We start from the raw sequence: 72089 nt of genomic DNA, 5'->3' as shown, positions 1-72089 counted from the left end.
TGCTCGCTAGTGGTGTGATAACAGAAATCAAGGAACCTATTGAGTGGTGTGCCCCAATGGTACCAGTGCCTGAATAAAACAAGGAGCGTATAAGAATTTGCGTGGACTTTAAAAAGTTGAACAAAGCAGTCAAACGAGAAAAATACATGCTGCCCACTGTAGACGATATTCTACCCAAACGTGCTGGAGCTAAGGTATTTTCTCTGTTAGACACAGCCAGTGGTTTCTGGCAGATACCACTAGACTCAGAGAGTGCCAAGCTCACAACTTTCATGAACCCCTTTGGGAGATTTCATTTCAACAGGCTCCCTTTTGGCATTAGGAGCGCCCCAGAAATATTCCAACGAGAAATGTCGGCGCTTCTGCGTAATCAGGAGGGTGTGGCCACGTATATGGATGACATCCTCATCTACTCAGATACCATAGAAGAGCATGAGGAGAGACTCCAGCGCACTCTGCTCATGCTAAAAAAAGCAGGGTTAAAGCTCAACCATGACAAGTGTCTCCTACGCCAGTGAAAGCTCATCTACCTGGGACACTGTATCGATGAGAACGGCGTCTGCCCTGACGAGACCAAGGTCCAGGCTATCACTCAGCTAGAACCGCCATGCAATGTGACTGAGCTGAGGAGATTCTTGGGCATGACTCACTACCTAAGCAGGTATTTCCCACACCTGTCTGAGGTCACCAGACCCCTCAATGACCTCCTGAAGAGTGACGTGATGTGGACTTGGGGGGCAGCACAGGAGGGGGCCTTTACAAAGGTAAAACAACTAATCACTGAGTCGCCTGTGCTAACCTTTTATGACTTGACAAAACCCACCATAGTCAGTGCTGATGCAAGTAGTTATGGCTTAGGTGGGGTCTTTTTGCAGAAACATGATGGACTGTTAAAATCCATAGCCTACTGTTCTAGAGCACTCACGGAGGCAGAAAAGCGCTACGCGCAAATAGAAAAAAGAGTGCCTCACCTCAGTTTGGGCATGTGAAAAATTTACAAGATATCTGTACTGCCTTGATTCATTCACTTTACAAACTGACCACAAACCACTAATTTCCTTGATAAACAGTAGAGACTTAGATTCAGTATCGATGAGGTGTCAGAGACTGTTAATGCCCATGATGCGTTATAATCTGATTACTGCTGAATATGTCCCTGGAAAGCAGCTCGTCATTGCAGATACGCGGTCATGGCACCCTCACCCACATGCAGCAATGGAAGTCTCGGAGCTGACCAGCGAACTGGAAGCCTATGAGGAGGCTGTCCGGGAGGCATGGCCCATCACACCAACCAAGCTGCACATTGTCAAGCAGCAGACACTGCAGGGTAGTGAGTTACAGTTGGTCAAGCAGTTTGTGATAAAGGGATGGCCCAGGTATTCAGCAGATGTACTGCTCCAGGTAAAAGCCTATTCTGCATCTAGACACCATCTTACAACTTCAAAAGGGCCAATCTCGTCCTTTCCTCCCTCTGACACACAAGTAGAGACACGCATTGCCTCGTGCTTGACTGACATCTTGGAGTGGATGGCGACACACCACCTGAAGCTAAATCTGGACAAGACAGAGCTGATGTTCCTCCCGGAGAAAGGTTGCCCACACCGAGACCTGACCATCACCATTGACAACACCGTGGTGACGCCAACTTGGACTGTGAGGAATCTGGGTGTGATGCTGGACGACCAACTGTCGTTTGCAGAAAACATTGCATTGGTTGCTCGCTCCTGCAGATTTCTCCTCTATAACATCAGGAGGATTCGCCCATTCCTCAGCGACAAGACGGCACAGGTGCTCATCCAGGCTCTGGTCATCTCCCGGCTGGACTACGGCAACTCCCTCCTTGCTGGCGCCCTGGCGTCGGCCATCAGACCTCTGGAGCTTGTTCAGAAAGCTGCAGCTCGTGTGGTGTTCAACCGCCCTAAGTTCTCCCACACAACTCCCCTTCTCATGTCCCTACACTGGCTCCCAGTAGCTGCTCGCATCCAGTTTAAGACTTTGGTGCTAGCCTACAGGGCAGTGAAAGGAACAGCTCCTTCCTATCTCCAGGCCATGTATAAGCCCTACACCCCCGCCCGACCACTTCGCTCTGCTGCCTCGGGATGCCTGGTTGCCCCGTTGCTCAGAGGCCCTTGCTGCCGATTGACCCGGTCACGACTCTTTTCTGTCTTGGTCCCACAGTCGTAGAATGAACTCCCCACTGATGTCAGGACAGCGGAGTCGCTGCCCATCTTTCGGCGCAGGTTGAAAACTCACCTCTTTAAGAACTGTTACCCTGTCACTTGTTCTTAGCACTTATTGTATTCACTCATTTAAAAAAAAATCTCTTTCTTGCACTTTTACTTTAGCACTGGTTATGCTCTTAGATGCTTGTTTAGATGCACTTATGACCTCTGATGACTAGGAGTTCTCCTGATTTCCTACGTTAAATGCACTTATTTTAAGTCGCTTTGGATAAAAGCGTCGGCTAATTGACTGTAATGTAATGTAATGGTACTGTACAACAACAGAATAGTGGTGCCTCAGAGCTTGAGAAAAGAAATGCTGCAGCGCATTCATGATGGTCACCAAGGGGTAGTGAAATGCCGTGAAAGAGCTAAATGCAGTGTATGGTGGCCTGAAATCAGCAAACATATTCAGGAAATAGTCAGCACATGCAGAGAATGTCAGACGTCTCAGCCTACACAGAGAAGAGAACCACTGGTCACTACCCCGCTCCCAAGCTGCTCATGGAAGAGGGTGGCGGCTGATATTTGCGAACTAAATAAAGAAAACTTCCTAGTTGTTGTGGACTATTTTTTGAGGTACATTGACATTGTCCGCCTCAAAGACATGTCCAGTGACACTACCATAGCCAAGTTAATGAACATCTTTGCTAGATGGGGTTGCCCTAACGAACTAATTACTGACATGGGCCTCAGTTTTCTGGGAGAGGATTTGCTCAGTTTGCCAAAAAGTATGATTTTAAGCACATCACAACAAGCCTGCAGTTAGGATGTAGCCTGCAGTTATGATAGTGACTGGTAGTTCACCCGGATCACTTTGGTTATTGTAAGACTTGGTTATTGTATGTTTTGTTCTGTGGCAGAAGTTGAGAGACTGTTCCTGTGAGAGAACGATATAAAAAAAAATAAAAAATGATGTCAAATAAATGTTGGGTCAATGTTTCATTGAAGTTTAACTCTGTTTACAGGTTGTTTAGATATGTTAATATGACAAGTCTTCCAGGATTTGAGTAAGAAGTAACAGTTTATTAAGATGTATGATGATTTGTACATTCATTTCATTAGATAATGAGTTACTGTCATTTGCATGTCTTATCAGACTCAAAGGAAGGGAGATGTATTGATATGGAATTACTTTCAGTGATATGGAACTACTTTCTGTGTGTGCTAAGCGCAGGGATACTTCGTGAAGTCATCGTTAGTGATGCGCCAGATAGGAAGTTCAGTCCAGTGAGCCTAAAAATGAACGTTACCAGTGTCATGTTGTAACGTGAATAAAGTAAGCAAACGTTAGTCGAGACTTTGCCTGATTAATGCCGACACATAACATCACAAGAGGGACACACCTTTTTGATAAAAGTTTACAACTTAATATGCTGGGGGAAAAAAAGAAATGCTCATAAGAAATTAGAGTACTTAATTACTTCTTTCCCATAATAACTTTACACTTCATCCCCTGCTGTTATTGAGACAAAACATAGACATGCTGTCGATGCTGCTTAGCTATCATACAAAAAACAAAGGGTCAGTGTTCGTTTTGTCTTCCAAGAGTAGACTCGACTCATATTGGACAGCCTGTCGGCATGTGTAACATGCGTACTGTGTACACACTGTCTTCATTCATGTGTTCCCTGAAAGCTAGCACGCTGCTAACCCTGCTGAATCCCGAGAAAGTTCAGTTACTTCAGGAGATGAAAAGGATACGTTCAATTTTTGTCTACGTTTTGAAAATTTCAACGTTTATTTCTGCTTTTGTTTTGTTTTTTGTTTTTTTTTATCATAGACGTTTATGTTGTAACGTTAAGTCTTGCTTGGGGATTTTGTCGTCACCCGTTGGGCATCTGTTCACAGGTTGCTAGCAGCTACTTCACCAACACCTTTAGCTAGCCCTCATCATTTCCCTGGTAAAAATGACTTCCTGATGGCTTGCCTTCTTCTTGTTCTTGTTCTTCTTGTTATTGTTTGTCTTGTTGTTGTTCTTCCTGTTCTACTTCTTGTTGTTGTTGTTGTTGTTGATGATGCTGTTCTTCTTCTTCGTCTTCTGTGCTTGTAGTTAGGCATATAATGTTTCTTGTTTATGTGCTTGTTTTTTCACTTATAATGGTTATAGTTATTGCTGTTATTATTAAAGTATTGTTATTATTATTGTAATAGCAACATCGTAGTAGAAGTAGTATATATGTGTTTACCATTAAAAGCAATGAGGAGTTGTACAGACAGTTCCCTATAGGAGCTGAAGATGGTCCATCATCTGTACCACAATCTCAAGGTGTAATTCTCCCAGCACTTCTTCATCAGATCTCTCCTAGCTGAGATGATAATTACCTGTACTTGACTCCTCTTATATCTAAGTAGACACATCTCGAGATATAACTTTTTATTTAAAGTACATACCACAGGGGTAAGCTCGACAAAGAGGGAGTGAAACTAGTGACAACATGTTACCTTATTCTGATTATTGAGGAAGATATCCAAAGGTGATGCTGGAGTCGCAGCATCTTTAGATTTGTCTCTGCAACCCATTTTCAAATTAGCCACTGCAGAGACAGAAAACACTGCCTCAGCTCTGAGGGAGGAGAGGTAGATAAAGAGGAGGCAGGGAGACAAAGGAAATAACAGAGGGACTTAATGAGGTATAGTCTCCTTCCCTCTTTCACTCTCTCAGTCTCTCACACATTTACCTTGTGCGTGACATCAGCTCTCTTGCGATCTCATGACGTTGGAGCTTCGCTGTGATGCGTGTGGCAGTCTCACCACCCCCATGTCTAAATATGGTGGTGCTAGGATGGTGGTGGGGGGGGCGAGGGGTATGAACAATAGAGGGATGGTGAGAATTCATGCATTTGTGGAGTTTGTGAGTTTGTATTTTTGGGTGCGAAAGAAAGAAAGAAACAAACAAACAAAAAAGAAAACGAAAACAAGTAAGGAAGACAGAGACAGAGAGGGAACAAATGTGTTACATGTGTATGTGGCAAGATTTGTTTATGGTGTTGTGGAACCGTCATGGCCTTACACATGTCTTCCTCCTCCTTCCTCTCTCTCCTGCTGAGAGGAGAATCACTAATCCCCACCTACACACACACACACACACACACACACACACACACACACACACACACACACACACACACATAAAATCATCATCGGCAGCCACTCGGGGTCGAGTATGACCATCCTCCCTCTGGGTCCCTCTGGGTCCTTCTGGGTCCTCAGGTGGGTGTAGAGGCCAAGCCTGGAGCCACATAATAGGAGAACACCTGCACGTGACAGCTTTTTATGTGGAGTGGCTGATGGGCCTGCAGCTACCACATGGTCCTTGGCAGGGGGTGGCCAGAGTCCAATTGCATGGAGAACCAAGACGATTGGGGACCACCCTCTGTTGCAGCCTTCATCTGCCTTCACTGCCGTTGTGACCTGGAGACATCTTCCGCCAGTTCCGCCGTTGACGTCTTTGTTGGATCGCCCTTCGTCTGAAACCTCCCCCTTGACCTATCCGCCTTGGCTGACCTGACCAGGAGCCAAGCTCCGGACGGCATAGCTCCTGGGATCATTGGTACACGCGAGCTTCTCCACCATGGCAAGGTGGTGATCCAGGAGAAGTATACACACACACACACACACACACACACACACACACACACACACACACACACACACACACACACACACACACACACACACATACACACACACACACAAACACAAACTTACCATGTCAACTCTACTGGGAAACACAATTACAACCGTAAAGAACTTTTGGACATTGGAAATATGATCACACACGATCAGATACCAGCTTTGCGTTTTCTCGGCTTACTACGCAACCCAGGCCCCATCGCTACAGGACATCCCCCTGCGGCTATCCGCTTGAGAAGGTGCCGGATGGTGCGAACAGACCCGGAGGCGCGGCATGCGTGGAGGCCTTTGTGCTAGGCTAAATGCTAACCCCTCCAGACCAGCTCTCCCGTCCATTTTACTTGTAAACGTACGCTCTCTGGAAAATAAACTGGACTGCATATGGCTTCGACGGACATCCCAGCATGAAGCTAATGACTGTTTTATTTTTGTCTTCACTGAAACCTGGATTCACAGCAACATTCCGGACACAGCCATACAGCTAGATGAGCTAGCGTGCTACCGAGCTGACAGAGCATTCATTATCTTTGTCAGGTAAAACCCGTGGTGGTGGCTTCTGTGTTTACATTAACAAGGAATGGTGTGCAAATGCTGTGATGGTCTCCAAACACTGCTCTCCACTCGTGAAATTCACAGTTGTCAAGTGCCGGCCATACTATCTGCTGATAGAATTGACTGTTATTGTTACTGTGGCCATGCACTTGCCCCCGAGCCTTAGTGCTTCAGGCACTGTGTGAACTACACAACGGCATCAGCAAACAACAAACCGCGTACCCTGGTGGATTTTTCATTATTGCTGGGGATTTCAATCATGCAAACCTAAAGACCGTATTTCCTAAATTTTATCAACATATAAAATTTGCCACCAGGGAAAACAACAAACTGGACCTCATTTGCACTAATGAGAAAAATGCATACAGAGCATTCCCCCGCCCCACCTTGGAAACTCAGACCACATCTCTGTTATGCTAATTCCAGCATACAGGCCACTTCTGAAACTTGCCAAACCGGTTCAGTGACGAATCAGGGTCTTGCCAGAGGGGTCTATTTCAGCTCTTCAGGACTGCTTTGAGAGCACTGACTGGGGCATTTTGAAAGTGGCAGCCTCCTCTGATGAGCACATTGATCTGGAGGAATACACAGTGACAGAGACAGTCTACATCAATAAATGTATAGACGATGTCACAGTCACCAGAACCATCTCTTCATGGCCCAACCAGAAGCCCTGGCTGACAGCAGAAGTCCAGGCACTGCTGATGACCCGGAATGCTGTATTCAGATCCAGTGATAAGGCAGCCCTCAAGACAGCAAGGGCCAACCTGTCGTGTGGCATTGGGGTGGCAAAAAGATAATATGCACAGAGAATCAACAGCCACTTCACTGATAGCAGAGATGCACAGCGCTTGTGGAAGGCATCCAGGCCCTCACTGGCCACAAGCCTCCTCCTCAGACCTGTGGCGGTGCCCCCACCCTCCCAGATGCACTGAATGACTTCTGTGCACAATATGAGAGACTGAACAACGTGCTGGTGGTGAAGACTACATCCCTGATAGATGACCAGGTTCTGCAGGTGACCGCAGATGATGTGAGAAAGACCCTGTCCAGAGTCAACCCACACAAAGCTGCGGGTCCAGACAGAATCCCAGGCCAAGCCATCAGAGACTGTGCTGAGAAGCTGGCAGATGTCCTTGCTGACATCTTCAACATCTCGTTGTCCCAGGCAGTCATCCCCATGTATTTCAAGTCTACCACCATCATATCAGTGCCAAAGAAGTCCCCTGTGTCCTGCCACAATGACTCCCACCCCATTGCACTGACTCCCATCATCATGAAGTGCTTTGAGAGGCTGGTCATGAAGCAAATCAAGTTCAGCCTCCCCTCCACTCTGGACCCTCTCCAGTTTGCATACTGTGCTAATTGCTCCACAGATGCCATAACCTCTGCTCTTCATCCAGCCCTGCCCTACCTGGATGGAAAGAACAGCTATGCGAGGGTATTGTTCATTGACTTCAACTCAGCTTTTAACACAATCATACAACAACACCTGATCGAAAAGCTGAGCCAGCTTTGCCTTAACAACTCTCTCTGCAACTGGATGCTGGACTTCCTCACGGGGAAGCCACGGTCAGTGCAAATTGGCAAGATCATTTCCAGGACTATCACACTGAGCACCGGCGCTCCACAGGGCTGTGTGCTCAGTCAGCTCTTGTTCACCCTGCTGACCTATGACTGCACAGCATTATCCACCTCCATCCATCCATCCATTGTCTTAACCGCTTATCCTGCTCTCAGAGTCGCGGGGATGCTGGAGCCTATTCCAACAGTCATTGGGCGGCAGGTGGGGAGACTCCCTGGACAGGACGCCAGGCCATCACAAGGCCGACACACACACACACACACATCCATTCATTCCTAGGGACAACTTAGTACTGCCAATTCACCTCACTTACATGTCTTTGGTCTGTGGGAGGAAACCGGAGCCCCCGAAGGAAACCCATGCAGACACGGGGAGAACGTGCAGACTCCACACAGAGGACGACCCGAGATGACCCACCAAGTTTGGACTACCTGGGGCTCGATCCCAGGACCTTCTTGCTGTGAGGCGACCGCGCTAACCACTGCGCCATCATCCACCTCCAACCTCATTATAAAGTTTGCTGATGATACCACAGTGGTAGGTCTCATCAGCAACAATGATGAATCATCACACAGAATGGAGGTGGATCGACTGGCGGCAAGGTGCAAATACAACAACCTCGGCCTAAATATAGGAAAAACTAAGGAGGTCATTATTGACTTTAGAAATACCAGCGCCCACTATACCCCTCTGACCATCATTGGTATGGACATGGAGAGAGTCAGAAGTGTCAAGTTCCTGGGAGTTCACATCACAGAGGACCTCTCCTGATCCTCACATGTCACTGCACTCTCCAAGAAGGCCCAGCAGCGTCTTCACTCCCTGCAGCGTCTGAAGAAGGCGAGCCTCCCCCACCCATCCTCATCACATTCCACAGAGGCACCATAAAGAATATTCTGACCAGCTGTATCACTGTCTGGCATAGGAACTGCAAGGCCTCCAACTGCAAATCCCTACAGCGAATAGTGAAGACAGCTGGAAAGATCATAGGAACTGCTCTCTCATCCATCCAGGCCATCTATGATGCAGATGATGCAGCAGTTTCATTCCTCAGGGTGTGAGGTTCCTCAACAGCCTGAACACTGTCCATGTCAGGTGTTCTTATGATGTTTAGGTCTGTGAAGTAATTTTTGTTTTTAATGCACTTTTTGTTTTTAATATTTATTGTGTGGCACTGAGGTCCATGTGAAATGTAATTTCGTCCCCTTGTGTGTATGAGACATGCATATAAGGCAATGACAAATAAAAGCAGTCTAAGTCTTTTAAACATATAAAGAGCTCAGTTAAACTATATTGCCTTTTTTCACTTTCCAGTTTAACTCTACAAACTCCAACAACCCTTGAAGGCAGCAAACGAGCAGGCAGTTGGTGAATTTTACCACTTGCATTACATCAAACCCTTGGCTTTAGAGTAGGAAGTAAGTCAGTCACTGACCTGAACGGGCTTGATATGGATAGCAAGGGTTACGTGGGATGGTTTGCATAAATCAGTTCACAACTCGGCAATAAAAGCCACAGTTGCAGATTGAAACAATCATAGAAATGGAGCAAATGTCCAGCAGCGGCGAGTGGGCACTGTGTGTGTGTGTCTATGTGTATTTGGGCATGTGGGAGGCAAGGACAGATGTATCCTTTTAACTACCATTTTGTGTTTAGCCCTAGGGTCAGTCATACAGACACGCACGAGTCAGCAACATGTCATCAGGCATCCTCGCACAACACACCTGCAGGAGGAATATGTTACATCTACCTCCGCGGTACCACAGCCACCTGTGTAAAGATCTCTAACAAAGGCAGAAACTGAAAATGTTGGAGCAACTTGTAGATGAAGCCAAGGTTGTTGAATAGACAGAGGCAAAGAGGAGACAGAGAAGGAGAGAAAGTGAGGATGAGCCATACAATTTGGCTTTAAAATGTAATGAGCTTGGCAGGTTGCAGATGAGACGGGCCTTTAAGTGAGGATGTGCGTGTGTGCGTGCGTGTGGTGGGGTGAGGGGCTATAAGGAGTTTTTTCTCCCCAAATTATTCACCCTGTCTCATTTCTCAAGTCTCGTATGTTCTTGGAACGCTACATTAAAATCCATAAATGTATACATACATAGTATAGAGAAGATATAATAAGACCTTTCTTTGCCTTTCTGCAGTGCATTGAACTTCCGAGTTTATCAGTGATAAGCTAATGGCTGGCTAAAAACGAATGGTTACAGGCAAAGCCTAACTTCATATTTGCTTTTAATGACTTTTCTCTCCCTTAGTAGCCACTTGGCAGACATCCTTGTATACAACTTCTCTGATATCTGTCATGGCAAGTGTTGCTATTATCCCCTGCCTCTCATTTGGAAGAAATCCCCCCACTCTCTCTCTCTGCACTGCATGCTGGTTGGTTGTGTCAGCATGAGTGAGGGTGTAGAATGAGCTTGAGTGTGTTTTTTGGTTTAATTCACTGTTTTTCTACTGATTTCACATTTCTTTTTACACTATAAGGTAAGAGGAGTTTACTTTTACTTCATTGCTAGTTGTTGGGAAGTGACTGGAGTAGCTGGTCGGAGTTTGGTGGTGTGCAGTATGGCGTTCCTCCCTGGTGAGGGTTCGCCTCCCCTGTCTATCAGACACGGGGTTAGAGTCGTAGTTGACTCGCGGTACAATGTCGAACAGGTTCTCCTGGCTGCAGGGGAACAGGTCGGCTATGAGAATATCACCTACGGATACTGGCTGTCGGATGAATAAAGCCGTGGTAGCTTTTCTCTGAGAGCAGCGTTTGGTTCACCTGTTGGTTGAGAGAGGCCTGGTGCTAGATGATCTGTTTATTGCTGTCTCTTCATTGTTTGTGCCATCGACATGTATTGTCATGTCAGGCGTACCTCCATTTATCCCGAACGATCTCATTGAAAGAGAATGGAGTCGTTTCGGAAAGTTTGCTAGTGGGTTCAGAACAGTTCATCTGGGTTGTGACGACACTAGACTAAGGCATGTTAACTCCCTGCGGAGACAGGCGTTCATGTATTGAAATGATAGGTACCATTTAGAGTCAAATATGAATACGGTTTCTACACTCTGTGTGCAAGTTTTGGCAGTATGAAATGTTTTGAGTGTGGCGACATCGGCCACAAACGTTCATCTTGCCTGCACAGGGAGCCCACAGTGGGCAGTAGTTCAGGCGAGCCACAAACTGGAGGCGCGACTGAGAGCGGTAGCCCGCAAACAGCGCAGCAGGCGGCGGGACATAACACAACCGGTGATCCGCAACCTGATATGAAGGGAAATGAAACAACTGAGCAAGACAGCAATAATGAAAATGACGGTCATCTAAGTGATACTGAAGCACAGGTTATGGATGCATACAGAGACAGGACAGACAGAACCAGTGAGAGACAGTCACCAAACTGAGGCTGAGAGTCAGGTCTCTGCAACAGGCGAGTCACACTGTGAAAACGCTAGAAATGAAGATGAGGAAATGTTAGAGGACAGCCTATCACAGTTTATGGATATTATGTCACAAGATGATCAGCAGTCATATTCTTTAAAGGAGATTAATGATTTCCTTGATGAAACTTATGGCAGACAGTCTGTGGAAATAGCAGATTTCTTCTCTGATGTGGACAGGTTTGTTAACTCGGTTATGAAGATTAGAAAAAAGGCTGGATATGAAGAGCTCAATAAACAAGAGGTTTCGTCTAAAGAAGATTCTGACTAAACTTGGGAAAGAAAAGCGAGGAAAGGTTCCTTTAAATGTACAAATTTAAAAAATGGGTGATATACAAAAGGTGTTTTTCTTTTGGAAAGGTTTCGCTGTCTTATCCTTCCTTTTCTTTCTTTTTCTAATGGAAAGTTTGCGGGTAGGAAGTTTAAATATTAATGGAAGACGGGATAGAGTTAAGCGAGGTATGGTAGCTGAGCTGAGTAGAGCTAAAAACATAGATGTGCGCTTATTACAGGAAACACAGCTCTGTAGACAACGAGATAGAGTGGGGAATAATCCATCAGAGATGAGGAAGTTGGCCATAGACTTTTACTGTGGCTTGTGACTCTGACTGTGTGGATGAGATACTGGAGGGACTGCCTCAGCTGGGTGAAACACTGGTAGTCTCGCTGGAGTCCCCCATCTCCTTTGACGAGATGTCTGCAGCGGTTCAGCAGCTCAGCTGTGGCAAAGCCTCCGGAGTTGATGGCCTTCCTTCGGCGTTTTACAAGACGTTCTGGACTCTAATTGGACAAGAATTACATGATGTATTTAAAGACTTTTTGGATTCTGGAACTCTACCTTTGCATCGTAGAAGGGCTGTCCTAACACTGTTACCCAAAAAGGGAGATCTTGGCCTACTGAAAAATTGGAGAACAGTTTCGTTGTTATGTGCTGATTATAAGATAATTGCAAAATGTCTTTCAGATAGACTCAACCAGTGTATGGATACGGTTGTACATTATAGCCGAACGTACTGTGTTCCTGACCGCACAATTAAAGATAATCTTTTTTTGATATGGGACATTATTGACATATCTAAGCTCCAGGAGCTGGACATTTACCTGCTTTCTTTAGATCAAGAGAAGGCTTTTGATAGGGTTGATTATTGCTATTTGTTTAAAATACTTGAAGGTTTTGGTTTTGGGGATACATTTATTCATTGGATCAAGTTGTTGTATTCTGGAGCCAGTGTTCTGTTAAAAGTAGGAGGTGGACTCAGCCAACCTGTCTCTATTCAGAGAGGTATAAGACAGGGTTGTCCCTTATCTGGAATGCTTTACTCTCTGGCCATTGAACCGCTTTTGATTCAGCTCAGACAGGGGCTCTCAGGACTAACCTTTTCAGGGAACATCACCAATACAGTTAGCTTATCAGCATACGCTGATGATGTCATGGTTTTCATAAGTCAAAATGATATAACAGTTCTCAAGCAGAAATTGGCCTTATATGAACAAGCTTCCTCTGCAGAAGTCACTTGGTCAAAATCTGAGGGTCTCTTACTGGGGAAGTGGAACAATAAAGAGAAGCCAACATTACTAGCTGGACAGCAGTGGAATGCAGAAGGGATGAAATGCTTAGGTGTCTTTCTGGGCAGTGACTGCTTTCTGAGAAAAAAACTGGGAGGGCTTAATTGAAAAGATAAGTGCCCGATTGTCTAGGTGGACTTGGATCCAGCCTCAGTTGTCCTACAGGGGGAGAGTTTTGATTGTTAACAACTTGATTGCCTCAATGTTCTTGCACCGGTTTACAGTTGTAGAACCTCCGGACACACTCATGAGAGAAGTACAGAGGATGCTGATGAACTTCTTCTGGGGAGGCTTTCACCGGACCAAATCTGCTGTACTGTTCCTACCAGTGCTAGAAGGAGGCCAGGGCCTAACTGACCTCTGCAGTCATATCACGGCTTTTCGTCTTCAAACTGTGCAGTGACTTTTATACCATCACTAATGACTTTGAAGTGAAACAACATCTGTGTTGCTTCAGAGGGTTATGAACCTGAACTATGACAAACACTTGTTCCTTCTGGACCTAGCTGGTATGGAGTTCACTGTGACACCCCTCTATCAGTCTGTCCTCCGAGCTTGGGGAATAGTCTTAAGCATCAGATCTATGGCAGTGTAGAGGAGGAACCACTGTAGTATGACCCGCTGATACACTGCAGGCTGCTCAGCTCCATAAGTGTACAGTGATCCTTCACAAGAGCTGGACTTACAAAGTTAGCATGTCTCAGATCAGGAGGACAGTGGAAGACAGCTGACATTTTAAGCCAAGAGACTGGCTTTAAATCTCTTCGTTTAATGGAGAGGTTGTTGGAGGAAGTGATCAGTGCACTTTCTGGCTTCTTCAGAGAGGCACTAGGAGCAGCATGTGGAGAGGATCAGCCAACTATACAGCCTGATTTTCAATCTTTGTCCATTCATGCAGCAGTGGAGGAGCTGGAGTAAGTGAAGGGGACCATTTTGTCTTTCAAAACACCAGAACTACATGACATCTCAAGTACATCAAAGAAGGCCTTGTATGCAGTCACTGTAAAGGTTCTCAACAGAATATCACTAGCCAGTGTACAGGAGTCGAGGTGGTTGAGTGTGTTGGCACCAGGTTCATCCCCCAAGGGCAGCTGGAGGCCCCTGTACAAACCCTCCATAGAGATTTGCACTGTGGATCTACGGTGGAGGGTGGTATTGGGCTATACGAATAAAATTGACTTGACTTGGTACATGGGGCTGTGGCTACATACAGACATGTGGCACACATTGATCCTAGGGCAGGGAGCCGCTGCTCTTTCTGTAATGATGAAGAAACTCTACAGCACTTATGGCTCAGATGTCCCAGGTTGAGCCAAGATCTCTCTCTCTCTCTCTCTCTCTCTCTCTCTCTCTCTCTCTCTCTCTCTCTCTCTCTCTCTCTCTCTCTCTCTCTCTCTCTCTCTCTCTCTCTCTCTCTCTCTCTCTCTCTCTCTCTCTCTCTCTCTCTCTCTCTCTCTCTCTCTCTCTCTCTCTCTCTCTCTCTGTCTGTCTGTCTCTCTGTGTGTCTCTCTCTCTCGCTCTCTCTCTCTCTGGGCAAACGAAGATGTGAAATAGTTGGGTTCCCCAGAGAGACCTTGCACAGTTGTCTGTAATAACAGTCATCAATATTACATGTGCTCCCCACCACCATAACGCCAGATGGCTGCAAGATATGAAACATTTTTTATCATGCGAGTTAATACCAATCAATTTAAACAAACAGATGATAGCGCAGGTGCTCACACACAGAAACACACACACACACACACACACACACACACACACACACACACACACACTACTTAAACATTTCTGTCAGGATTTTTGTTGTAGTTTGCGGAACTGATTTTTTTTTCTGTCATTGCATTTGTGTGTGTGTGTGTGTGTGTGTGTGTGTGTGTGTGTGTGTGTGTGTGTGTAGACACACGCATGTAGGGAGTGGGCTGTGTTTGAGGCATACTAAAACCATACACGACAATCCTTTAAGAATGGTGTTTTTGACATGTCATATGTCATGCTGTTGTGTGATTTAAAAACTGATGATATAATTTTTCAGCATCTTTTACCATTACTTACCATACATACTGTGTAACTATTTTGAAGTCATCATCAGCGGTCACTTGGGGTCGAGTATGACCGTCCTCCCTCTGGGTCCGTCTGGGTCTTCAGGTGGACATAGTGGCCAATCCTGGAGCCACATAATGAGAGGACGCCTGCATGTGACAGATTTTTACGTGGAGTGGCTGATGCGCCTGCAGCCACCAGACGGTCCTTGGCAGGGAGTGGACAGAGTCCAATGGCATGGAGAACCAAGACGATTGGGGACCACACTCTGGTGCAGCCTTTATCCACCTTCACTGCCGTTGTGTCCTGGAGACATCTTCCACCAGTTCCGCCGTTCAGGTCTTTGTTGGCTCACGCTTCATCTGGAACCTCACTGTTTTTTGGGGGGAGGAGGGGGATTTTCTCCCCCCTTTTTCTCCCCAATTGTACCTGGCCAATTACCCTATTGTCTGAGCTGTCCCTGTCGCTGCTCCACCCTCTCTGCTGAGCCGGGGAGGGCTGCAGACTACCACATGCTTCCTCCGATACATGTGGAGTCGCCAGCCACTTCTTTTCACCTGACAGTGAGGAGTTTTGCCAGGGGGACATAGCATGTGGGAGGATCACGCCATTCCCCCCAGTTTCCCCCCCCCCTCCCGAAGAGGTGACCAGAGGAGGCGCTAGTGCAGCGACCAGGACACATACCCACATCCGGCTTCCCACCCTCAGACATGGCCAATTGTGTCTGTAGAGAGGAGCCAAGCTCCAGACGGCATAGCTCTTGGGATCATTGGTACACGCAAACTTCACCACCAAGGCAAGGTGGTGAACCAGGAGAAGACATGAAGTGAGCCACTACTAAGGCCTCTGGTGCTCCTATCTTGCAAAAATTACCACCTTTGATGAAGATGCCATGATAACCTCAGAGGAATTCCTTATACACTTATGGATTGATTCAGTGCAATGTCAGAAAACGTGTTCGGAAAACACTTACGTCCCACCATTTAGCAGTAGGCCCAAAGAGTCAACTTCCCATTCATTATTCAAATTCAGGCATCCATGGAGGGGCCAAGGTTTTCAGTCCTCCTATCTCACACCATTCTACCAGGATGGAAATTTTTTATTTTTTATGAGAGGAAGTCAGGTAGTCGGCTGGGAGCGTTCCAGATGTGCTCATAATTTACTTGAAGTGTGGCTGACATTTGTATTGACCAGGGCACTAATGTATCCACAGTGAACAGCATATCTCAAGACAGTATCCATGTATCAGTAATCACTACATGCAACACATGGATATTTTTGAGATGCCAAACTTAGTCACCTGCATGCATCATCTTTTTACTCTGAACCACAATAAGACTGCTGTCTCAGGTTATAGCAGTTTTTGTCATTTGCACCATTTATCCAGTGGACTCTCCTTAACCATATTAACAGCCTCCGCCTTCCTCCATCTATCTGGTAATTAGACAGGCGTCCATTGCACCATTGATATCTGGGTGTATCGATGTCACACAATCATAATCCTATTTTGCTTCATATAGTTATTTGCAAAAGGCACATAAAGGGGAAGGGGTGTCACATTATCCCATTTTGAAATCTGAATACCACCAGAATGCTTATTAAAGCTGGTTTTAAGACCAAGACACGACTAGGATAAATATCATATCTCATGTCTCTCATGATTGGAAATATGGAAACTGTCACATTAATGTTCACTGTATGAAAGGAACATTTTTTTTTTTACTTTGGATTTGCAATACAATTCACAGAGAGAGGACGAGAAAGGGAAAAAATGGCTCTCAAGGGAGACATAAACCAGATTAGGTTATAAGCTACAAGTGTGCACTCAGTAGAGTGCAGATCTCCTCCAGGCATATCTCCCCTTCTCCGGTGCTCAGACTTGGCGACAAACCAGCTGGGGAGTTAGTGCTTAGTTGTGGTGTAAAACAGGTTTCTCAGAGGTTTTAAATCACTGCAACCACGAGAGATCCTTGATCATACAGTCATAACTTTGCACAAATATTAGGTTGACAGACCTGCTAGTAGGCTATGTACACACACACACGGACAGAAAAACCAGTGTTTTTCCTGCCATTATAAGACTTTTACGCAGCGCCCAAGTCGATTGAGTGGGAAATATGTAAAGAAAAGTTGTTAATATGCAGCGCTCAAGCTAAAAAATATCTACCTAATAAAAGCATTTTGCCCGTTAGTCTGTAGATGTGCAGCCTCCTGGGCAGACCCTTGCATGAATACGACCAAATCTAATTGAACTAGCACTTTCCAAAAAGAAAAGGTTTGCTATACGACCATTTTGGTCTGACCCTAACAGTTTCTTTATTTTCGTAACATAATAAAGCTGGGTAAACCATTTACGATCGCGCATGCACGACTCACATCTACGGTTGACTCAGATCGGGCAGCAACAAAAATATGCAACACCTCCTGTTTTGACTGCAACCGAGAGGCAGTTGTTCCTCTATAACTTTGAGATTTTTTTGGATTATCAAATTATTTTAATAACTTTTATCATGTCGCTGCCCGAGCTGAGTCAACTGTCGATGTGAGTCACGCATGAGCACGGTTGACTCAGATCGGGCAGCGTCAGAGAGCAGCGTTGGTCGAGCGAGCTAGAGAGTGAATGAAGAGAGGGAGCAGCGGTAGCATGAACAAATGTTTTTCAAAGGTTTTGAATCACCAGCACCACGAGAGGTTCTTCACCGCACAGCCATAACTGTATACAAACTTTTCAGGCTGATCAGTCCAGTAGTTTGCGAGATTAGCCGCGGACACACAGCGCGGGGATAATTATGTCCCACAGTGGGGAACCCACTTGCGGAAGAAAAAGAATTACATATTACTTTTAATATACCAAATAGATCGAGTCCAGCAGTGCCGGGCATATTAAAAGCCACATTAATACCCAACACATAAACATCCTGTTATATGGTGAGAGAGGTTGAACTATTTTAAGAGTTTCATATATGCAGATTCTTCCCAGGCAGCTTCAATTTACTGGTAGCTGGTTGGCTTAGGGATGTGATTTCAGTAAGTTAGGGGTGATAAAAATCATGTTTATTGGTGGCACATTACATTTAGCAAATCATTTTTTATTACAACTCTCTTTATTGTGTTTGTTGGATTACAACTTGCTTAAGTGCCTGTTGACAAAACAATGTTATTAAAGGGAATTACCAACACCTGGTCCTTTATACGACGAGACTGGGGAAACTATGGATTGTAATACAAAAGAAAACATTAATGTTTAACTACGAAGTGACTTGATAACCATTTCATTGTTCATTTGGCTCGCTGTAGGAGCCAGATACTTCCTGGGAATTAACATTCAAAGGGCACCAGACGGACTAAATACAAGACTGCCGGATCACTTTTGAACCCGAACAACCTCCTCTATACAATGATGTGACACCCATGTGCACACTGCTCTGTAATGCTGGATCTGGCATCTTTGGCAGTCACCCTCATTTACCAGTTCACCTTTTCTAAATGCCCCTGGCACAACAACACAGAAATAAATTACTGCCAAAGACAAGGATTTAGTTAACCTTGTGTGAATAACAGAGACAAGACTATAGGCTATTCAGAGACACATTATATAGGAAATAGGCTCCAGCATACCCGCAACCCTGAGAGCAGGATAAGCGGTTCTGATAATGCATGGATGGACACATTTTTTGTGTGTGTTCTTTGTGTGTGGCACGGTGGCACAGTGGTTAGCACGGTCGCTTCACAGCAAGAAGGTCCTGGGTTCAAGCCCCGGGGTAGTCCAACCTTGGTGGGTCATCCTCTGTGTGGAGTTTGCATGTTCTCCCCGTGTCTGCGTGGGTTTCCTCGGGGGGCTCCGGTTTCCTCCCACTGTCCAACATTGGGAGGTGTGTACTACTCCCTTCAGAGGACAGCACAAACAGGCTCTAACCAGAGTAGAAAAAGAAGTGGGAGGCCGCGTTGCACAACTGAGCAAGAAGATAAGTACATTAGAGTCTCTAGTTTGAGAAACAGACGCCTCACAGGTCCCCAACTGGCATCTTCATTAAATAGTACCTGTTAGAGCCTGTTTGTGCTGTCCTCTGAAGGGAGTAGTACACACCGGTGTAGGAAATCTTCAATTTCTTAGCAATTTCTCGCATGGAATAGCCTTCATTTCTAAGAACAAGAATAGACTGTCGAGTTTCAGATGAAAGTTCTCTTTTTCTGGCCATTTTGAGCGTTTAATTGACCCCACAAATGTGATGCTCCAGAAACTCAATCTGCTCAAAGAAGTGCCCATCCAACCAATCCAACTTGTGGGAGCTGCTTCTGGAAGCGTGGGGTGCAATTTCTCCAGATTACCTCAACAAATTAACAGCTAGAATGCCAAAGGTCTGCAATGCTGTAATTGCTGCAAATGGAGGATTCTTTGACGAAAGCAAAGTTTGATGTAAAAAAAATCTTATTTCAAATACAAATCATTATTTCTAACCTTGTCAATGTCTTGACTCTATTTTCTATTCATTTCACAACATATGGTGGTGAATAAGTGTGACTTTTCATGGAAAACACGAAATTGTTTGGGTGATCCCAAACTTTTGAACGGTAGTGTATATATGAGGAGACTACATCCCAGTCATCCATCTTCCTCATCAGAAAGAAACAATGCAAGCTGCACCACAGTGAAAAGCAGTTTTTACCATTTTGAGAGAGAAACTGCTCATCCAGCCTTGCAGCTTTTCATTGTCCCTGACTGCTTTGTTTGAGAGATGTACAGACAGACTGCAAATACATGACACCACAGACAGACAGACAGACAGACAGACTCCCTACAGAGGAATGGCCGCTCTCTTCCTTTGGCTGGTGAATGTGCAGCACTAATAACCTCAATTAATTTATTGGTTCTTCCACCAAATATCCTGCTAATGCTCTGCCCACTTGTGTCTCTGTATGGTTATGAAATTGTCAGCTTACCAGTCTCATGAGTGCAGACTGGTGTCAAATCCTGTCAGGTCCTCTTGCTAATTACTGGCGGATGCATGAACACGCGATGACCTCGTTGTTTTTTAATCCATCACCACTGACTAATGAGACAAAAAGGGAAAAAACACAACACCAACAACATAACATCCCTACCTTAAGATGGTCCCGAAGCATATTTTGATGCTTAATGAAAACCATCATAGATTTCACATTTCATATTTGAGTCTGAACAATTAATATGAGCAATGCAGTAACATTTTTCTTAAAACGCTTTATCCTTTCGAAGAGTTATGTGAATCTATGCGCACAATTGAATCTCATGGCTATCCGCACCTGTTACCAGTAACACGTTCACACAGTGAAAGCAGTGAGACGAGGCACTAATAGTTTCTGGCTGAGGGGGTTGTGGTGCACGGGGGATTCAGATACTCCCCCTCGGCCACTGCTGTCTCATTGAGAGTAAATTAGTTAAAGATCGTATATCCTGTCCGTGACTTTTACACATCGGCTGCCGCTGTGTATTCTTTAAATACCGAGAGCAATCATGGCTGCGCAGGATAATATGATCTCATATTCCTTGAATTTGCCCACCTATCAATCAGTCAGGTAACCTGGACCAAGGCAGCAGAATTAGATGAGAGTGGGGATTCCTCACAACAGCCTTAAGTGAGGTTTCTTTATCCCCAATGGAGTCAGCAGTACTTTTATTTATGAAACGTTGGACAGTTATTCAGTTCAGTTTTAGTGGCATAATTTTCTGTTGGCAGTCTGTGAAACTACAAGCAAAATTCACATCGTCTGTTAGTGTCAGATCTACAGTGCATCCGGAAAGTATTCACACCCCTTCACTTTCCCCACATTTTGTTAGGTTACAGCCTTATTCCAAAATGGATTAAATTCCCTTTTTTTCTCATCAATCTACACACAACACCCCATAATGACAAAGTGAAAAAGGTTTTGTAGAAATGTTTGCAAATTTATTAAAAATAAAAAACTGAAATATTGCATGTACATAAGTATTCACACCCTTTGCTATGACACTCAAAATTGAGCTCAGGTTCATCCTGTTTCCACTGATCATCCTTGAGATGTTTGTACATCTTGATTGGAGTCCACCTCTAGTAAATTCAATTGATTGGACATGATTTGGAAAGGCACACACCTGTCTATATAAGGTCCCACTGTTGACAGTGCATGTCAGAGCAGAAACCAAGCCATGAAGTCAAAGGAATTGTCTGTGGACCTCCGAGACAGGATTGTATCAAGGCACAGATCTGGGGAAGGGTACAAAAAAATGTCTACAGCTTTGAAGGTCCCGAAGAGCACAGTGGTCTCCATCATTCTTAAATGGAAGAAGTTTGGATCCACCAGGACTCTTCCTAGAGCTGGCCGCCCAACCAAACTGAGCAATCAGGGGAGAAGGGCCTTGGTCAGGGAGGTGACCAAAAACCCGATGGCCACTCTGACAGAGCTCCAGCGTTCCTCTGTGGAGATGGGAGAACCTTCCAGAAGGACAACCATCTCTGCAGCTCTCCACCAATCAGGCCTTTATTGTAGAGTGGCCAGACGGAAGCCTCTGCTCAGTAAAAGGCACATGACAGCCCGCTTGGAGTTTGCCAGAAAGCACCTAAAGGACTCTCAGACCATGAGAAACAAGATTCTCTGGTCTGATGAAACCAAGATTGAACTCTTTGGCCTGAATGCCAAACGTCACATCTGGAGGAAGCCAGGCACCTCTCATCACCTTGCTAATACCATCCCTACAGTGAAGCATGGTGGTGGCAGCATCATGCTGTGGGGATGTTTTTCAGCGGCAGGAACTGGGAGACTAGTCAGGATCGAGGGAAGGATGAATGGAGCAAAGTACAGAGAGATCCTTGATGAAAACCTGCTCCTGAGTGCTCAGGACCTCAGACTGGGGCGAAGGTTTACCTTTCAACACGACAATGACCCTAAGCACACAGCCAAGACAACGAAGGAGTGGCTTCGGTACAAGTCTGTGAATGTCCTTGAGTGGCCCAGCCAGAGCCCAGACTGGAACCCCATTGAACATCTCTGGAAAGACCTGAAAATAGCTGTGCAGCAACACTCCCCATCTAACCTTACATAGCTCGAGAGGATCTGCAGAGAAGAATGGGAGAAATACCCCAAATATAGGTGTGCCAAGCTTGTAGCTTCATACCCAAGAAGACTGTAATCGAGGCTGTAATCGCTGCCAAGGGTGCCTCAACCAAGTACTGAGTAAAGGGTGTGAATACTTATGTACATGCAATATTTCAGTTTTTTATTTTTAATAAATTTGCAAAAATTTCTACAAAACCTTTTTCACTTTGTCATTATGGGGTATTGTATGTAGATTGATAAGAAAAAAAGGAATTTAATCAATTTTGGAATAAGGCTGTAACATAACAAAATGTGGGGAAAGTGAAGGGGTGTGAATACTTTCCGGATACACTGTATCTTGGACCGCGTCACCTATTGATATAACAGATGTACGTATAGAGTTGAGGTGGCACGGTGGTGCAGTGGTTAGCGCAGTCGCCTCACAGCAAGAAGTTCCTGGGTTCGAGCCTCAGGGTAGTCTAACCTTGGGGGTCGTGCCGGGTCGTCCTCTGTGTGGAGTTTGCATGTTCTCCCTGTGTCTGTGTGGGTTTCCTGCAGGTGCTCCGGTTTCCTCCCACAGTCCAAAGACATGTACACTACCGTTCAAAAGTTTGGGATCACATTGAAATGTCCATATTTTTGAAGGAAAAGCACTGTACTTTTCAATGAAGATAACTTTAAACTAGTCTTAACTTTAAAGAAATACACTCTATACATTGCTAATGTGGTAAATGACTATTCTAGCTGCAAATGTCTGGTTTTTGGTGCAATATCTACATAGGTGTATAGAGGCCCATTTCAAGCAACTATCACTCCAGTGTTCTAATGGTACAATGTGTTTGCTCATTGGCTCAGAAGGCTAATTGATGATTAGAAAACCCTTGTGCAATCATGTTCACACATCTGAAAACAGTTTAGCTCATTACAGAAGCTACAAAACTGACCTTCCTTTGAGCAGATTGAGTTTCTGGAGCATCACATTTGTGGGGTCAATTAAACGCTCAAAATGGCCAGAAAAAGAGAACTTTCATCTGAAACTCGACAGTCTATTCTTGTTCTTAGAAATGAAGGCTATTCCATGCGAGAAATTGCTAAGAAATTGAAGATTTCCTACACCAGTGTGTACTACTCCCTTCAGAGGACAGCACAAACAGGCTCTAACCAGAGTAGAAAAAGAAGTGGGAGGCCGCGTTGCACAACTGAGCAAGAAGATAAGTACATTAGAGTCTCTAGTTTGAGAAACAGACGCCTCACAGGTCCCCAACTGGCATCTTCATTAAATAGTACCCGCAAAACACCAGTGTCAACATCTACAGTGAAGAGGCGGCTGCGGGATTCTGGGCTTCAGGGCAGAGTGGCAAAGAAAAAGCCATATCTGAGACTGACCAATAAAAGAAAAAGATTAAGATGGGCAAAAGAACACAGACATTGGACAGAGGAAGACTGGAAAAAAGTGTTGTGGACGGATGAATCCAAGTTTGAGGTGTTTGGATCACAAAGAAGAACGTTTGTGAGACGCAGAACAAATGAAAAGATGCTGGAAGAATGCCTGACGCCATCTGTTAAGCATGGTGGAGGTAATGTGATGGTCTGGGGTTGCTTTGGTGCTGGTAAGGTGGGAGATTTGTACAGGGTAAAAGGGATTCTGAATAAGGAAGGCTATCACTCCATTTTGCAACGCCATGCCATACCCAGTGGACAGTGCTTGATTGGAGCCAATTTCATCCTACAACAGGACAATGACCCTAAACACTCCTCCAAATTGTGCAAGAACTATTTAGAGCAGAAGCAGGCAGCTGGTATTCTATCGGTAATGGAGTGGCCAGCGCGTCACCAGATCTGAACCCCATTGAGCTGTTGTGGGAGCAGCTTGACCGTATGGTACGCAAGAAGTGCCCATCCAACCAATCCAACTTGTGGGAGCTGCTTCTGGAAGCGTGGGGTGCAATTTCTCCAGATTACCTCAACAAATTAACAGCTAGAATGCCAAAGGTCTGCAATGCTGTAATTGCTGCAAATGGAGGATTCTTTGACGAAAGCAAAGTTTGATGTAAAAAAATCTTATTTCAAATACAAATCATTATTTCTAACCTTGTCAATGTCTTGACTCTATTTTCTATTCATTTCACAACATATGGTGGTGAATAAGTGTGACTTTTCATGGAAAACACAAAATTGTTTGGGTGATCCCAAACTTTTGAACGGTAGTGTAGGTCAGGTGAATCAGCCGTACTAAATTGTCTCTAGGTGTGAATGTGTGTGTGTGTGTGTGTGTGTGTGTGTGTGTGTGTGTGTGTGTGTGTGTGTGTGTGTGTGTGTGTGTGTGTGTGTGTCGGCCCTGTGATGGCCTGATGGCCTGTACAGGGTGTCTCTCCGCCTGCTGCCCAATGACTGTTGGGATAGGCTCCCCAGCATCCAGAGAGCAGGATAAGCAGTTTGAATAATGGATGGACAGAGTTGATAAAATTATTGATGCATGGTGTATTTATTGTCTCTTAAAGTGTAAACACTGAATTACAGTTATTGAGCTGTAGACATGTCTACATGCCTATCACCTGATGAAACCTATCAATACTTGACTTAATGTTGACGCTGTCATCTTTCGGTGGAAAAGCATAGTTTTCTGGAGCACTCTTTTGGCTGAAATTTTCATCCCTGCTGCGATGCCAGACCGAGCCTGATTTGTGATTTAGTACCAAAGACTTGAAGGTAGTCTGACATCAGTGGTCTCCCTTCTCCCACCCCCCTCCCCACCGTTACTGTTCTACTAATTGTGATGAGTGATCTTATATTTCCTTCAGCTTCAGAGCCCTTTAGTCTTTCTATGTCACTCACATTGTTATCATTCATCTGTTTTAATGGTTTTAGCAGAGACCATGAGCCTAGAACAAGAACCTTTTAGCAGAGTTGTGGACTCGAGTCACATGACTTGGACTCGAGTGCGACTCGAGTCACAAATTTGATGACTTGCGACTTGACTTGCCAAAATGAAAATTACTTGAGACTTGACTTGAGACTTGACATCTATGACTTGGACTTGGACTTGGACTTGAGCTAGATGACTCGAGAGAATTGTTTGAGTGTTTTCTCAATGTTTATGCGGGATGCACCTCTCTCGTATTTTATTTATTTTATTTTGTAATCATTCTTCATTTCTAGCGCGCACACAATTACCTACGCACAGGCATCGCGGGCCAATCAAACGTTTAGATGGGCGGGAAAACAAAAATACTCAAATGTAATTGGAGGTACCATCATGCTACTCAAAAACTAACGTCAGCTCTACTCAACATGAGCGCGGAGAGTTTGAAATCATGGCAAGTGCAGCTGCTGCTGGAACGATTCCAAAAATAATGATTTACGGCTATAAGAACTTGGAAGTTGTTGGGAAGAAAAGGACTGCTGTTTGTAAAACATGTGCAGCGAAATTATCAGATGGGATTTCAACAACGTCAAACTTTGTGCGTCATCTGAAAAGCCACAAAGAGAAGTAAGTTTGTTTGCTAGCCTACAGGTACGGTAGCGTGTGAGTGGTCAGACACACACACAGACCCAATCTGCCCGTTTGGAATACGCCAGCCAGGCTGTATCGCCCCAACATCGTCCCAATCTCATCTCAGCAATACAACTGAACGTACTGTTCTGTTTCAGAACACCTAACAGCGAATATTCAATTATGTTGGCCCAGTGGGCAAACGATGTCTGGGCGATGTAGCAGTCACCGGAATGAGTTAGCATACCCCCTGTTGCCCCCTGATAATTAGCCTATCAAACACTGTTTCAGTGCATGGTTTCACGTATCATACTATAATATAATATGATATAGTTTTAAATATGCGTAATATAATGCGGTTCTCGAGAAAATCAGCCCATTCCGAACGGGCACTGAACTAGTGGTATTCAATCGTGATTATGTTTACACTGTTTTTAATTGACATTTTCTGGAGGGGTCGGAGCTTCCTTTAATAGTGTGGACTGACCATAAGAACCTGGAATACATCCAGTCAGCAAAGCGACTCACCGCGCGCCAAGCCAGGTGGGTGCTCTTTTTTGGTCGCTTTAATTTTTCCTTGACGTACAGACCTGGCTTCAGGAATGCCAAGCCCGATGCTCTGTCTCGTGTGCATGGGGAGGAGTCTGAGCCCAAGCTCCAACCTGACACCATCGTTCCCTCTACCTGTGTGGTTGCGGCTGCGGCTGTCACCTGGAACATTGAAAGGGAGGTCATGGCAGCACAACAGACTCAGCCTGACCCAGGTAACGGTCCCCCGGGGCCCCTATTTGTTCCAGACGCTGTTAAATCTAGTGTGTTGCAGTGGGCTCACTCTTCCAAACTTACCTGCCATCCTGGAGTAACCCGTACCCTAGCCTTCCTCCGTAGGCGGTTCTGGTGGCCTTCCATGACGGAGGATACTGGGTCTTTTGTTTCTGCCTGTCCTGTTTGTGCCCGGAATAAGCCCTCCACTCGGGCCAGTTCCGGTCTGCTGCGCCCCCTGCCTGTTCCACACCGTCCCTGGTCGCATCTGTCCTTGGATTTCGTCTCTGGTCTGCCCGCCTCCGACGATAACACCGTTATACTGACTGTTGTTGATCGCTTCAGTAAATTTGTTCACTTTTTGCCCTTGTCTCGACTGCCTTCGGCCCGAGAGACTGTGGATTTGCTGGTCAGGGAGGTTTTCCGGGTCCACGGTCTCCCCCGTGATATCGTGTCTGACCGTGGCCCCCAGTTCACTTCTGCTGTCTGGAAGGCTTTCTGCTCTGCCATCGGTGCCACCGTCAGCCTGTCATCGGGGTTCCATCCTCAGACCAACGGCCAGGCCGAGAGGGCCAACCAGGCATTGGAGACTGTCCTCCACTGTCTGGTGTCTGCCAACCAGGCATTGGAGACTGTCCTCCACTGTCTGGTGTCTGCCAACCCATCCTCTCGGTCCTCACAACTTCCCTGGGTAGAATATGCCCATAACACCTTGCCATCGTCTGCTACTGGGTTGTCCCCTTTTCAATGCCTTTACGGCTATCAGCCCCCCCTTTTTCCTTCGCAAGAGGTAGACATTCCGGTTCTGTCTGTCCAGGCCCATGTCCGTCGGTGCCGTCGGACCTGGCGGCGAGCCCGTGCTGCATTGCTCAGGACCTCCGGCCGTTACCAGCACTTGGCGGATCGTCATCGCACCCCTGCTCCGGACTACTCCCCCGGTGACCAGGTATGGCTCTCTACCAAGGATCTACCCTTGAAATCGGACGTGAAGAAACTGTCCCCCAGGTATATTGGTCCCTTTTCCATTGTCAAAGTCATTAACCCCTCAGTGGTCCGTCTGAAGCTGCCCCGCACTCTCCGAGTTCACCCTTCCTTCCATGTGTCCTGCCTCAAACCTGTCTCTACCAGCCCTCTAGTTCCTCCGGCCCCCCCGCCCCCACCTCCTCATATGATCAACAATCATCCGGCTTACACCGTTCGTCGTCTCCTGGACTCTCGGCGCCGCGGTCGCGGTCTGCAGTATCTCGTGGACTGGGAGGGATATGGCCCGGAGGAGAGGTGTTGGGTCCCTCGTCGCCTGGTCCTGGACGCGAACCTCATCCGGGACTTCCACAGGACGCACCCTGACGGGTCTGGTAGGTCGCCTGGTGGCGCCCCTCGGAGGGGGGGTACTGTCACAGCCCCTCGCCCTTGACATCAAAGCGTTCGCCCTTGACACCTGCTGACCCCCCCTGTCAAAGCCTCTCTCCCTTGACTTCAAAGCAATCAGCCTCTCGCCCTTGACATCAAAGCGTTCACCCCTGACACCAGCTGTCATCAAAGCAGTCAGCCGCTCTCCCTCGACATCAAAGCGATCATCACCCTTAAAAAGCCTCCACTGAGGTCCAGTCTTTGCTGGAACATCGCCTTTCATGGACTTCTGCCTGCCTGCCTGCCTACCTGCCACTGAGCCTACTCCTGCTCTACCCCTGAGATCGGTTACTTCAATAAAGACTTGATTCTTCCCTTACCTGGTTGTCCCGTCTGCTTTTGGGTTCTTTCCTGATACGTGACAATTACAACACTTTTTGTATGGCACAATGGCAATTGAAATAATGCTCAGAGCATGACACACAGTGTACTGCACCCAATATGAAACATAGCCTACTAAGCATAGGCTTAGATTAGAGCCATGGGGTAGTAGGTTATTTCACAAAGCTGGCTAACTAAGTAAGCCTCATTTCTGCGCAGAGTGAACCCCGGAACAGCTCTTTTTACTTCAATCCATGTTCCAGATCTGAAAGGTTTCCAGGGTTTACTTTGCGCAGATGTCAGGCATACTCAGTTAGCCAGCTTTGTGAAATACTCCCTTGTGTCTAGTCCAGTGGTTCTAAAACCTCCATGGCTGTGACCAAAAACGCACCCCTATATATTTTAAGTACACATCGTCACGTACATTGGTACTTAATAAGCGTACATAAGTAGGGTGCGCCTTTTGTCACACACAGCCCATGTATTTATTGAATTACACCAACAGCACCCCTGATTCTACTAATCTAGGGAGTCAAATAATTAAAGGTAGGGAAGGCGATTTTTTTCAGAAGCACTTTTTGTTATATTTTTTGCAATTCTCTTTACATCCCGACAGCAATCAATAAATAAAATGCCCTGACACTAAATTAAAAAAATAAAAAGAGTAATCTGTGGAAGATGCAGGACCGTTATAAACCCATCCAATCATTTTAAGGTGTCCGGTTAAAATGATTGCATGGCCTACCTGCCTGTCAACCGATCTCCAGCAGTAGGCTAGTCAGACAGTGCGTGTTTGCGTGTTTTGGAGGAGTGGCTTTGGAGGGAGGCGATAAAGTCCTAGCCAACTTGATATTTTGCAAGTGCAATGAATTGTAGGTCGAACTAGACAAGCAGAGAGAGTGTTTGTTTATTGTGTATTGGAATGATCAATATGGTTTGTATTGTTATTAAGAGTTGTGCGCTCATTTGTGATTTAGAGTGTGCCTTTTATTATTTCTTAAATGTAAAACAAAATCCAACTGATGTCCAAATTGGAACACGATAAAATAACAATTATTTCTAACATTATCTGTGGTTTATTTATATACTATTGTAATGAAACAATTTAATATTACCTGAATTTAAAAAAAATGTGTTAAATTGGTATAAAACACCCTACATTTGAGACTTGATGACTTGACACCTGAAATTAGGGACTTGTGACTTGACTTGACCTGAGCTCGGTGACTTGGGACTTGACTTGAGACTTGCCCTTCATGACTTGGGACTTGACTTGAGACTCGAAGGTTAAGACTTGAGACTTACTTATGACTTGCATAACAGTGACTTGGTCACAACTCTGCCTTTTAGTAACGTTCTCCTGAATTTGTTATTATGAGAAATATATAGGAGAATCCATCATCAGGGTCCTGAAATATTCTTAACCACCCAAATTTGTTCTTAAATATGTATGTTGAATGTTGACTGCCACTGAAATCAAATATGTTGTCAATGATCTGTCTTGAAAGGCTTTAAAGGGAAAAGAGGGCATCAAGCCAGTGTAGTGGTCTATTCTGTTGCCTATGAACACGGAGATCGGTCTGCGGGTGGGAAGCCGGATGTGGGTATGTGTCCTGGTCGCGATATTATGAACCCTACATAGCCCTCGCCAAAATCCCGTACCCTGTCCCAAATCTCGCGAACGGACGCCGGATTTCCGCTGCGTTGCTAAGGAAACAATCAACTATCAACTCGGTGCGAAGCAAAGCTAACGTTAGCTACCTTCAATTTTGTAATTTTGTATTTTTCGCAATTTTGGACAGCTGGCTGCTTTTGTAATTTTGGACTGCTGGCTGTCAACAACAGAACGGAGGTAAGTAACGTTAGTTGTCTGAAAATGAACATATATCTAATAAATAGACTTTCTCACATTTAAGAAAGCTGATCAGTAAGTTGTTACCTGTGTATAAATGTAAAAGTCATATTACTACAATATAGGAGCTCGTTTTGTTTGTAGTCGTGATAAGGGGTGAAGTATCCTATGCTCAAACGTGGAGCAAGCAAAGATTGAGTTAAAAACGTTAATGTTGATTGTGGATAACTTAGACAGGTTAAATTGTGGGTGTACAGCGTTTCCTTGATGAGCGCTAACCCCATAACAACATATTTTCGCGTTGCTACGGTGGCGCACACGTGACAAAGCCAGAAACGGGATTTTGGCGAGGCCTATGTAGGGTTCATAATATCGCGTCCTGGTCACTGCACTAGTGCCTCCTCTGGTCTGTCGGGGGCGCCTGTTCGGGGGGGGGGGGAGAATAGCGTGACCCTTTCACGCGCTACGTCCCCCTGGCGAAACTCCTCACTGTCAGGTGAAAAGAAGCGGCTGGTGACTCCACATGTATCGGAGCAGACCTTTGGTAGTCTGCAGCCCTCCCCGGATCGGCAGAGGGGGTGGAGCAGCGACCAGACAGCTCGGAAGAGTGGGGTAATTGGCCAGATACAATTGCAGAGAAAAAGGGGGGGGGGGGTTCAAAAAATGAAAATAAAAATGAGCATCTCAATATTCAGCCCCATCCCTGCAAGTCTCCCTTAGATATATAGGTCATACCAAACATCACTCGGCACTTGAAAAGCACTGTGTGAAAAACAGGTGCTGTATGCTGTTGCCACCTTCACAGCGTTGTAGCTAGATTTAGTGATATTTCAACCTTAAAGCACATAAAAGTGACTACTAGCAAAACTAGTGACACAAATTCATTTTGTGAACACTGATGGTGGGGGTGGGGGGGTTGCTGGGAAGGGAGCTGCTGTATTTAAGGGTCACTCAGGATCCATTTTATTTCCAGTCAAAAACAAGGCATCTGACTTGTCTGACAAATGCATTTGTCATTTGTCACAGACAACTTGACAAATGCAATCAAACGCACCATTTAAACTCAAGGGTGTATTTGTGCGTTCACTTAGAATTCAGGCCGATTCACCTTTATCCGGAGGCCTTTTTCTTAAAACAGATCTGATGAAGGAGAAACTTTGGACTTTATAAGCTGTATGTTTCGGAATGATTGAGGGGGGAAATAGTTTTGCTCCTACGAGTGGTAGGAAGAAAGACCATCCATGACAAAGTAAATAAGCAGTATAGGAGGAAGACATTTACTTGTTGAACTGAACCACCGAGCAGTAGCTTTTTTTTTTAATCACACATACCTGGCTCCATCAGCCTAGCTTGTCTTTGGTATAGTTCAGAAGTGACCTTTCTGACCTTTTTGCCTGGTCTTTTTTTTTTTCATAGTTTTTGCCATTGTGCACATTAGCCATGATATTATTTTACTCACCTGCTTCATTTTTAAGATTTGGACATGGGACCGCTGCTCTTGACATAGTTATACAACGGTGACCTAAGGGATATTGGAACACGAGGCTTAAACCTGCCCTTCAAACAACATCAACACCAACAACAATGGTTTACATGATATTTCATTATGTATGACTTCTCAAGTGCACTGGCTGGGTAGTTTATTATTGAGAACTACTTCCTATGGGAAGTAAGATAGTCAGTCCTACAGGTTGAACCAGGAGATAACTCTGCAATGTGATGGACCATTGTTGATAATCTTGGGTATTTTGGGTAATAACTTTTAATGTGCACTTTTGTTTTCACCTCCAAATACGTGGTTTGGATATGTCTGATGTTGGGGTTCTGATGTCCCGTACGATGCTGTTGTAAAACTTTGGTGATCCTGTGTCCAAGAGCTCCAAAATGAAGCTGGTGTGTAAAGTGGTATCATAAACGGTGTGTACAATGGCAAAATCTATGAAAATAAGACCCAGGTTGTAAAAAAAAGAAAAAAGAAATGATCCTTTAAATAGGTAATTGTACATGTCTCAAACATTAGCTACAGACAATAGGTACACGATGGAAGTCAGTGCAAAATGCCTCCCGCAGCAGTAAAGGCTTGAGGACGTAGCGCGTGGGAGGCCCACGCTATTCCCCCCAGTTCTCCCTCCACCCCCGGAACAGGCGCCCCGACTGACCAGAGGATGCGCTAGTGCAGCGGCCAATTGTGTCTGTAGGGACGCCTGACTAAGCTGGAGGTAACATGGAGATTCAATCCGTGATCCCCATGTTGGTAGGCAACGGAATAGACCGCCATGCTACCTGGACGCCTCATTATTAATTCTTATCTGGTTTATGGAGCTTTTGTTAGTTTTATTGAAATACGGTTCAGTTGATTCCAAAACTGTCTAGGGTTGTGAGAATCATTAGAAAAGATATCTCTATAGTAGTTGGATTTCGCACTCCTTGTTTTAATCTCACATAAATTCCTCAAGTATCTGTAGGTTTCCCAATCAGCATAATCTTTAGATGAGTGGTATTTGGCCCAGGCTTTATCCCTTTGTTTGAAAAGGCTGATGAGATGTGAGCTGGTCCAGGGTAAATGTCTTCCTTTAACTCTAATTGTGTGGGTGTCTTGTCCTTTACTTTGACAGGGAACTGGTAAAGGCTTTGTTTCTGTCTGCACCTCTCCATTACCTACCCTGTTACTGTACAGCAACATCCACCAATGGAGATACTGCACAAGGAAGGGCTATGGATACTAAGAAAGAAAGAAAGAAAGACTGCATAAATATCGTTATTCAATTCTAAATACAAAACAAGCAGTGAATGAAAAAATAATCTAAAGAATTAATAAGCATCCATAGTTGTGTTAATAATGGAAATGAGTACTTCTGATCTAAATGTTGATTGCAAATAACATGCCTCTCAGCTTCGCCCACCATAATTCATGTCTGTGCTGTCAGGGCTGGTATTAGGGCTTAAATAGGTGGTGTGGTGGGTGAGCGGACAAATTCAGTATAAGCTCAGGAGAAAAAGAACATGCTAAACCTCAAAAAGAATTTATGAAAATAATCCCACTCTACTGTTTTGGAAACCTGGAGACCACACACACACACACACACACACACACACACACACACACACACACACACACACACAACAAACAACTATGTCCTGTAACTCATTTGTATTTCATTAATGATCTCATTAAACCAGGATCCTATTGGACATGACAATTTCCCCTTTAACATTTTAGGTCGCTGAGGGTGGAATATGTACCCAACCACCACTGTGATGGCCACCTCTTAGTCAGAATGTCACTCCTCGGGGGCAGAATGGAAACTGTTAACACAGTGCGAACCCAGGAAAACGGTACACACTGTTTTAATGGCAAATGCAGACTGATGTAGCGCGCAAATGACACAAATGACCGAGGCTAATTTTTTTAAGTAAAATTCCCTCATTCCCGTAATCAAGAGATCCATTAAAAAGGACACCGTGTAGTTCCTAATGCTTTTATGCCAAATATTATAGATGTACCTTTCAATTTTTGCATTAGTGCCGTTGCTGCTCTTGAATCATTCTTTATGTAAAAAGAAAGAGGCTGTCCATTAACATTACACATGTTATGGGTTAAGGAAACCATGTTATGTCATTCTGTCCTCTGTGTTCATAGTTTCTCGACAGAACTTAAAGACCTGGCTATCTAGATCCTGGGCCAGAGGCCAGTGTTTACATATAAATCTGTCTTTTGTACAGCCCTTCCAGCTTACCTATACAATACGTCAGACTCTGCAGCCCCTCCGGCCATTCAGTTAGGTCCTATTACACCTGACATGTAAACCAGTCGTTGGTGAGGACAGCCTGACGCACAGTGTGCTGGCTTGATTACGGGAATGTTTTACCTTTGTCAGTAAACTCAACAATGGAAACTTTTTATTTCTTGAAATGTGCTCTCCTCCTCCGCTAATCCCATTTTAAAAGTACGGTGGATTTTTTTCATACTGCGAGGCTGAAGGTCTTTTTAGCATAAAGTGCTTGTACTTTAATGGCATATGACTGGCAGCACCCTCATCCAGATCAATGAAACTACATTTTGATGGACAAAGTGGTGTCTGGTTGTAGGTCCTTTGACATCATTGCCATATACAAGTTTCACATTGGACAACCAACAAAATTTAACGTAGGGGTCATAGGTCGTGGTTTTAACAGCAAATTAAGACTTGGGAGTTTCAAACGAACACTACTCTCAATCTTTCTCCCCCCCTCCTTTTCTCCCCCAATCTTATCCGGCCAATTACCCCACTCTTTGGAGCCATCCCGGTCACTGCTCCACCCCCTCTGCCGATCCAGGGAGGGCTGCAGACTACCACGTGCCTCCTCTCATACATGTGGAGTCACCAGCCGCTTCTTTTCACCTGACAGTGAGGAGTTTCGCCAGGGAGACGTAGCGCGTGGGAGGATCACACTATTCCCCCCCCGAACAGGCGCCCTGACCGACCAGAGGAGGTGCTGGTGCAGTGACCAGGACACATACCCATCTCTGGCTTCCCACCTGCAGTCACAGCCAGCGGTGTTTGTAGGGACGCCCGACCAAGCCGGAGGTAACACAGGGATTCGAACTGCTGATCCTCGTGTTGGTAGGCAACGGAATAGACTGCCACGCCACCCGGACATTACTTTCAATCTTAAAAAAAAAAAAAAAAGCATTTACAAAGGTGACCAAGGTTTGCAGCAGTATCACAAGTACTGCTTCAAACCTTGTATATATATAAATACAAGGTTTGCAGCAGTCTTATTAATTCTGTCTTATTATATAAATAAGACAGAAAAGTCTGTCTTAACCAAAACCAAACTCCTTCATGCCCTCATCCATTTCACAACTCCAGTAGTAAAAGGTAATATAAGCTCGACCACCCAACCGTGCTTGGTAAACATTGCTTTAATCCCCCCCCTTTTTTTTCTCCCCAATTGTTTCCAGCCAATCACCCCACTCTTCTGTGCTGTCGCGGTCGCTGCTCCACTCCCTCTGCCGATCCAGGGAGGGCTGCAGACTACCACATGCCTCCGCCCATACATGTGGAGTCACCAGCCGCCTCTTTCCACCTTGACAGTGAGGAGGTTCGCCAGCAGGACGTAGCGCGTGGGAGGATCATGTCATTCCCTGCCCCCGAACAGGCGCCTCATCCGACTGACCAGAGGAGGCACTAGTGCAGCGACCAGGACACATACCCACATCCGGCTTCCCACCCACAGACACAGCCAATTGTGTCTGTAGAGATGCCTGACCAAGCCAGAGGTAACAAAGGGATTCGAACCACCAATCCTCGTGTTAGTAGGCAACGGAATATACTGCTACGCTACCCGGACACCCCTGCTTTAAATTTAGTATTACGTACTTTTTTTTCTTCTTTCGGCTTGTTCCCTGTTTCTCAGGGGTCGCCACAGCGGATTTTACAGTTTCCATTGGTACCCAGTGAGGGCACAGCACCAATGGCAGCCATTGTTAACCCGGGCCTTGATCGATCCGGTATGGTCTTGTCAATCTGCATAATGATTTGGCAAAATTTTACGTTAGATGCCCTTCCTGACACAACCACTATCCCAGTGGATGGGGGCACAGGTAAAGCGCTGGATGCCACTCGAGTATTCATGGACTTGTGCCCGTGCCTGTTGCCACAAAGAAATCATTACATTCCATTCAATTAAAAAAAAAGTTATATGCATTAAATTGTACTGACAGGAAGAAAAAAGTATTGTACATGCTAACTGAAATGTATTTAATACTTGATGGAAAAGCCTTTTTTTTTGCAATGACATGCTACAAGACATTTCCTGTACAAAGAAACCAATCTTTCAGTGTTCAGGGAGCATTTTGGCCCATTCTTCTAAGCATCCATCCATCCATCCATCCATCCATCCATCCATCCATCCATCCATCCATCCATCCATCCATCCATCCATCCATCCATCCATCCATCATCTTAACTGCTTATCCTGCTCTCAGGGTTGCAGGGATGCTGGAGCCTATTCCAGCAGTCATTGGGCGACAGGTGGGGAGACACCCTGGACAGGCCACCAGGCCATCACAGGGCCCACACACACACGTGCGCACGCACACACACTCACACACATTCATTCCTAGGGACAATTTTAGTATGGCCGATTCACCTGACTTACATGTCTTTGGGCTGTGAGAGAAAACCGGAGCCCCCAGAGGAAACCCACACAGACACAGGGAGAACATGCAAACTCCACACAGAGGACAATCCAGGATGACCCACCAAGGTTGGACTACCCCAGGGCTCGAACCAAGGACCTTCTTGCTGTGAGGCGACCGCGCTAACCACTGCGCCATCATGCCATCTTCTTCTAAGCAAACAATATCAAATGTTGAAGATTCCGGGAGACCTGCTGGTGAATCTTTATCTTCAGTTCCTTCAACAAATATTCTATTGGTTCAAGTCAGGTGATTGACTGGACCAATCCAACATCTATATTTTCTTTCTCTGGAATAAGTTGAGTCTCCTTTGCAGTATATTTTGGGCCATTGTCCTATTGGACGGTCCACTTACTTACGTCTTACTATATGTTGTATGTAAGCACGTTGTGTCTGTGTGTGTTTATTTTTGTTGTTTTGTTGTTGTTGTGATGATTGCGTGCTTTTACTGTCTACTGCTACCCAACCAATTGCCCTTCTGGGGACAAACAAAGTTCTACTTGACTTGGCAATTGTAATTGTGGTTTTAAAATGATATTTTCATTCATATTTGTGTTCATGCTGCCTTTCCTAACAAAATACTAGGACCGATATTAGATAGAGACACCTTCACATATCAGAAAAAGAATAAGCATGTCTCGAGGATAGACTGACATTATTTAGTGTGACTGTTAGTATAATGTCACTATTTTCCTCTCTTTGTATACCGGCTACATCAACTTACCCATGTGGCTGGGGCTGGATAGGCCAAGGACTCAGGTTTAACCAGCAGCATGGACATACTCTTAACGCCATTATGCAACTTTGCATTATGGCGTTAACACAAAGGTTACACATCAGTGTTCTTAGTTCAGACACGGCACCTGCAATCATTTCATTTCTGTTCTGTTGTTTATTTGTCACTAAAATGTTTGTTTTTTTCCTAATTATTATTCCTTATTATCCCAGGCTGTCGGTAAGTGCGTATGCCTGTTTGTGTGTTGGAGTGGAGAGGTGAGGGGTGGGGGTGGAGGTGGAGGTGGAGGGCTGAGGTGATTTCCCAGACTCATTAAAAACCCATACTGAGGCTGTCAATGCTTCTGCCCACTGGTCACAATATATGTCCCAATATATGTCCATGCCCCCCCCCCATCAAATGTGCACACACACACACACACAAATACAAGCACAAACAGACCCCACCCGGACAATCACAACGTCAGAGATTTCTCGCTCGGTTCCCAGAGAGCAAAGTACTCCATAAATACAGATCGACCCGTTGCAGTTTGATCCCATCCTCTCTCCCCCTCCTGGGCGACGGTAATGGTTATATATTGCAATAGGTCAGACGGTCTGAGAGTGAATCAGCGGAGAACGCTGATATGAAACCAAGCAATCAAGGAATTCCTGTTGGGTGACATTTAATCAGCTGCTCTGGAGGAGGCTATTTTCGATATGTTCAACCTCGTCCGTTTAAAGTACACTGCGTGAATGAATGAACACGTTATACGAATAAGAACGCTGATGAATAAAGCAAACGTAATTATGAAGCAAAACAATTCACAGCAAATCCCAAGAGAGTACTTTCTTAAAATATAAACCCTATTATCCGCAACAATCAACCTGTGTCATGAGCAAAAATCACGTCGAAATAATAAATACCATTTACTCCGGTACTGTCTATATATTCAGCATTTGTAGATACATTTGTAGAGAAACATTTCAATGATCTTTTTTATTTCTTTGTATAGGTTTGTGGCGCTGATCACGGTCATACATTTATTTTTCACAACTTATCACAAGATTGTATTAAGAGGAGAAATGTAAAAAAAAAAAATCCTTGCTCTGCTCAAAAGCAATCAAAAGCTGTCTAAATAAGAGGAAACAAAAGGCCCGCTACACACTTTAGACTTCCTTTGTGTTGAAATGTTCGTATACATCGCTGCTTTCAGCTCTGTTGTCTTTATTTCTACGTGAACAAAAAGCCCACTGACCACTAAAACATGCCATAGGACAATTTTAGACAGATGCTTGCCAGTTACAGCGTATAGTTTCCACCACTGAGAATTATCTGACAAATTATTTGTGTTATTTCACGGCTAACAAACGATTTCCTTTTCTTATTGAAAGGTTTTTACTATTTCCGGAAGACCTTGCGCTCGAGCCTTGTTTATTTCCCACCCGTATTTCGCGATGACCCGCCCTACTCTGCGTCTGATTGACTAGTACGCGTTGCCTCCGTTGGTTAGGTTGGTTAAAGTTAGAGTTAGCCAATCAGAGGCAGAGTTAGGGGCGGGTCTTCCCGGAGTGTGGGTGTGGAAAAAAATAAACATTGCGCTCGTTTGAGGGCGGAATGACGTCCAACTTAGTAATTGGCCAGTACTGACACGTGGGTTTGAAACCTATTTTTCATTGGAGACATTATTAAATCTCCTTTCTCTGATTGGTCAGATACTTTGAGCACCTATTGGCTTGTCCCGCACACGCTGACAATTTGAAATCGGCAAGTTGTCTCTGTTTCCGAAGGCGTACAACCAAATCCACATCGAAAGAGTGTAAAACAAGGAATAGCATACGGTTTATACAATCGAAGGTAAGTCGGACTTTGCCCTCATTTTATCCTCTTTTATTTCAATCATCGAGCTTTTTTAAAAAACTTTAGCCTTCAATTTTGTATCATCAAGTCGAAATCATTATAGTCTATTTTTGATTTGTTTACTCTGTCTACCACAGGTACTGATGTGATCTTTGATACTATTTCTCAAACACAGCCTTGCCTTCAAATTCCATCGGTGTAACCAAGGGGGTCGGATCAGTAGTTTGGTCTACTCCGAAAAAATAAAAGGAAAAAAAGTGTATTCAAAGAAACCAAGCATCAGTTACCTTAAGAACAAAATAAGCCCATACTCACTACCATATGATGATTTTAAATCTGAAATATAAATCACTGGGTGATCCTTCCACTAAATCACGAGTTTTAGAAAGATATAATAAGTACCGTGTATTCGTGGCCATAGTTGGTCAAAGGCTGTCTTATATAAGACATCCTGTGCTCAGAATAAAAAGGTCCACTTTTTCGAAAAACTTACCACCTCATTTAGTAGGCTGACTACAACCCTGAATGTAGGCATCATTTGGTCCTAATTTTGCTATTTCATATCGATTTATTAAACTATTGTCTTTCATCCTGGCCAGCTGTTGTCAATATGTTGCATGGGGAGGACGGTGGACAGCTGCAGTGTTCTGTGGCAGTGGAGCACCTGAATGCAGCTGGCCAGGCCATCAAACGCCTGGTCATCCGGAAAGCCTCTGTCCTCCTTGGACGAAATGAGTTCCAGGAATTAATTCTTCAGGTCCACGATGGGAAAGTACCTCAAAATTACACGCTGAAAGAGTTCAAACTTTTTACCAAGTTTGCCAAAGATGGGAAGTGCACAGTCAAACTGCTCCCAGACAATATCCAGGTGCTAATCTCAAACAGCCCTCCTGATCAACTGAACATCTTCCTGAAAACCCTGAGCATCAAGCACCAGGTTTGGCAGACAAGTAAACCCATGAGTGATAGGGAGAAGCTCAAGGCTTGTCTGCCCCGCAGCTTTGAGACAATCAGCCCCTTGCAGCAGAAGGATGTTCAGAAGGCAAATGAGCTTAGAATTAAATTGCCCTCCAAAGGACTGACAGATCAGACCAATAAGATGGCAGGAACAGGACAACAGGTCAAAAGATCAAGGACTGATTGTGAATTTAGCCCTGTGAGTTTTTAACACATACACACACACACACACACACACACACATACTTGCTGTATGGCCTCTACCTAAATAGCCTGAATCCTTTTTGTTGACATTACATCATGTGTATGCATTTTCTCTTAAAAGTGGGTTCCTATGGTGTCTGGGTGGCGTGGCGGTCTATTCCGTTGCCTACCAACATGGGGATTGCCGTTCGAATCCCCGTGTTGCCTCCAGCTTGGTTGGGCATCTCTACAGACACAATTGGCTGTGTCTGCGGGTTGGAAGCCGGATGTGGGTATTTGTCCTGGTCACTGCCCTAGCGCCTCCTCTGGTTGGTCGGGGCACCTGTTGGGGGGGGGGGAGACTGGGGGGAATAGCATGATCCTCCCTCGTGCTACATCCCCCTGGCAAAACTCCTCACTGTCAGGTGAAAAGAAGTGGCTGGCGACTCCACATGTATAAGAGAAGGCATGTGGTAGTCTGCAGCCCTCCCCAGATCGGCAGAGGGGGTAGAGCAGTGACTGGGATGGCTCGGAAGAGTGAGGTAATTGGCTGGATACAACTGGGGAGAAAAAGGGGGACCAAAAAAAAAGTGTTTTCCTTTTCCTTAGATTGAAAGAGACAAAAGGCTTTATCTTTATCTGGTCATTTGTAGGTGAGGGCCAACCCAATCAAGAAGCGTGTCCTAACCCTGCCAAAAGCATGCAAGCTGAACAAAGAACAGGCCGCTGTCCTCAGTGCTGTGTTGAGCGGGAAAAACGTATTCTTCACAGGAAGTGCAGGTATGAAATGTTTAAAAAAGAGAGAGGCTTTGCACAACACATAGCAGCCTTTATTAGATCATTTTTATGTGTGCTTTGCTTCATTTGACAAGTTAGCAGGCTCTTGTGAGGCCAGATTGTTATAAGTATTTATAAGTTTTTATAAAATGCTTGCGAGGCCCCAATGATTGGAGACTCAGTTCCATATTTAATATGCGGAACATCCAGTTTCTGAGTCAGTAGATAAAATCGCTGTAACTGGTAACAAGAAATATGCTTTTCTTCATTCATATGAGCCAAAACCTAACATCAACTGAGCTGTTTTATTGTAATTGTACAATTTTACCAATTCAAAGTGCTTCTGAACACATAAGTGTCTTGTTTCTTGAAAATCGTTTGATAAAATACTAACGCCTAAATGGCTTGTTTTTCACCAGGTACAGGGAAGTCTTTTTTGTTGAAGAGAATTGTGGGATCTCTTCCCCCAAAGAGCACTTATGCCACAGCCAGCACAGGAGTTGCCGCATGTCACATTGGAGGAACGACATTACACAGCTTTGCAGGTCAGTTATATTGTTCCAACGCGAGGGTCTAAGGACGGTATGTTGAGTTGCTGTAAAGCCCCCTGAGGCAAATTTGTAATTTGTGGTATTGGGCTATACAGATAAAATTGACTTGACTCTGACAAGAAGAGACATGAATATGTTGGAGCATAGTCCAAACATGTAATTAGTGGCATCTAGGTTTGTCTGACTATGCTAAGTGAAAACTTCTCTCTGGTGAATAAGTCAGCTGTTGGGTCCCTGAAGTAATATTGAGAGGCGGTGCAATATGATTTTGTGTGTGTGTGTGTGTGTGTGTGTGTGTGTGTGTGTGTGTGTGTGTGTGTGTGTGTGTGTGTGTGTGTGTGTGTGTGTGTGTGTGTGTGTGTGTGTGTGTGTCTCACTTTAGGGAGCAGCAATAAGATTGTGTGTGTGTGTCTTATGATTATGATCAGAGAACAGCATGTGTTTTTGATTGGTTATTTTGGTTCCCTTATGGCACCTTTCTGCCCTTCTTTTTTTTCAACCTCCACATTCTCTCTTGGTCTAGGTATTGGCTCTGGTTCTGCCCCCTTAGAGCAATGCATAGAGTTGGCTCAGAGGCCAGGAGTGCGGCAGCATTGGATCAGCTGTCACCACCTCATCATTGATGAGATCTCCATGGTGGAGGCCCAGTTCTTCGACAAGCTAGAGTCTATAGCCAGGTGAGATTAGCTTTATAGCAGGGTTTCCCTTCAAACCGTATTCCAGCTGTGCAACTTTTAAACTTGTTGTTAAAAAAGTAGCATACAAGTGGGTGGGGTTTGCTTCTCTGTTTTGGAAGGTCAACCCAGCCCATAGCAATCCTAAAGACAGGCAGGGATCTGTTTCCTAAGGTCATTCAGTTTCAGTTATGTTTATTACAGTTAGTATTCCTTGTATAACTAAAAGTGAGTTTTAAAAGCTATCAACTTAGGTCATAAACAACACATGATGGCAACTCGAGACCATGCGTGCCATATAGCTATTCATATTTTCATCAAACTAATTTTTGATAATGTCGTTTTATGCATTTTCAAATAATTTTATACATGATTTCACAGAATGTCAAGTCATAGAGAGGGCACAGTAAATAGGATAAGATACTGACATGCCCTCTAGTATCCCAATTATTATCACCGTATTCCAGCTGTTGTAGATTAGATAGTTATATATTTCAACTCTTAAACAGAAAACTTGTGTCCCAGATAATATGTATTATTAAGATACATGATGAACCCATTCCTTTACAGCACATTGACTGTCAAGGGATTTGTCCCACATCTTTGATACTTAACAAAAAGTTTCCCAAGTCTTCGCTTGGAAAATGTCAACACACATGCACAGTTAAACGTTATTATTCATTCTTAATCAATAAAGAAATTTAGCAGGAACATTTGATCATTATATGCACCTTCACTAGCATTCTTTTGATGTTTGATTCTGTTCCAGGTCAGTAAGAAGATCTACAGAGCCTTTTGGGGGCATCCAGCTAATAGTATGTGGGGACTTCCTGCAGCTGCCCCCTGTCTCCAAGGGAAAGGAAAAAGCCCGCTTCTGCTTCCAGGTCAGACCCTCTTGAAGTCAAGCATTTCTGGTATCTTTACTTCACTGGTGTGGTTGTACTATGTGGCACAAGTGATCAGGTTGGTAGAGTGGGCAAATATATATGCCTAGACATACTGAAACATATTTAACAAAACAAAAAACTCCTTTGCATGAAGAGTCTGTTGTCTTCCAACCTGCTGTCCACTCCTACCTAAAATTACCATAGGCGGTCAAAATGATGGCAGGTTTTTAAACTCCATATTCTGTCAAGATAAATACTCAATTGAGATATTAATGCATTGTATATGTTAATATGTCTGTTGGGAAATGACGGACACCAAAATTAACATTTTAACAACTATAATACTATTTTTAAGCAATTTAAACTTCAGAGAGACATGGTCGAACTTGAATAGCAAAATTGAAAAAGTGAAAATATTACCTGAAAAAAACAAAACGGAAAACACATATTGCTAATCTAACAAATGTAACAAGGCCTATGAAACGTGAAATGTAAAAAAAGAACTGAAAATAACCATTGAAACAGTCCCAAACAACGACCAGAACATAAAAACTACTAGAACGAATGGGCGGTCAAAAGGACCGCACGGTTTTTAAACTATATATTCTGTCAATATAAATACCCAATTGAGATATTAATGCATTACATATTACTTAGTATGTCTGTTAAGAAACTCACTGACCCCAAAATTAACATTTTAAGAACTTTTAATACTATTTTTCAAACAATTTAAAATGGCCACTGTCCAATGCCTGTAAATACTGCAACGCCTTGGTTGTAGTCATGGTGCATCTGTAACGGCATCTGTAACCAGACATGTTGGCAATAATCAAAAATCAAATTTAGACTATTTCTCCGCACTGTAGCTTGCTAGTTTTTTTTCTAGGACAGAGCAATGAACTTCGCGAAGGAAATGGTGCGACCAAAACACGGCATAGTGACATGCGCACGATCACGCGCAAATTAAGTAGTAATTTTGAGCACTCATGGTCATTTAAGGTAGATCTTATCGTAACTTTTTGTGTGTGCAATTGATCTAAAACGCATTTTAAATGCAAATATATGCAATTTTAGGAGAATTCAGGGAGTGGCAGGTCTGTATCTTTATTTTTCACAAAGTTATTAAACTTTGAAAATCCAAAACGGTCATAATGACCGTCTTGGTTGTTCTTAAGCTTTCTATAAATTGGCATAGGGTGCTAAAATCTCTGCTCAATCCCAACTATGATCTGTCCTTACAAGACTGAAAATGGCAAGTTTGGACATCTTTTCTTTGACCCATCACAGGCCAGGAGCTGGCGTAAGGTCATCCAGGTTAACATGGAGCTGATGGACATACGACGTCAGACAGACCAGTCCTTCATCTCCCTCCTGCAAGCAGTGAGGGTGGGCAGGTGAACTGAACTCCCCACTGTTTAAATTACAAGAGCTCTCGCAGCTTACATTTATACAGTATATTGCCCTACATCCATGTGACTATGGTGCACGTTGGATTTAAAAAAAAAACGACAACAAATTTGTTTTCCCATTTTAGAAATATGCATGATGTGTACGCAGAATCTATTAACTTTCCCCAGGTCTTCTGTGCTTTTTTTGAGCAATCACAGGCAGGTGCCAGTCACTATCAGCAGTCGATCTGATTCCACCCAACGTTGCCACTGTGCTGCTTTATAACCACACTTGTTAAGTAAAGTTTGAATCTCAATCGATGCCTTTCAGAGTCACGGAGGAGGTCACTGCTAAGCTGACTGAAAGCGCCTATCACAGGGTTGAGAGGGACGGTATCTTAGCAACCAGACTGTGCACACACAAGGATGATGTTGAGCTCACAAATGAGAACAAACTGAAACAGTTGCCAGGTTTGAATCTTGCCGTTGTGGTTTCTTTCATTTATTTCTTCTTAGTTTGGTGAACATATTTTTTGTATGCTTTCAGCCCTTTCACCAGGTGTAGAACTGACTCCAGGCAAGGGGAAATTTCGTTGCTTCATCATTATTGGGGTTGAGTCACATGCATCCTTATGAGCATGTGTTTTAGTTTGTTTGTTTTGTCTTGGAAAGTTGTTGTCAAGTCCAGACTGGAACGATGTCAGATCCTATTATCTCTTATTCCCCACTGTGATTTCAGTTATTTTTTGCTCCTTGTAGTAGCTGTTTGACAAAGAACTGGCATGTTATTTTTCTTTTCTTTTTTCCCCCTTGTCTTTTTTCTTTTTTTTTCTTTTACAAGATATTTTTTCAACCCAAAACTGATTTCGCAAAACTATTGGAAAGGAATGGTCAAATGAAGCATACACTCTGTTTTAAAGTTATTCACCTGTTTAAAAAGACCACACACATTTATTTATTTATTAATTCATTTTCTTTTGCTGGGACATTGGCTCATGTAAAAGGTACCCGAATTTATTTTAAGGGAGGGATGCTGGTCAAATGAGATTGCTTCCATTTTCATTAATCTCCATCACTGGCTATTAGTAAAGATTATTGTAAATGAAGACATGGAAATAATTCATTGAAGAACAAATTTCCAATGCATTCTGCATTCTAAACACCTGCAGTCTTATCTACTTCCCTGTACAGGGTAAGGGAACATGTGAGGTGAGTTACATCTTTCCCTTAAGATATACATACTAAACTATTCTTTCTTGAGTTATTTGCATGTCTTCATTTACCATAATCTTTGTATAACATACACACACATACACACCTGAGTGTATCTGGGTATGGATATTATAAAATGTCTCCCTTTCCTCTAGGATCAATGCATGTGTTTGAGGCAGTGGACAGTGACCCAGCCCTGGTAAAAACTATAGATGCTCAAAGCCCAGTCAGCAGAGTACTACACCTCAAAGTTGGAACACAGGTGTGTATTGAGATGCATATTTAATTCTGTCAAGGTTGGGACCGTACTCTGTACCAGTACACAATTGAACCTGTTCATGATCTACACCCATTGGGGAAATTATTCTTTCCATATGTAACTTTTCCTTTTTCAGTGTACAACATCACCACAACTGTGTTGTGGGAATAATGGAGAATCTGTACCCTGTCTACACCCTATGCAGTTCTGCACAATATTACCTATGTGATCATTAATGATCAACGAAATTCTAGGTAATAGGTAGTTAAGTGAATAAATGTGTTGGTGTGGTTGTGCTCCAAGGTAATGCTTACAAAGAACCTTGATGTTCAGCGGGGCCTGGTCAATGGAGCGCGAGGAGTTGTGGTGGACTTTGAGCTCGGCAAACAAGGTCAATATTTGGTTGCTATAGAATGTACTCTTAAACGATCATCACCAAAATTCATAGAACATCACTCATCTGTAGTTTAGTATATAGCTTTAGTTACGAGATAAATTTGACTTTCTTTTACTAATTAATCAATAACATTATGCTTCTACACTCACACTGTGACTCATTCCACCTGTTGTATTCTCTCCTCAGTGCTGCCACGTGTGCGTTTCCTGTGCGGGGTCACAGAGGTGCTGAAGCCGGAGCGCTGGATGTTTAAGGCCGAAGGTGGGCTCTATTTGAGCCGGCAGCAGCTGCCACTCAAACTGGCCTGGGCAATTTCCATCCACAAGAGTCAGGTGAGCAAGGCTTCTACTACACAACAGATACAATACAATGCAAACAACTTTATTAATCCCGCTAGGGGCAATTTGTTTGGAGAAGCTTGTGAACACAAAACACAGTAACATACAAACGAACAAACAACACAAGCAATAAATAATAACACCCCAGGGAGCTAAATGTGGAATAAAATCTGTAAAAGTACACAATAAGAAAGACAATAAGATAAACTTGATAAAGACAATAAAACAATCTGATAAAAAAACACTATGGAGCATTTAATAATCGAGTTGCATCAGGTATGAATGATTTAGAATAACGGTTAGTTTTACAAGCAGGTAAAACATAACGACGCCCTGATGGCAACAGGGAAAATTCACTTGCTAGAACATGTCCAGAAGAAGCCAAAATACTTGCTGCTTTCTGGAGGATTTGTTGGTTGCAAAAATAATTCAGATCTCTTTGTTTCACTCTGGTGAGCTTAGAACAGATTTTAACAAAATTGTTCAGGCTGTTCCTGTCTTTTACCGTGAGGCTATGAAACCAGCAGATAAAAGAAAAACTCAGAAGGCTCTCAATAAAAGATTGATAAAAGCAATAAATTTAATGTAGCAAATACATAAAGATGGATGACAAATTAAAGAAAAATCCAACTTGAAGTGTCTTAGTAAGGTGTTGGGCCACCACGAGCCTCCAGAACAGCTGCAGTGCTCCTTGTCATAGATTCTACAAGTCTCTGAACTCTACTGGAGGGATGGAACACCATTCTTACTAAGGATACTCCCTCATTTGGTGTTTTGATGATGATGATGATGATGGTGGAGAGCACTGTCTAACACGTCGGTCCAGAATCTCCCATAGTTGTTCAATTGGGTTGAGATCTTGTGACTGTGAAGGCCATAGCATATGGTTTACATCATTTTCATCCTCATCAAACCATTCAGTGGCCCTCCTTGTGTCCTGTGGATGGGGGCATTGTCATCCTGGAAGAGACCACTCCCATCAGGATAGAAATATTTCATCACATGATAAAGGTGATCACTCAGAATAACCTTGTATTGACTTGCAATGACCCTTCCCTCTTAAGGGGACAAATGAACCCAAGCCTTTAATTTGTCACCCAGTGAGTATGTGCCCATACTCATTTCACTTTTTTATGGTTTTATTGGTTTATGGGATCGTATCCCATATCGTCATGCAGCGACGATATGGGAAAGAGTAATAGAAGGTAATTTAAGAGGAGAGGTGATGATTAGCGAGCAGCAGTGTGGTTTCATGCCATGAAAGAGCACTACAGATATGATGTTTGCTTTGAGAATGTTGATTGAGAAGTATAGAGAAGGCCAGAAGGAGTTACATTGTGTCTTTGTGGATTTAGAGAAAGCATATAACAGGGTGCCAAAAGAGGAGTTATGGTATTGTATGAGGAAGTCGGGAGTTGCAGAGAAGTATGTAGGAGTGGTGCAGGGTATGTATGAGGGAAGTGTGACAGTGGTGAGGTGTGCAGTTGGAATGACAGATGGGTTACAGGGTGGAGGTGGGATTACATCAAGGATCGGCTCTGATCCCTTTCTTGTTTGCAATGGTGATGGACAGGTTGACGGATGAGATCAGGCAGGAGTCTCCGTGGACTATGGCATTTGTGGATGACATTTTGATCTGTAGCGAGAGTAGGGTGCAGGTTGAGGAGAGCCTGGAGAGGTGGAGGTATGCACTGGAAAGAAGAGGAATGAAAGTCAGTAGGAGCAAGATGGAATACCTATGCGTGAATGAGAGAGAGGACAGTGGAATGGTGAGGATGCAAGGAGTAGAGGTGAAGAAGGTGTTTGAGTTTAAATACTTAGGGTCAACTGTCCAAAGTAACGGGGAGTGCAGAAGAGAGGTGAAGAAGAGCGTGCAGGCAAGGTGGAATGGATGGAGAAGAGTGCCGGGAGTGATTTGCGACAGAGGGGTCCTAGCAAAAGTTAAAGGGAAGGTTTGCAAGATGGTCATGAGACCAGCTACTATGTTATATGGTTTGGAGACAGTGACACTGACGAAAAGACAGGAGGCAGAGCTGGAGGTGGCAGAGTTGAAGATGCTAAGATTTTCATTGGGAGTGATGAAGGACAGGATTAGGAATGGTTATATTAGAGGGACCGCTTAGGTTGGACAGTTTGGAGACAAAGCAAGAGAGGCAAGATTGAGATGGCTTGGACATGTGTGGAGGAGAGATGCTGTGTATATTGGGAGAAGGATGCTGAATATGGAGCTGCCAGGGAAGAGGAAAAGAGGAAGGCTAAAGAGGAAGTTTATGGATGTGGTGAGGGAGGACATTCAGGTGGCTGGTGTGACAGGAAGATGCAGAGGACAAGAAGAAATGGAAATGGATGATCCACTGTGGCAACCCCTAACAGGAGCAACTGAAAGTAGTAGTAGTAGTAGATTGGTTGATTGATCTCAAATGGGTTTTATACCAAATGAGACACTTAAGTGTCCTCTGCTACTGCTGGTGCTAGACTAAAAGCAATAACTATGATGACCTGACCATGAATCGTCCTCTTTGAAGTCCCAGTTCAAAGATTGCCATTAGTCACTCAGAGAGTGAGGTTGGTGTAGGTACTAGATTGTTCTCCTGAATCATGGGACGAATCAGCTTTGTGATTTAATTGGCCAACAAACATTTTACCTTTCTGTCTTTCATGGTGATTCATCCTCCCTCCAGAGTTTGAACGTTAACAAAATTGCTGCAGTGCTGAATGCGGTATCTGACTGGGTTCTCAGGTGGCTTTTCAGAAAGATTATTGTTGCATTACTACCCTTTTATCCAAAATCAGCGGGTGAAAGAAAAATTGGTATTATTCTATCATTTTTGAATGTGGTTTCAACGGATTTTATTTTGGATATCAGAATAATAGTTACCACATTTCTTGCAAAATAAAACAACAGCTCCTCGTGTTGGCTTATAAAGAGCTATTCAAAATGCATCCTATTACGCTTACGCAGCCAGGTTATCGTATATGCTGAATTTGGTGGGTTACGCCTACATTTAACTGCGAAAATGAACAACGGGAGGCGCTGCTGCACGGAAACGGCAGTAATACGCCGTTTCATAGCGACGAAGAAAAAAAAGGCGGAAGTTTGTTTCGGAGCGACAGAGGTGAACACGTTTAGAGAAGAAACGGCGTGACTTCAAATGTTTTAGCATTATTAATAATGACGGCGTACATTATTTAATATAATGACGCACAGACTCTGAAATAATGTGGTTGTAAAGGCCAAGTAGCAGTGGAAACTGCAGTAATACACCGTTTCACAGCGACGAAGAAAAAAGTGGAAGTTTGCTTCGGAGCGACAGAAGAGAAGACGTTTAGAGGACAAACTGCTCGACTTTTAATTGTTAGCCTTATCGTTAATGACAGAGTCCATTAATTAATGTAATGACGCACAGACTGGGTGACAGAACGTGGTTGTAACGTCCAAGTAGCAATGGAAGGAAGTAGGAAAATGTCTGCTGTGACAGGAAGCGCCAGGAAAATTAAAGACAATGCAGCTGATTGGCACAACCTAATAATGAGATGGGAGCAGCTGAATGATGAAGGCTCCGGTGTCGCCAACAAGATTGTCAACCTCAGACTGAAAGATTCCCAGGAGCAGGAGGTTGTGGTGGGAGAACATAACTCCTGTCTCAGTAGAGGAAGATCTCCTGCTCAGTGCAGACAACTGCAGGAAGAATGCACCAAGCTGCAGTATGTTGTGGACAAAATGACAGGTATCGTGGCTAAGATGGAGCAGCTGCTGACATCGCAGAGGGGTATCATTGATCTGGAGTTGTTTCAGTTTGGAGCTGAAGGCAGACAAGTTCCTCTATTTCACAGCTGGCCCACAGCACACTTTGTGGAGGTCTCCCGTTTTCTGTTTGATGCCTACAGCCAGGAACTGAGTGTAAAGAAGACCATCCTCCATGAGCTGGCCCACACTGAGACCTCTGATCTCTCCATGACCTTCCTCTCATGTTGGCTGTACCAGCCATACATCCCCCCACAGCTTAGACTAACACTGGAGGCTCTGCTACTGGAAACGGGACATAGGCCTCTGTGAAGATTACTAGATTGAATTATGCTACTTGGTATTTCAAATGAAGACAGTTTCTCTGGAGATGGGTCCACCTCACCAGGCAGAGCAGACGGGGTCGGTGTTAGCTTAACTGCATCTGTTACGTGGTAACGATGAGGGAGTGTTGGTCATTTAAAAACTTTAGAGAAACGAGCTGTTTCCATCATTCTGGGTTTTTTGTGATTAAGTTGTGAATAAAATCTGAATGAACATATCAAGTTTATATGAAAGATCCCAAATATTGCAAAAAGTTTACACTTGCTTAAGGTGGAAATGATTGGTTTCGTTGAAGAGATGGTGTAATGAAGGGTAATGAAACAGAATTTAGGGATAAAAGATGACATAGATAAAAGTCAATATCCATTGTTTCAGTCTTTAGAATAATGCATTTCCCCATTATCATTTTTGGGCAGCATGGAATACAATCGGGTACAGCTTACTTAACAATGACAACTCCTCCGTTGGCAAGCAGGTTTTGAAACTCCTTTTTCCTTGGTATTAGTGACTGTTATAGTAGCTGTTGCTGCACAGCTATTGTCAACTGTATTTTGATGAAGTACCTTTGCCTTGCCCAACACATAAGCAGACCGTGTAACACCATGAGAACAGTCTCATACTTTCTTTTGTTAGTTTTCAAATATCCGATGAATGTTTGCGTATCATTTGGATGGAAACATAAAAAGGGATCTCTTGAAGCAAAATATGACTGAGTTGCAGACGCTAGCAGCTACAGATTAGTAGGAAGAAATGGGACATTTTTGAGTTTTGAGTGGCTTTGTAGAAGCTAAACAGCTTTCCCGTTTTCCTGTTCTCACACAATAAAGGACAAAATGATGGGGAAAAAACCCAAAAGGCATCCTATTTTACTGCTGCTTCTCCAAGGTTTTTCATGAGAGAGAACATCCATCAGAATTTCACACACTCCTGCACCATATACCATACAAAGATGATGTTGATATCTGGGTTAAATGTGAACACAGATTGCTCCCAGCTGCTCGTGTGCTGCTGAGCTCCAGTTTGGGGTTTCACGTCTTAATAACGGAAGTGGTCACGGAGCTCTGGTAACCTGAGAGACCTGGTAAATATAGACTCAGCCGTGCTTAAACATGAGGCCTATACTATGAATCAAGTTCAACATACCCCAGGATATCTTTTCATTAGCAATCACAGATAGGCGGTGTCACGACAGTGTTAAATCAACCCTGGGCTTTCTAATCTAGTTATGAGCGTGTGCATGTAAAAGGGGCGGTGTTTGCACCATATGACCAATCACGAGCATGGACAAGTCTACCAGAGCCGCATATTTTACACAAGATGAGCAATATGAAGAAGTTAAAAATATAATCCAGGCTAAAAGCAACACATTTGCTGCTGACAAACGCAGGAAGGAAATCAGACAAAATTATTAATGCGTAAATTAATAGGCTTATCAATATCACCGTGTATTCCATTAAATCAACTTGTTGCTTAGATTTATTCTTATGGCGTGTAAGACAGTTTTAGTCTTATTCTTTCAGTTGCAACCCCGGCAGCGTTAAACGGTGTTGGGAGCAAACAGAACAAATATAAAAACATAATTAAAACCAACGTAGGCATACTTGCAAGTCTTATAAGGTCAACAAGTACAAGGCTTTAGTGCTTTAATCAGTCTCCGTTTTAGGATGATATCGGTATGCACATGAAATGGCTTTGAAATTGCTTGCAGCCAATAGGGGGGATGAGGGAGAACTGAGAATCTATATATTTCATTATTCTTTCACTATTCGCGTACCGAGGTCCACAGGATCATCTAGGAATTGTGACGTAATTTTCCAAGAGAACTGATTGGTCAGTAGGCAGTGCTTTTTTCTTTTTTTTTAATACGTGCTGGTCTGTTATCTAGTACATGACCTGCTCTGGGGCAGGTGTGCAGCATGAGTTACCATGGCAATGTATACCTCGGTAAAAAGGGAACCACCGTCGTGACACTGAAAACCCAGGGTTAAACCTGAAGTGACCTCGCTAACCCCAAATCCTGCTTCGTAGTGTTGGCTTCCGGTGTCATCACTCGGCTATCTTGCCAGCAGATCTAATTTTCTTTCAGCAGCCTCTACAAATTAGTTCCTGAAATCAATTGGATGGAGACACTGGGCCCTCTGGGTAATTAAGTTCATTGGTCAAGACCAAAATGTCAGCCTGTGTGCAATTTGCAGCAGAAGAACAAATGGGCAGGGTGTCATCTTCACTAATGTCTGTTCTTTTTAATAAGGGTGCATTTTAATACAAAAAAGATTAGAAATTATTTAGAATACAAACCTGTATCTTGAATTGGATCCTAACAGACAGGTTGTAGCTAAATTAATGATCTACTTTATGCAAAAAGTGTATCTTAAAAAGGTTAAAATCTTTGCTATAGGTTACCTGTTTTTGCTTATTATCAGTGTGAACAAATAGTTTGTTGGGCGTTTTGAAGAGTGGGAATTAGGGAAATGCTTTTTGATATAGTGGGCATTCAATTTGAAAACAAGAGTTCTTTGCTTTTGACATCTGATACAAAAGGTTGCAGACCATAAATTAATACATGCTGGCTGCTTCAGAGTTAGAGTACTAGTAGCTCCTTGGTTGTCCAGATATCTGACTGCCAATATTGTCTATCCCATCCCTTACTGTGAATGATTTAAGTGTCTCTCTGTGCCACTTTTTTTTTTATAGGGAATGACACTGGACTGTGTGGAGATATCCCTTGCACGTGTCTTTGAGTGTGGCCAGGCATACGTGGCCTTGTCCAGAGCGAGAAGTCTGGAGGGGCTAAGGGTCATGGACTTTGACCCTCGTGTGGTGCGGGCTGACCCAGATGTTCTTCTGTTTTATAGGAAACTGAGGAAAGAGAGGCTACTCATGCAGGCAAGTATGGGTCTCAGGCACGATAGGGGAAAAATCTAAAGCTGATCAAGGGAGCAAATTTAATGGACAATTTTAGCACCACTTGTTAAAAACAGATGCAACAGACTTGACAATTCCTGTTTGGAAATCCCAGAAATAGTCCTCCATGGGGAAAAAAATTCTAAGAAATCACTTTCATTAATTATTTGGCCATCAAGATATATGGCAGTACAATATTTGGTTCTTTTAAGTTATTTCAACAATACACTGCCCTCAGTCTCATCTAGTCACAACCTCATATGTTCTCTCTTTACCACTCTCTAGGCATCCATGGATGAGTTTGTTGGCAAAAACATCAAAGAAAACCTTTGGTGATGAGTGTTGGTTGGATGGATTGCATTTATAGACAGCTTTTCTAGCTGCAACAGCCACTCAAAGCGCTTCTTACGATCCCCACAGTGATAATGTGCACTATGTGCATGAGTGTGTGGAAATTTCATTCAGTGTAATGATGCATTTTCTATTTCATCTCAAAAATGTGTTTAGCTCCCCTAATCATTGTAATTTTTGTATATAAACATACACAGGGTCGCCAGCATCTTTTTTTGGGGGGGTAAAAACAACAAAGAAAACCTATGGTGATAAGGTTTCCTTACAATCCTTAGAGCGATAATGTTCATAAGTATGTAATAATTTCATCAACAGAATAATTTTCTATTATCTCAAATTTTTGACAACTAGCTTCCAGGATCATTGTAATTACACTATAGATATCTCTTCGGCACTATTTTCCATGAACATTCTTGAGACTATGAGACTTCACTGCCACCACCTGTTCATTATTTGTATTTTACATTTGTTTTATCTTTTGGATCTTTTTTGATGCAAATAAAATTTTTAGCACTTTGTGTGTATTCTGGTGCCATCAAGCCCTCCTAAGCAGAGCCCTTCAATCAGGTCATATCCATCAGCTCAAGGAAGTAAACTTTGAATGGACTCAAGTTAAAAACTGTTCTGACGAGCCCGACTTCCCACCTTTGACTGTACTCGATTTTGTTTTATACTCTTGAAAATAAAATCATCCAACATGCTGCGATTAATGCAAACTTTACATTTTCATTTTCCCTGGCTACAGCCAGCAGGCTGAGTTAATTTAAGCAGTATTCAGTTAGATTTCAATCCAGCTCTGACTTTCCATGAGCTTAATGTCCACTGTTTGATCTACTGGCAGTGTTTGTGACGGTGGGACATAACCAAAAGTGGGTTGTAAGACTTTTTCTGAAAGGTCCCCAAATGACGAGCATTTTTTAAGCTGTTTTCAGAATGACCAATTATCGCTTTAGTTCTCACACTCAAACAGGTTAAAGTGAGGTCATGCACACACAGGAAATATGACTACACAAGACATGACAGCCTCACAGTGCTGTAGGTGTTTTAATACAGAAAATCCTGAGTAGACCATATGCAAGGGCAACCATTTCTGAATAGACAATCATTTGAGGGGATTCAACTAAAAAGCTTTGCCAATTCTGAAAAACAAAACCTAACAATGCTTGTTGCATAATCACAAATGACAAAACAGCAGGGTGCTGGTCATGGCATATTTGATTATCTGGTGAATTACAGTCTTGAGTCCTTCTGAATATTTCTTTACAACTTGGATCCATCTATCACTCACAGCCATCCATCACCCATCTATGCCCCACAACATATTTGCTTTTGATAACATCACATATGCCACTGTATACAGCAAAAGGGCTAGTATGTAGTCTAGGGCACCTAAATACAAAATGAAGTTGTAATTTATTCACAATAATGCACAATAACAGACCTTTTCCTGCTAATATATTGTACATTTCTAGCATTTAAATAGACACAACTGCAATACTCAGCTGTGAATGACAGTAGAGAGGAAGGAACTTCACTTCACATTGTGGAAAAGCTTGTGTGCTACCTGTAAAAATAAAATTACACAATTTGTATTATTTGCCACAAAGACGAGAACTTATTTTTCAAAAAAGGGATGAGGAGAGAAACTCACTAAGGCACCATCTTTCTCTCACTTTCTTTACACGTAAGAAAGTGAGAGAAAGACGGGCATAAAGACACGCACACTTACACAATGGTCCCGTGCATGCAGAAAATCGAAGAGTTCTTCTGTGCAGTCCTCCTCCGTGTGGGATCTGGAGTTAACCCGAGCTTCACAGATCTCCAGACGCTCCTTGTAGTGAACACAGTGTTCTGTCTGTTCACATTTGACTCGAATCGTTTCTAGAGGGTCCTGTGAGTTATACAGAGAGCAGCTTTCAATAAGGAAGAAAATCCATATAGATAAGATGACTCATTTTTAGTGTTGGAAAATAATTAGCTGAATGATGATAGGGCTTTTCTATCAAATATCAATAATGGGAATGGTGCCAACAAGCATTCATGTTTAACACCTGACCTAATTAGGTTACTGTCAAAAGAAAGAAGAAGAAAGCCACTTTATTTTGTCATTGTGTTCTTACAACGAATTGTATTCTTACAACGAATTTGTTCTCTGCATTTAACCCATCCTATCATATAGGAGCAGTGGGCAGCTGCAGCGCCTGGAGACCAGCTCCAGTTCATCTTTCCATTGCCTTGGTCAGGGGCACAGACAGGAGTATTAACCCTAACATGGACGACTTTTTGATGGTGGGAGGAAACCGGAGCACCCGGAGGAAACCAATGTAGACATGGGGAGAACATGCAAATTCCACAGAGAAAGGACCTGGGATGGCCAGGGGTTCGAACCCAGGACCTTCTTGCTGTGAGGCAACGGTGCTAACCACAGGAGTTGGTTAGCATCAAAATGTATCATTAATTTGTCTACTGCTTGCGATACCTAACATAACTTCTCAGTCTAAAGCAAAAAGTGTCTACAATTTGGAGCCCAAAATTTTCAGGGTCATCATTTAAAGATGTGGCATGCATTGTTAGGGTTACTCTTTATTAAGGTAAACTTTTTTAAAAGTTACTGTTTTATAAAACATTCCCACACCTACTTTGTCAGCAATTCATTATGTTAATGTTCCAAGTAGCAAAATACTAAGCATCCTGCTCAAGGAAAACTAATCTTGCAGTACTTGTCACAATACTCTTGTAAAAGGCTGTATATGGGTGGCATGCATCATTAACTGTCCATCATAGTGATGGTCCATACGTTGGCAAAGAATTAAATATTTAAAACAGTAACAGCGTACCAGAAACAGCACATTAAGTGTACTTGCTCTTTTACTTCAATACAGCTATTAGTAGGCTATTCAGCAGCCTAGTCTTTTAGTAGTTTAGGTTTCTTACTCATACAATATTTTGAAATGTACACATTTTAAACACATTGCATTTGGATATTGTATACATATGTGCTCTGAAACACAATATACATTATAGGGTTAGCTACAAAGTGCAGTGATACTACTCTACTTAGGGGAATTTAAGGATAATTAACTAGTACAGCCATGTTTTGAATTGAACTCTGACCTCTGGTTAAAGGATGACTTCACAAACCACTTAGCCACCCTATTCCAAATCCTTTATAAGTATAACTTTGCTTATGAGGCAGATTCCCATTTTGATTCTTGGATGGTCAACTAATATTTTGAGAGGCTTTATCTATGTTCTTTGAAGTGAATAACAAGTGGGTTTCCAGGACAACAAACTAAAGACACTCCATATATAGTGGTGCATTTGCAATCTGTACAATAACTTACCACCATGTCTTCTTCCTCCTCCTCTTCTTCTTCCTCCTCCTCCGGTGCCTGCTCCTCCTGTTCGGTGACAACATAAGCTACATAAGCAACCATTCATTATCTATGGATTCAAACGCACGTGACCTCCGATCAAATCCCATGCCATTATATAACCCCTGTTATACAACCTCTAGTGTGCACTACTTTAATAAATTCGTACAGCATACTGGATTTCATTGTGGCTGACAGGGCCTTTCAATGATGTGTACATTGAGCATTTGCTGTATCAGTACCCTGCTAAATGTTGTCAACAATGGATGCCCTGACACAATCTCAATCTTAACTATACGAATGTGGCTCAAACGAATTTTGATCACACAACATTGGGCATTACATATTAAATTTCCCTTGGCAACGTTTGTCCAGGGAGAGCGGACACTAAACGGGGACGGGACGCTGGTATCGGAACAGGCGTTTGCCTCTTCAGTAGCGCAGAGTTGTGTAACTTTAGTTAAACACACACATAAACTCAACGATGCGGCAGCGTTATAAAACTGCCATTACCTCGTCATCGGGTTCACCGTACGTGATCATTTTCATCTCGAAGACCATGATTACAGTCCGAAAGTTCACAAAGAATGAGGAAAAACGTGAGAGAATGCGGTACCAAAGCAAACGCTCCGGTCGGAGGACGTTTAAGGTCACACGTAGGAAACGGCTGAACAGTGACCCGGATGACTGTTTCTATTCGTCTACATCGTCTTCCTGAAATGACCTTCATCCAACCGCTGCTACGGGTTTGACACGAAGCCCGCCCACCGGTGCAAAACGTGAGGAACATGTTTTCCGGGGATTGAGGAGAGTCCGGAATATTAATCCGTCGCACGACAGAATGGCGGCGCTCTCTGACACAAGAATCCTACTAAGGAGAATTAACAATTTGCGGTGCTACATACCCAGACGAACCCGAGTGAAAAAAAAATGGGTATGTCTTTATCCCTAATTTTACCCGAATCAGCCGCATGTAATAGTGCTTCCTAAAATGTATGTCTATAGTTACAGTATGCTTTTTCATAAATAGATATGATAATCTTTCTAGAGCTGTCTCGTAAGTAACCAAGTACAAGAAGCATTTTATATCTCCCACACATCTATATATTCATATGTATGCATGTTTTTCATTCAGATTTTTTATTTTTTATTTTTTTTGCTTTTGAAATTAATAGCACATGTTGCTCAAAACAAAGCAAATAAAAATATGAAATAAACACAATACACTCGTCTGGCACACACCCCTCATACGCATGTTCCCTCATAGGTTAACTATTGGTTAAGGTTAGGGTAAGGTAAGGTAAGCGTTGGGTTAAGGTTAGGTAGAGGTTGAGGTTAAGTCAGGTTAAGGTAGTTTAGGTTAGGTTTATGTAAATTCAATGAAGTAGGGTTGAGGGAACATAGATACGCTCTCCCTCATACCATGGAGCTCCACTCACAACACTGCCTAATAAAACATCCCATTCCACAAAGTATAATACAGTAAACTCTGTTGTACAATGTTATACAACAACAAAGGATCAGGTTGGGGTCAACCCTCCCAAAAACTATGCATGTGAAGAACTTACACGTTGCATCTCATTCATTACCTGCACTTAAACTGATGTGGCAAGATGAAATGTAGTCAAGGTGCATGTTGCAGAATCCAAAACACAAATTTACACTCCTGAATGTAAGGTAAAAAGTAAAATAATACTGTCCAGTTTTTATAAATTGTTTTGAAAAGGGCACTCTGTGGTTGAAATTAACATAACTGTCTTGATGACAAATCTCAGTACACTTTAATTGCAGTAGATCATCAGTTTTTCCAGAGGGAAGTAACAGTCTAACATTGTTTTTCAATTAACTTATAAAGCAAATATGGCCTCAGAAGTCTCGATCCATTTTAACGACAGCAGATCATCAGTCTTTTCAGAGAGAAGAAATAGTCTAATTTTGTTTACAATCAGCTTATAAAACAGATATTGTCTCTACCTGAGGAAATTTGGTTTGCAATCTCAGTGCCTTCTTTTAAATCACTTCTCAAAACTTACTTTTACATTAAGGCATTTTAGAGCAAAGCTGTTGTCAGCCAGTTTTATATTTCTCTTTTATCACTTTTTTTCACTTATTTTAATCATACACTTTGTTTTATTGGGTTCAGTGTTCTATGTTTTATTTATGTTCTTGTGATTTTCATCCTGTTTTGCCTTGTTCTGTAAAGCAGATCAGGTCTTGTGCTTTGTGTTTTTATTATGTTTTTTTTATCTTGACTGTTTGTAATATTTTATCTTGTATTGTAAAGCGACTTGTAATATGGTTTTGAAAGGTGCTCTTTAAATAAATTTATTATTATTATTTACTCATGCAATTTGCTCTTCAATTTGGAAATTCAACCTAGATGACCAAAATCAGAATTGAGTGTTAAAAACTAAATAAAACCAGTCTTTTCTTACTACCTCAGTGAAATAATTTGTTTTTCTCTTAACAGGCTGCCTCTCAGCCCAAGTTCCCTGCCACTCGTTTGGCTCTCCAGTACTTCGATGCCACCTATAGCATACAGCTAGGACAACAGTGGCCCTCGGTACGTGGCAGCTTGTTATCAGAGCGCAAGTATGGAGCCCTGCTCAACAACTTCTCTGACTACAAGGTCGCCTTGGCTGACCTCCAAGACAAGGGTTGTAAAGATTTTATCAGCCACACAGACGTGGAAGGTAGGCATGCAATTCCAACATTTCAGTCAGTAGGGATGTGGTTCAGGCAGATTGAGGAGAATTCTGTGCTTTTCAAACTCCCCTTTTGATTTAAGGAGGCCAATCAAAGTGAGGTTTCTTTGAAGGCATTTGGAAAGCCTAGCTACAATGTCTGCCATTTGCAGACATTTTAGTTATTCCTTCCTAATGAACGAAGTTTCAGTATTTCTGTTAGGGGTTAATAAATTCATAATTTTGGCTAATTAATTATGGGCTCATTAAAGTTTTTATGAGCTCCCTGAAATAGGTGAATGTAAACACTGGCTGTTTACTTTCTGTAGTGTGGAATAATAAGGAGCAAGCCTGTATGATTTTTGAGAGCGTTCTCTCAATTTTTATGGTGAGGGCTTTTTAAGTTATGGCTTCATATGGAACAGCTCTTCAACCTTACAAACACTAATTGCAATCTCGTCCTTCACTCTGTGTGTGCATTTTTGGTGAAATGAAATTCAGCCATAATTACCATTTTTAGCTGTTTCTATTGATTGTTGGCAGCCATCTCACACACATGGATACACAAAGCACAGACAGGGTTACTTACACAGGGTATGAATATCTATCAATTGACCTGCTATTTTGGGACCCTACAGAATATCCATTGGTAGACTCTAGAAAAACATTTTCATGTCAACATATTGACAATAAGGTTAATATGACTTAGTTCTTAGCTTTTTTGAGCCACAGGATTTTTTTTTGTTCCAAATCATATAATTTGCTTAATTATTATTAAAGATTTAGATTTAAGTTAACGGATAAGAGGGGCCTATAGTGGATGTGTCTTGAATCCTCTGTAGCTAGGTTTTAAATATGAATGTTTTTTTTTTGTTTCATTTGTTGTCATGTGCTAATGATTGTATTAAAAAACTAATCATCATACCTTTCTCTCTAAAAATGTTTTTTTGTTCAACTCTTATTTTATTTTCAAATTTCATTAAGAGAAAATGCTTACTTTCGCTTATCTTCCAATCCTACAAGTTCAGTCATTCTTGGATCAAGGAGATGGAGAAGATTCAGATGCCAAGAAGGAGGAGAAATGCAGCGGTGATTTCTCGAAGAAACATGAAAGTGATGGTGAAGAATTCGCCACCCCACATCTTCACCCCAACATAAAGTGTTTAGTGTTCCCCAGAGGAGATATCACAAGATTCAAGCCTACCAGGTGAACTGTTTGTTTGTTTATTTGTTTGTTTGTTTTTAGTTTGGAAATATATTTTGGAAGTTTCTGTTTTTGCTTGTGAGGATACAAAAATTCCCTTTAGCTATTGTCCATCATTGAAATGACAAAACAGTAGCATGTGCTTGTTTTTGGATAATGAAGATACCAGACTATATCCAGTATGTTATTGATAATCAAATAACCTGATGCCAAAGAGCAACCTTAATTTCAGCTTTCACCCTCTCTGTCCTCCTTGTCCTGTGTAGGCCAGATATGTATGGGTTACTAAATTACTACCTCATGGATGCAGCATCTGTGTTGCCTTGCTTGGCTCTGGATGTTCAGGAGGGCCACAGCCTGTTGGACCTTTGTGCTGCTCCCGGAGGCAAGACCTTGACCTTACTTCAGACACAGGCCCTTCGTAAGAAGAATACTCTCATCTCTGTCCTCTCTTTTTAGATGCAAAGCAACTTGTGGGCCTATAAGAGGAAGACACTAATTTACTAACTAACTAACTCACTCACTCACTCACTCACTCACTCACTCACTCACTCACTCACTCACTCACTCACTCACTCACTCACTCACACACACACACACTCATATGCATCGATCAGCAAAGCATTAAAACAACTGACAGGTAAGTGAATAACATTGATTATCTCATTACAATAGCACCCGTCAAGGGGTGGGATATATTAGGGACCAAGTGAACAATCAGTTCTTGAAGTTGATGTGCTGGGGGAGCAGTTGCCCCACCGCCTGCCCCTTTCCACCACCAGAAAGCGCAGTGCGCACAGCCATGTTCTTGTGGGGGTCCCCCCCCATTTCCGTCTGCGGCGTGTTTTTATGGCGCATCATGGTGGTTGGGGGGCCATCGTTGCAGAGCGGTGTCTGACGCCATGTCTTGGAATCAGGAAAATGGGCAAGCATAAGGATCTGAGCGACAAAAGGTCACTGGCACCCAAGGCTCATTGATGCGCGTGGCGAGCGAAGGCTAGCCCGTCTGGTCCGATCCCACAGAAGAACTACTGTAGCTCAAATTGCTGAAAAAGTTAATGCTGGCTATGATAGACAGGTGTCAGAACTCATGGTGCATTGCAGCTTGCTGCGTATAGGGCTGCACATAGCTACAGACCAGTCAGAGTGCCCATGATGACTCCTGTCCACTACTGAAAGTGCCTACAATGGGCACGTGAGCATCGGGGTTGGACCATGGAACAGTGGAAGGAGGTAGCTTGGTCTGATGAATAACGTTTTCTGTTACATCATGTGGATGGCCAGGTGCGTGTGCGTCATTTACCTGGGGAAGAGATGGCACCAGGATGTACAATGGGAAGAAGGTGAGCCAGCGGAAGCAGTGTGATGCTCTGGGCAATGTTCTGCTGGGAAACCTTGGGTCCTGGCATTCATGTGGATGTTACTTTGACATGTGCCACCTACCTAAACATTATTGCTGACCAGGTACACCCCTTCATGGCTATCGTATATTCCCTGACGACAGTGACCTCTTTCAGCAGGATAATGCGCCTTGCCAAACTGCAAAAATTGTTCAGGAATGGTTTGAGGAACTTTCCACAAAGTTCAGGGTGTTGCCTTGGCCTCCAAATTCCCCAGATCTCAATCAGATTGAGCATCTGTGGGATGTGCTGGAAAAACAAGTCCGATCCATGGAGGCCTCACTTCGCAACTTACAGGACTTCAAAGATCTGCTGCTAACGTCTTGGTGCCAGACACTAGAGGACTCCTTCAGAGGTCTTGTGGAGTCCATGTCTCGATGGGTCAGAACTGTTTTGGCGGCACAAGGGGGACTTACACAATATTAGGCAGGTGGTTTTAATGTTTTGGCTGATTGGTGTACATACGTATTCTCTCTCTCTTTCTCTCTCTCTCTCTCTCTCTCTCTCTCTCTCTCTCTCTCTCTCTCTCTCTCTCTCTCTCTCTCTCTTGCTTTTCTCATTGGCAGCTAGTCTGTCTCCAGCGGGGGCTAATGAAACAGAAAATTGAAAGCAGGGCTCTAAAATGTAAACGTATTCAGCAAGGCTTGAAAATGAAGACAAATAAATTACAGAAAACATTAAACAATTTCAATTACAACTTGTTCTCCCCTCTGGGAATCCCCCTCAGATAGGACGTACCATTTTCGCTTCTATGTACTGCTTGCTGTTCTTTCGTGACGTGTGCTGTGTGTCCACAAAGACCTTTTAAAGAAACCTGAGTAACACCGGTGCTGGGGGTGAGTACTTGGATAGCGCTGTGTGAAAAGCAGGTGCTGAGTATCGGGAGGAGATGCTCGGTAGATTTTGCTGCTCAGTGACAAGTTTCATGACAAAAGAAATATTGCCCTGCTTTTAATTTATTCATAAAGATATAGATTTATTCACATGGTTGATACACATATAGTGTGTCAACTAAGCAGGGGGGGTTACTGTTATCAGCACTGTCTATTCATTGATTTTCACTTTTGGCAATGTCGCTCTAGCTTTTGTTTCCTTTCTGCTTCCGCCCATCCTTCATCCTTATTGGTTGGTGGAATGGGAAGTGACATTCCTGAGCCAATTGCTTCAACAAAAGTTGAAATAGTGTTGGAAAGAGGAGGAGCACTCACAGTTCAGGTTCTTGTAGTGGGTTGAGAGCTCTCAGAGTGCCACCTTTCCATAGAAAATAATATGAAAGTAAAGGGATTGATTTTTTTAAATTGTATTTTATTTTTTTTGTTAATGGGTGTTTGATGGACTCATGGCCAGAGTCTACTGGACACAAATTCACCAAGGCCTAACTTGCTAGTGCCTCACATCTATGGGACTGTCCTTGTTTCTAACCAGGTCCTTGCTGAGTGAATTGTTGTTCTCTGTTTCTGAGAAATATTGTTGTTCAGTTAGTTGGATTAATAATCCGCTCACTGTAGTTTGTGTGTGTTTGTGTGTGTGTGTGTGTGTGTGTGTGTGTGGTGTGGTGTGTGTGTGTGTGTGTGTGTGTGTGTGTGTGTGTGTGTGTGTGTGTGTGTGTACGTGTACGCGTGTACATATGCCAAAGGTTTCCTCAGTGTAAATGATTCCTCGGCGTCTCGAACCTCGCGTCTCAACAGGGTTCTCCACAGCTATGTCCCCAAGGAACTACTGACAGATAACAGACTACGCATCACCTCCTTTGATGGCACAAAATGGGGGGAAATTGAGAGCCAAACCTTTGACAGAGTAAGGATTCATAACCTTCAACTGTTTCAATGTTATTTGAAGTTACTCTTTATTTTGAAGAAAAACAGGAGACATACAATATGGTTTTTATAACCTGTTTCCAAAGGTTTTCAAAGTTTGCTGATCGTACAAACTTTGAAAGTTTACACACACACACACACACACACACACACACACACACACACACACACACACACACACACACACACACACACACACACACACACACACACACACACACACACACTTCAACTCCCTCTTCACACACATAATTTATTTTCTGTCTTCAGGTCCTTGTTGACGTCCCCTGTACCACAGACAGACATTCGGTCATGGAGGACGACAACAACATTTTCTTAAGGAGCAGGACCAGCGAGAGAAGGAAGCTGCCCCAGCTACAGCTGGAGCTCCTGCTGTAAGTGACGCTCAGCGTGGCAGTCCAACAGGATCTGCTTCATCTTAACAAAACACTTCTAATAAAAACTGGGGGGGGGGGGGGGGGGCTTAACCAAAAGTCCAGAGGGCGATATTCTTGCCATGTGCGACAAGCCTGTCTATTGATCTAAAGTATTGTAATGGCAAATTATGTCACATAATATTTTAGGTTAGTGTTTTCAGTAGAAAGAATACTCAGAGTTTCTGTCTGTATAAAATTGCTTCTTTTGGTTTTCATTTTTATATATATATATATATATATATATATATATATATATATATATATATATATATATTATATATATATATATATATAAAAGCTATCTTGCTGTTTTCAGAATTAAGTGTCTCATTGTACTCTCACCTCTGAGATCAGCTCATACCAGAGAGGACCAGTTTCTAATGATTATACTGCTCAAAGAAGTGCCTTTAAATAAACGTTATCAAGACAAAGCATCAATGTTATGAACAAATAATACAGACGATTAGTAGCATCTGTCTCAAAACTGTGTAAAAGCTTTTTTTTTCTTACAAATGCCAATTTTAATCATGCAATTAATATTTTAACTCATTAAACTTAATGTATTATAATGTGTTTAGGAAAACTTCATATGTAATAATGCAGCATTTAATGTAATTATTATATGTATTAAACCAGAATGGATGGTTGTGTAGGATGGATGTTTTTTAAAAAAAATCAACCAGATGGATGGACCCTTAGACACCTTTAGCAGACAACACTTTTGGATGAGTCAAAATTAAGCTGTTCCAGCAGTATAAGTGACATGACTGTGAAAGGAGGTGTATAACATCTAATATATCAGACTTGTAATGCCAACAGAAGTGCTAGTTCCACAATAGGAGCTCGGGAGTCCTAACATTTATCCTGCAGATGAAATGCTTATATAATGTCAATGTTTTGTATTGTCCCCTACTCCTGTGCTGCAGGGCTGGTATCCAGGCGGCACGTCCAGGCGGAGTGATCGTCTACTCCACCTGCTCTCTTTCCCAACTCCAGAACCAGTATGTGGTGGAACAAGCCATTCATCAGGCCAGAGACAAACACGGCATCCACCTTCAGGTCAGTGGACACACACACACACACACACACACACACACACACACACACACACACACACACACACACACACACACACACACACACACACACACACACACGGATACCTAGTCACACGTTTGACATAATTACTCAACAACAACAAACAAAGCATAACGTACCAAAGGGTAAATACTCTGTGGAGAGATGTGGTAATTCTCTCTCACAGTCCGCAGGGTTTGATTTACCTACCAAAACAGTTTATTTCTAAGTCTTAGTAGTGTAGTGCTATGTTTAAAATCAGCTCTCTGAGGATAGTTGCATTTTTTTTAATTGTGAGTCTAAACCTGAATCCTGTCTTTCCTGTTCATAACGGGAATGTCTTTTAATATGATCCAATCCACCTCCAGGTAGTCAGTCTCCGACCCTTGACTCACCTCTTTCGGAAAACCTTCCACTTTGCCTCCGACCTCCCCCTGGGTGAGATGGTCCTCCCACACCTCACTGCTAACTTTGGACCCATCTACATGTGTAAACTGAAGCGGCTGAGTTAGAAAAGGATGCTAATGAAGCAGTTAAAGAAAAATGGACATTGACAAGTGTCACTGACTTCTGGGCTATTGGGTAGGTCCTTTGAATCCCATTTGCTTGCCTCAAGTTCATGTGTAACCTACGCTGCTCCGGAGTATGTAGAGCACAGCTTATGGCAGGTACAGATGATTAAAACACTGCAGAGGCATGAGTTTGATGGGGGGGGGGTTTGTTGTTTTAGGTCTCTTTATTTGTATGTCAGAAAACAGAAGAAAAACAACACATAAACAATTTAAACAATGCACATTTCTGTGTATTTCTTCTCCCTGCTTTACCCAAAGGAGCTTCACCCCAATACCCTAATTGCACCTTTTATGACATTTTATAACACTGAAAACATACATTACTAGGAAAAATATGGTATTCATGAAGTTGTAATGACTGCGGAGTCCATCTTTTCTACATAGGTCAGGACAGATGCCAAATGTATAAAATCTAAGAGCCCAATCGTCTCTAACATATGTAATTTTTTCCTAGCATCAGTTAATGTGTAAATTCTTTAATCCAGAAACTCAATTTTAGTGGGGATTTAACTTTACGCTTAAACAGTGTAAGTTGCTGACTAAGAGGGTTGCAAAGGCTTTCATAAATTTCAGCGTATCGACTGATTCAAATGTCGGGTGAGGTCACTCCATACATTGCAATACCAGCAGAACGCTGTAAAAGTGTTTGGGATGAGTTTTTTGACCAGTTTCAGAGATGCAAAAGAAGGTCTTTCAGTCTATGGATGTGGATTTTGTTATGTCAGCTGCAAGGAATCGCCATAATCAAAATGTATTATGTTGATGCAGAGGAGTGCCAAAAAAATATTTGTTTTGTTCACAAACAAGTTTTTTTCCCCTCTGCGTATATTTATATTTTGCCACCAACACTCTGCAAATGAACCACGATTGCGTACCCATATTTGCCATTGTTACCATTTACCATAAATATTTACCATATTTACCATTGCATAACCATATTGAACCATTGGCCAATCAAGAATTGAGTAGGCTAGCCATGTGATATTTGGCTGTCAGACTTGTCACTCACAAGAAAATGGTGGTGGATAAAGAGAAAACGGCAGTGGATAGACAAAATTCATGAACTGAAGCCCAAGATGTAGGTCATGTAGCTATAAGCTACACAAGATGTAGGTATGACATGTAGGTCAGGTGAATCGGCCATACTAAATTGTCCCTAGGTGTGAATGTGTCAGCCCTGCGATGGAATGGCGGCCTGTCCAGGGTGTCTCCCCGTCTGCCGCCCAGTGACTGCTGAGATAGGCTCCAGCATTCTGCGACCCTAAGTAGGATAAGCAGCTTGAATAATGGATGGATGGAATGGCACTCTGCAAATTAGCGTCATAAGAATGCAGAAATTAAAGAAAAATGAACGCGAAAAATTACAGAGCAGGGTTTTATCTCACTATTACAATTCATCTTGTATCATCAAGTGTACACAGATCAGTTGGAGCATTTCCCATTTGATCAAGAAAGGGCTTTCAGACCTTATACAATTCATTCATCTTATTTTCCTCCAAATTGTTCAACCTTACAAGAGCAATTATGCCATACAGGGATTTATACCTTTGCAAAATGCATTTCCTTACACCCGATAAAGGACCTCCATTCAGTTTTTCTAAGTGGAATAAGAAATTATCAATAGATGAACCAAGTATAGAAGAAGGGGCGTCAGTGGAAAGGTTATGCTAGCATGATTTTCATCTCCCTTCTGCAAAATAGTTGGTCACAATTGAGTTAAAACTGTGATCATGAGGATTTGTACACTTTAAAAACATTGTTGACTGAACCAGCTTAGCTCCCTCAGATTTTTATGCTATGCAGCTTTATCCCCCCCCCCCCCCCGTAGGCCACTGCAAAACATAATTAATTCATGTAGGACCTTTTGTCGTGCAGAATAGACGTTACCCCCCAATAAGGAGCAGTGCATTACATTATTTGTCCACTAGATGTCGCAAATGGTTCATGTGTTCCAAAATACCAAGGTTACGTTATGTTAAAACGACTTCTCTGCAACTTCGTTAAGGATGTCCGTATTTCTGTAGATGGACAGAGATGAACTCGACTGCATCAACTACAGCCTTCCAATCTGCTTGAGATGGGGGGATGAGATGGAACTGAATGGGTCAGGCCTATTCCACCATTCAGTCTTGATAACTTTGCCTAATAATGCATTACGAGCGACAGCAAGGGTATATACGCCTAATGAAAACAGGAAATTTACTCGTTTGACCGTTTGGGGTGTTTTTTTTTGTTTTTTTTTCCCCACATCCGAATCTTGAGACTCTCATTACTACAGCGGGATTGCCTTGCATTGCTTTGCATCAGCATCACTGCAACGTGTTTGTTCTCCGGTCTTATCATATCATATAACCTAATGCGAGTGGAAACTGTCTCTCTCTCCCTCTCTGTCTCTCTCGCTCTCTCTTTCTTTTCCCCATCACACTGCCGATGACCCTTTATGTCGCCCTGGCCAGGCAATGTAGCGTGAAAAAGGTGCGTGGTGCGTCTAACGAGTGTATGGGGCACAGTACCGGAGTGTCATTGATGTCCCACAGTCATTAAGGCCCTCACGGAAGTGGGAGCCGGGGCTCCATCACTGTGGAGGGACGGGACGGGACAGAGGGGCCGTTGGCTCCAAAGATGAACAATAAAGAGGCAGGGGAGTGCCGAGAGCCGCCGCCTCCGTCTTTTTATTCCACAGATGAGTGCAGATAATTTTCGGTGCGATTGTGAGTGATTACTGCATTACTGCGGTGCAAGGGGGGATGTATCAGGGAATGCAGGGGGAATTAATGACACATAAAAACTATTTTTGCATCGGCTGCTTCCGTCTCCGGGGGCTCGGATGCCGGCGCGTGCATCTTGTGATTACCTAAACGTATTGTAAATATGTGTTTCCTATGGGCCCTTACATAAATTTACATGTTTTAACACTCGGGAGACGGCAGACTATTAGGGACGAATTCCTCCTGACTGGCTGCTTTATTATTGAATTAGCCAGTGATGCGCTGGGCTTGTGTGTCGGTGCAAGCCCCTGCTATCAAAGGCAACACATATACAATGTGTTATCATTATTAAGGGGATGAACATTATGGGTCTCAATCCACATTACTATTCGTCTGTAATGTTAACGAATTTTCATTTATTTCTTCTGTTTTTTTTTTATAGACATACAAAACGTAGCAATGGTCTCAATCCTTTCGATCATCCGTTTTTAATATGAAAGTGAATTGCCACGGTTGAAAGAGGCCCCGATCGCCAGTGGAGACGGGGTGAGACAACAGCGGTGCAGCCCGTAGCTCGTCATATTGGTCAGACTCAACCTGTAGCAGATCCAAGCGGTCGCTGCAGTGTGTGTACATTAAGGCAGATGCTGCGTGCTGGGGGCAGGGATCAGACGTGCATCCCTGTTAAGCTGTGGGACAGAGACAGAGAGAGAAAGAGGGGTGGGGGGGGGTCTCTTCAGTGGTGGTCTTTGTCCCAGACACACTTTGAAAACTGGTCCCAGCAGGAATCTCTCTCTCCTGCCTCTTCCCAAAGAGTGCTTACACAAAACACATTACGGTTTGTTTGTTTAATGGAATCTTGGTCACTATATTTTATTTTTATTTTGATATACTTTAATGATCCCCGTGGGGTAATTATGCTCTGCATTTAACCCATCCTAGCTGTGTGGCTTGGAGCAGTGGGCAGCCACCGTGCAGCACCCGGGGACCAACTCCAGTTCGTCTTGCCATGCCTCGGTCAGGGGCACAGACAGGAGTATTAACCCTAACATGCATGTCTTTTTTGATGATATATCTGATAGTGGTTTGTGTTTTCTTGGTGGAAAAATACTTCCCCTCCTTTTATTTTGGGGTTTGCAACTTCCATAGTCCATCAGTATCTATGTGCCGCATTAGCCTCGCTTGTTTTTGACCCAGATTGGGGGGGGGGGGGTTACAGTGTGACTGGGTTCAGAGCCATCTCATCATATGTATGGATGGTTTCCCTGGCAACCACACCAGCAGACCACCACCAGGTACACTTTCTCTTCTCCTAGCATACCATCTCTCAAGGACCATTTACACGCTAACATCATTTTTCATCTTACTGAGAGATGTTTGGAAGACTTTTTTTTGCCTTGCTGACTTTTTTATTTTTTATTTTTTTAAATTAATTTACTTATGTTCATGTTGCTCTGCATATTTCATTTGATGTGGGCAAATTTGGTCAGCAGGGGAGTTTCACTGCCTCTGTCCTGGAAGATATCTGCAAAAACATTTGCCTTTTCTGGGGATGCAGCGATGTCCCTCCTAGTGTCTTGAGAGCACTCTTGTCAGTCAGACACATTTCCGTGTGTGTGTGTGTGTGTGTGTGTGCATGTTTTACTGACAAACATGGTCCCCCCCGTGCACTGGCAAAGAGCGGTGCCGTTGGTTCAGACAGGGGCTCACGGTGGAGACAGCCATTGAGCGAGGCTGCAGCGGTGATTAAGAGCAGAGAGAGAATGGAGGGTTTCTTCTCTCTAAGAAGATTATCCAGGGAGGGGCACAAAGGCAGCCAAAGTGTTTAAGCGACAACACCAACAACAACAAAAAAGAAAGAGAGAGAGAAAATGGAAGATGAAGTGGAACTAAGGAAGGATGGGCCTGCGTTGGGCCACCTGTTGTCTTCCTCTGTCTTAACTCCCTCATCTTCCTCACTCTGTCTCTTTCTCTCTCACTCCCCGTCTCTCTCTCTCTCTCGCTGTACTTCTCTCGTGTGTTTTGTCTCTTCTGTCCTGTACCTCCTTCCATCGGGGACCATTTGAAGGAACAGGTTTCGGGGGTTTGACAAGTCTAAAGGAGAAAAGAGTGACGTTTTTACCACGTTTGCTGGGCTTCTTCGAGCATCCTGTAGGCCTGTTTCACACACACACACACACACACACACACACACACACACACACACACACACACATACACACACACACACAGTGTGTGTGTGTGTGTGTGTGTGTGTGTGTGTGTGTGTGTGTGTGTGTGTCTCCCTATAGCCCCTAAATTCCTACTCGTGGTTTCCAGGAGCACTTTGATGTGTATCTGAGCAATGTGCTGTTAGAGGGATTTTCCTGGACCTGACAGCTCAGAGAATATGGAGCAAAATGGCAATGCCAGGGGCGAAAAGAATGCTGGAAACAGGATTAGGATCATATTCTGGCAGACCGTGTCACCTCCTGAATGGGCCGTGGTTTCTAACGCTGGCACTTTTCATTCTTGTTGCAGTTAAAACCTTTAAGTGAACCATGGAGAGGAGGGGGAGAGAAGGCACTGATTGAATGGTACACTGTGATTTTTGTGTGGTACTTGCTCTGAAGGGTGGGTGTGTGGGTGTGTGTTAGAGAGAGACAGTGTGCGCGTGTGTGTGTGTGCGTGTGTGTTTGTGTGCGTGTGTGTGTGTGTCTATGTGAGAGTGAAAGTGAGAGTGTGAGAAAGTGACGGAAAGAAAGAAAGACAGGGAGCAATAACAAATTGATGGGCTGCTTCAGGACTCATATACTAGTCCCGTGTCAAGATGTGTCAAGCGGTCTCACTGTAAATCCTAGTTGCGACAGTGTAAAAGGGTCATCCAGATTTTATGTGCAAACTTACGCCGATGACATGCTTGAAAACTAAAATCTGAATTTCTCAGGCTTTAGAGGGCGCTGTGCCGCCGGTTTTTCTAGAGCGACGGAGACTTTCAGACCTAGGGAAGGGAGTGCACACATGTTTTTACTCACTTAGAGGAAAGTGGATGGAGTGATGTGCACGCAGACAGAAATAGATGGGCGGATAAGGCGTTAAGAGGGGGAGCGGTGAATATACAGCCTTCCTTGGCGGAGATGGAAACACCTGATCCACCTGATCAAGGGCTCAACACACTTGACCCCGCGGCACTACAATCTAGCAAGCCTTGTT

General features: G+C 43.4%; 4 protein-coding genes across 4 annotated transcripts; 3 read left to right on the top strand and 1 right to left on the bottom strand.

Annotated features, from left to right (window-relative positions):
- The first annotated feature begins 39257 nt into the window (after positions 1–39257).
- pif1 (PIF1 5'-to-3' DNA helicase homolog (S. cerevisiae)) lies at positions 39258–54005 on the top strand. The gene is made up of 12 exons (XM_056293004.1): positions 39258–39833; positions 40471–40597; positions 41014–41139; positions 41669–41822; positions 42589–42703; positions 43994–44100; positions 44426–44565; positions 45462–45568; positions 45869–45956; positions 46149–46294; positions 53064–53255; positions 53559–54005. Exons 1-12 carry the CDS (start codon positions 39288–39290, stop codon positions 53607–53609), a joined length of 1899 nt encoding a protein of 632 aa, XP_056148979.1. The 5' UTR covers positions 39258–39287; the 3' UTR covers positions 53610–54005.
- Positions 49448–51205, top strand: cinp (cyclin dependent kinase 2 interacting protein). Its single transcript, XM_056293005.1, has one exon. The coding sequence runs from the start codon at positions 49746–49748 to the stop codon at positions 50355–50357; it is 612 nt and encodes a 203-aa protein (XP_056148980.1). The 5' UTR covers positions 49448–49745; the 3' UTR covers positions 50358–51205.
- Positions 54006–54651: 646 nt separating the features above from the next.
- Positions 54652–57652, bottom strand: LOC130123728 (cytochrome b-c1 complex subunit 6, mitochondrial-like). Its single transcript, XM_056293006.1, has 4 exons — positions 57512–57652; positions 56969–57025; positions 55354–55515; positions 54652–55188 (listed from the first exon to the last, which is right to left on the bottom strand). The coding sequence occupies exons 1-4, from the start codon at positions 57557–57559 to the stop codon at positions 55156–55158; spliced, it is 300 nt and encodes a 99-aa protein (XP_056148981.1). The 5' UTR covers positions 57560–57652; the 3' UTR covers positions 54652–55155.
- A 187-nt stretch (positions 57653–57839) lies between these two features.
- On the top strand, positions 57840–66362 carry nsun4 (NOP2/Sun RNA methyltransferase 4). The gene is made up of 8 exons (XM_056293573.1): positions 57840–57932; positions 59469–59691; positions 60706–60889; positions 61153–61307; positions 63923–64083; positions 64374–64498; positions 65467–65599; positions 65986–66362. The coding sequence occupies exons 1-8, from the start codon at positions 57840–57842 to the stop codon at positions 66127–66129; spliced, it is 1218 nt and encodes a 405-aa protein (XP_056149548.1). The 3' UTR covers positions 66130–66362.
- Positions 66363–72089: the final 5727 nt, after the last annotated feature.

The sequence above is a fragment of the Lampris incognitus genome, chromosome 14, assembly GCF_029633865.1.
Source record: "Lampris incognitus isolate fLamInc1 chromosome 14, fLamInc1.hap2, whole genome shotgun sequence".
In the NCBI taxonomy this organism is placed as follows: Eukaryota; Metazoa; Chordata; class Actinopteri; order Lampriformes; family Lampridae; genus Lampris; species Lampris incognitus.
Note: the sequence above shows the minus strand (reverse complement) of the source record. Positions and strands in the feature narration are given on the sequence as shown.

Bases quoted from the DNA above. Each gene is read 5' to 3' on its own strand.
- pif1 (XM_056293004.1), top strand. From the start codon at position 39,288: ATGTTGCATGGGGAGGACGGTGGACAGCTGCAGTGTTCTGTGGCAGTG. The intron at 44,101-44,425 runs GTGAACTGAACT...GATGCCTTTCAG, and splicing joins CAAGCAGTGAGGGTGGGCAG to AGTCACGGAGGAGGTCACTG. The intron at 46,295-53,063 runs GTGAGCAAGGCT...TTTTTTTTATAG, and splicing joins TTTCCATCCACAAGAGTCAG to GGAATGACACTGGACTGTGT.
- cinp (XM_056293005.1), top strand. From the start codon at position 49,746: ATGGAAGGAAGTAGGAAAATGTCTGCTGTGACAGGAAGCGCCAGGAAA.
- LOC130123728 (XM_056293006.1), bottom strand. From the start codon at position 57,559: ATGGTCTTCGAGATGAAAATGATCACGTACGGTGAACCCGATGACGAG. The intron at 57,026-57,511 runs GTAATGGCAGTT...GTCACCGAACAG, and splicing joins ACGGTGAACCCGATGACGAG to GAGGAGCAGGCACCGGAGGA. The intron at 55,516-56,968 runs GTAAGTTATTGT...TATAACTCACAG, and splicing joins AGGAGGAAGAAGACATGGTG to GACCCTCTAGAAACGATTCG.
- nsun4 (XM_056293573.1), top strand. From the start codon at position 57,840: ATGGCGGCGCTCTCTGACACAAGAATCCTACTAAGGAGAATTAACAAT. The intron at 59,692-60,705 runs GTAGGCATGCAA...CAATCCTACAAG, and splicing joins CAGCCACACAGACGTGGAAG to TTCAGTCATTCTTGGATCAA. The intron at 60,890-61,152 runs GTGAACTGTTTG...TGTCCTGTGTAG, and splicing joins ACAAGATTCAAGCCTACCAG to GCCAGATATGTATGGGTTAC.